We start from the raw sequence: 72,089 nt of genomic DNA, 5'->3' as shown, positions 1-72,089 counted from the left end.
GTTTGATTCTCACCGGATATGGGATACGTAGGCAACCCCCATCGGGTCTAACTTCCCTTTTGCAAAAATAGCCCAAAAAGAACCCAAAATTTTATCGCTTTGTTGTAAATAAGTATGGTGATGCCATTCTTGTCAAAAATAGCCGAATGCCCCCAAAAGGACGTCGGAAGGCTGTTTTTGCAAGAATAGGCATCTTTGGTCTCTTTTTCAATTTTTGGCCGGTTAGCAAGTACAACCTTAAAATCTTCTCTCCGAAGTGCTGAAAGGCCGTATTTGCAAAGTCGGGTTTTATTTTTTAAATGAAAATTTGAAAAGTAGTCAAATTAATCATGATTTTGCTTAACCACCCTAATAAATGTGCAGAATGAGCACGAGTCAAAATTTGCCAATAACAGTCATGAACAAGATCCCTTTGGAGTTGTATATGTGGTGGGAAGATTTGGTAAATCAGGTCAATATAGGGTCAATCTCTACTTGGGGGGTCTCACCGGGTTATTGAAGATCAGGTCTAGAGGAGACATCATAAAGGCATTGGTTACGTTTTGGGACCCGGCTCATAACGTGTTTCATTTCTCAGATTTTGAACTCACACCAATTTTGGAAGAAATAGCCGGATATATTGAGAGCACTGAAGTTCCTCTGAGACACAAGTATTTGATTGCTCCAAGAGTCGTCGATGTGCACAGGTTCCTAGATTCTTTAAAGATAAGCGGGGGATCCACAACCCAGATTTGGCAGTTGGATTTTCCACTCTGCAGTTTATATACCAACGATACGGACACATATGGGGGTTTAACAATCCAGAAAGTAAAATTTGCAGCAAAGGGAATCGCTTCAAATGGGAAGAACACAGGTGCTTTACTTTTATAGTGGTATTCTTGGGTCTTCTAGTGTTTCCCAAGAAAGATGGGAATATCGATATATGGATAGCTGGGGTCGTCAGCACTTTGCTTACTCAAGATAAAAGCACCCTTGCACCCATGATAGTATCTGAAATCTTCCACGCTCTCACAGCCTGCAAAGCCGGAGGAGACTTTTTTGAAGGGTGCAACTTGTTGCTACAAATGTGGATGATTGAACATCTATGTCATCGTCCTCAATACATAAACTATGGGTCAATAGAGAAAAGCTGCATAGAGGAGTTTTATACGAGGGTTGACAGTTTTAGCATGCCGAAAGGGGTCACAAAATGGATATCACGTCTCCGTTCCGTCACTGCAAATCAAATAGAATGGACGTTTGGGTGGCTTCTATAGATGAAATCATAACATGCCAGCTACCATGCCTCACTTCCTCCTGATAGGTCTCAGAAGTATCCAGCCTTATGCCCCATACCGGGTTTTGAGACAGCTGGGGAGATGTCAAATAGTTCCAAAGGATGAAGACCTTAGTATGCAGGTAGTCGAGATTGGTTCTAATGGTCAATTTCATGAAGCAGCAGTTCGCCAGATTTGGAGTGAATGCTAGTACTTGATGGCAAATACTTGTGTGTGTGATCTATCCAAAGGTGAAGTTTTACCAGGGTACCTTGCTTGGTATAAAAGGGAAGTTGACTTTGGAAGGCCGGCCAAAAGACCCCATTTTCAAGAATTTGTCGAGGCGTCACAAGCACAATGTGATTGATTGGCTAAAGAAAATGAGTATAGGGCTACCATAAGCAAGCTGGAAAAGCAAGTCAAGGATCTTTAATTTGAGAATAGGTTGCAAGCCACCGCGGATGAGCGTGAAAAGAAAAAGCTAGCCAAAGAAAATGATGCCCTCCGAGCCCAAATGAAAATAGCAGCCAAAACCCCCGCTAGAGGTGCAAAAGATAAAAAGCTTATAGGTAACCTTAGGCAGAAAGTGGGTGAATATGGTTTTGATCTGAACAAGGCCAAAGGCGAACTGGCAAGAGCTTGAACAAATTTGACCAAGAATGCGGAGGAACGAGCACGCTTGGTTAAACAGTTAAAAGAGAAATATGACAATGAGGTTGTGAGGTTGAAGAAAAAGATCATCGTCCTTGAGAACAAAATGATTAAGCAGGCAAAAGACTTTAAGGCAGAGAGAGAACACTATTATGCAGCAATGACACAGTTAGAAAGAGATCTGCAACAACTTCAAGAACAGAATCATATAGCTGAACAAACTTTGGAAGCTAGGGCCCAACAGATCGGGCGTTTGTTGCAAGAAAAGGGCGTCATAAGAGAAAGGGTCAGAAGGATTGCCGACTACATCACAATGAAATGCAGTAAGTGTGATGACATGACTAGATCCATGTTCTTTCGCCACTGTAATGACCTTTGTTCGCCAGATAATGGAGGATCTTTACCATCTCCAAGGGGATTTGGCGCGTAGGCCCGTGGCGAGACCGACTGATGTCCCGCAGGCCCCAGGAGCAGTTGAGGCATTGATGTATTCATGATTTTTACTCAAGTCTGTCTTTCTGTTAGAGTCTTTAGTCTGTTTTTGAGTCTGTGTTTTCATTTTTCTATTGGAGTCTATTAGTTTCCCTGTTCGAGTCTGTTAGTTTTATGATGAGTCATTGTAATCAAAACGTTTTTATGAAAATTTGAAAACCCCAAAATGTTTTTTTTATTATCTATTTTTACGCTTATCCCCCAGAACTACGTAAAGATCTGATTCATGCGACGTCATGATACGTAGGCAATCTCCATAGGATTCGATCATAACCAGAAAAGAAAAAAAAAGAGAAAAAAGAGAGAAAAGAAGAAAAAGAAGAAAGAAAAAACAAGAAACGGTGGGAAGGAAATAATGGCAAAACAAGAGAGTAAAATGAGGGAATAAAGAACAACGAGAAATCAAGCAAAGAAAGGCAGGAATGGAAAAGAGAGAAGTTGCAAAATAAAAATTAGGAAAAGCCGGGATGACGCAAGCAACCGATCAAATGCATAATAGAAATGGTTAACTGCTTAGGTGCATTACATCCCCAATGTGCGATTGCCTATCTGTTAAGCTCTAATCACTAAAAAGTTTATTGTTGAAATGGTACAGGCAGGTGGTTAGTTTGTTTGGCATTATGGCAACTCATCCGTACAACACCAGGTCCAAAGACAAGTTGATCATGACTAACCAAGAATTGGATGCAAGTGTTATTGATCCGTCGAGAGAGGGGGAAGAGTCTGATGTTAATCTGAAAGAGGAAGTGTATAAGCTGAAACAACAGATGGCAGAGATGTACCAGGCATGGGTGAAAGGGCATCCACCACCATCCTACCCCGCCAACACTGCTTTCATCCCACCGTTGGCTCAATCCCAGGAACCTCCCACTATTGATTCATCTCCAAGCTTTCCTATTTACCACCACTATCACGACACCACTTCCCAAACAAATTCCATACCCGCCTCCACCAGCCACTCCTGTTTTCATGGCACCCCCACCTGCTACACTCCACCGATCCTCCCATGAGCCTTTATTCCAGACCCAAGATAACCAATATTATCCCCCGAAGCCTACTTTCAAGGTCCCTGAGCCTTACTCCTACACTCTTCATTTCGACCTCCCTGTTGAAACTGAGAAGCCACCTAAAAATCCAGAACAGGAGGAGATGTTCAAGAAGGTTAAAAGCTTGGAATAGTCATTTAGAAACATGCAGGGATTGGGAGGTCAGGTGAGCGTGGCCTACAAAGATCTGTGTTTATTTTCCGATGTTCAACTGCCAGTGGGATTCAAGATGCCCAAATTTGATCTATATGACGGGCAAGGAGACCTGGTGGCTCATTTGAGGGGATTCTGCAACAAAATGAGAGGAGCTGGCGGGAAGGAAGAGCTGTTGATGGCATATTTTAGTCAGAGTGGTTCAGCATTGGAATGGTACACTCGTCAGGATCACAACAGATGGTACATGTGGGATAATTTGGCCCAAGCATTCGCTTGTCATTTCCAATACAACCTCGAGATTGTTCCAGATCATTTGACATTGACGAAGATTGAGAAAAAGCCTAGTGAAAGTTTTAGGGAGTACGATTTTGATTGGAGAGAACAAGCGGCGAAGGTTGACCCTCCGATGAAAGAGAGTGAAATGGTGGATTACTTTCTGCAGGCCCTTGAGCCTACTTACTACGGCCATATGGTATCGGCCATAGGCAAGTCCTTCAACAAGGTAGTGAAGATGGGTGGCATGGTAGAATAAGGGCTTAAGTCAAACAAAATTCTGAGTTACTCGGCCATTAAGGCAACTACCCAAGCTATTCAAAACGGTACTGGGGGAGTAATCGGAAAGAAGAAGAAAGAAGATGTAGCAACAATTGATTCAGGATCATAGTTTGAACCCAGAGGCCCGTCACACCACTATATTCAGCCTCGACCCTACCACCAAACCTATACCCAAACCCCATATAATCCACCCCAGCATTACTTCCCATCACCAGACCCTCATTTCTCCGTCCACCACGCCCAAACATACACTCAATCTCCTGCCCACGCACAATGGTGTGCGTCAGCCCCACAAAACCCCTACCTAACTCCACAAAATGACTACCCACCCCCATGAGCCTACCGAAACCCTACTGGCTCGGGTTTTCGGCCCAATCAGGTATTTAAGAATGAGGGGCTGCAGAGGAAGAAAACCTTCACCCCATTGGGAGAGTCCTATACTAGTTTGTTCCACTGGCTGAGGCCAATTGAGTCGAAATTGCCAAACCCTCCTCCAAAGAATCTTGATTACTCTGTAAGCTGTGAATATTGTTCTGGTACTCCGGGGCACGATACGGAGAAGTGCTGGAACTTGAAAAATGCCATCCAGGAGCTCATTGATACCAACCAGATTGAAGTCCAAACTCCAGAGGCACCCAACATCAACCAGAACCCATTACCAACCCATCAGGAGACAAACATGATCGAGATAGTGCATAAGGGAGGGGAGCCCAAGAAGCCTTCACAAACCGTCATAATGATTCGGTCCAATAAGGTCAAGCCAGTTGAAAAACCAACAATTGAGAGATCAGTGAACAAGTTGAGCAGGACAAACGGTGAACCATATGCGGTAGTCAAGAAGGGGTCCCCAAGTAATGTTGCAGCAAAACAAGAAAAGCCAAAAGTGGTTGTCCCCGGAGTGGCAAACAAGCCTATCGTAATTGTAGAGGGTGCCCGTACGGATCCTGTCATCATCAAGATTGTAACCGAGTTGCCAATAGTCAACAACAAGGCTATCCCGTGGAACTACGAACGAGTGATAGTAACTTACAAGGGAAAGGAAGTGAAAGAAGAAGTCAATGAGGCCCATGGATTAACCCGCTCGGGGAGATGCTTTGCCTCGAAAGAGTTAAGAAAAGCTAAAACCTCCAAAGATAACTCAGTTCTAGTGAAAAAAGCGGTAACTGAAGAAGAGGCGGAGGAATTTCTGAGAAAAATGAAAGTAGAAGACTATTCCATCGTGGAGCAGTTGAGAAAGATGCCTGCTCAAATTTCACTGTTATCATTATTGATCCACTCAGATGAGCATCGTCGGGCCTTGATGAAAATCCTGAATGAGGCTCACGTTCCCGACAAAATCTCAGTGAACCATCTGGAAAAGATCGCCAACAAAATATTTGAGGTGAACAGAGTCACTTTCTCTTATGATGAGTTACCTGTGGAAAGTACTGAGCACAACAGAGCCCTCTATCTTACCGTGAAATGTGAAGATTCCTTGGTTACCAGGGTATTGGTTGACAATGGTTCCAGTGCAAACATTTGCCCTCTATCTACTTTGAACAAGTTGAAAGTGGATGATGAGAGGATTCACAAGAACAGTATCTACGTTCTGGAATTTGACGGTAGAGGGAAAGATTCAGTTGGTGATATAGTGCTTGAGTTGACAATAGGACCGGTTGAATTCGCCATGGAGTTCTGGGTGCTGGATGTAGCCGTTTCCTACAATCTGCTGTTAGGTCGACCTTGGATTCGTGCCGCCAAAGCATTCTCGTCCACTCTACACCAGATGGTCAAGTTCAAATGGGATAGACAGAAAATCATTGTGCATAGCGAGGATAATTTGTGTGCTCACAGTGATGCCGTTGTCCCGTTCATTGAGTTTGAAGATGACAAAGGGCCCTGGGTCTATCAAGTTTTTAAAACAGCGTCGGTCGAGAAAATTCCAGAAGGGAAATGCATTTCAAATCCAAAGGTAACCGCCGCATCAGTCATGGTGGCCTTCGAAATGCCGAAAAATGGCTTTGTACCTGATAAGGGTTTGGGTGTGTCCCTGCAGGGTATCATACAGCCGGTATCCCTCCCTAAGAACTTGGGTACATTTGGTCTGGGATTCCAACCCACGGTCGCAGACGTAAAAAGAGTTAGAAAGTTGAAACAGAGGGCGTGGGCACTTCCGAAGCCTATCCCACATCTCTCCAGGTCATTTGTCAAGCCCGGTGCAAGAAAACGCCCAGTGACAACAATTCCCAGTTCTGTGGTTGGCATTGATGAAAAGTTAATTGAAAGGTTCGAGAGGTTGTTCGACGATGTGAACATGGTGGAAGTTGGAGAAGGTTCTAGCAAAGCAGATGTGCAATTTGTTGGGCCGAGTGCAAAGCTTAACAATTGGAAGGCTACTCCTCTCCCTACCCAGAAGGAGTTTTGGTAGTTTGCTTTGATTTTCTTTCAGTTTATCTGGATTATTCTAGGGTTGTAATTCAAATTCTATGTTCCGTCCATTTGGATGTATAAACCTTGTTATCTTTTAATTTCAGTGAAATGCAATTTCCCTTTTTCATCATTCTTGATAGTTTTATTTTTGTTTTTCTTTTCTTCCTTGTACAGTTCTTTTTATGTTGGTTTCAATGGCATGACATGCATGAGGAATCTTCGGCCTAGTCTTAAAAATCAATCTAATTCTGAAATAATAATTCAAGAAATAGAATGTGATGATGAATCAGAATATGATGAGGATGAGGCCTTTGAAGAGATTAGTAAAGAATTAAGCAATTTTGAAGAAAAACCCAAGCCTAACTTGAGTGATACAGGAGCAATCAATTTAGGGGACCCAAATAATGTCAGAGAAACTAAGATAAGTGTCCATCTTAAACCACAAATCAGGGAAGAGATAATTAAAGCATTGTTTGAATACAAAGATATTTTTGCATGGTTATATGACGACATGCCAAGTCTAAGTACTGACTTGGTGGTTCACAAATTGCCCACTGACCCGGCATTCCCTCCAGTCAAGCAGAAGTTGAGAAAGTTCAAAACCGAAATGAGTGTGAAGATTAAAGAAGAGGTCACAAAGCAGTTTGATGCAATGGTCATTCGAGTCACGCAGTATCCCACTTGGTTAGCCAATGTTGTGCATGTGCCAAAGAAGGATGGCAAGACCAGAGTGTGTGTTGATTACCGTGATCTCAACAAGGCTAGTCCAAAAGACAACTTCCCACCGCCAAATATCCACATTTTGATTGATAATTGTGCCAAGCATGAGATTGGGTCTTTGGTAGATTGCTATGCGGGCTATCATCAGATCTTAATGGATGAGGAAGATGTGGAAAAGATGACATTCATCACGCCATGGGGAACATTTTATTACCGGGTCATGCCTTTTGGTTTGAAAAATTCTGGGGCAACTTACATGAGGGCAATGACAATCATATTCCACGACATGATACACAAGGAGATCGAGGTCTACGTGGATGATGTGATCATAAAGTCCAGGAAGCAGCCTGACCATGTCAGAGATTTGAGGAGATTTTTCTAGAGGCTTCGCAGGTACAATCTTAAGCTTAACCCCGCCAAGTGCGCATTTGGTGTTCCACCTGGAAAACTGCTGGGTTTTATAGTCAGCCGTCGAGGTATTGAATTGGACCCGTCAAAGATCAAAGCTATCCAAGACTTGCCACCTCCAAGGAACAAGACTGAGGTGATGAGTCTGTTAGGGAGGCTGAACTACATCAGCAGGTTTATTGCTCAGCTCACGACAACTTGTGAGCCTATTTTCAAGTTGCTGAAGAAGGATGTTGCGGTCAGGTAGACTGATGAGTGTCAAAAAACATTTGATAAGATAAAGGGGTACTTGTCAAATCCACATGTGTTTGTCCCACCAGAACTAGGAAGACTTTTGATTCTATATTCGACGGTCTTGGATAATTCATTTGGTTGTGTGTTGGGTCAGCATGACATCACCGGCAGGAAGGAGCAAGTCATCTATTATCTCAACAAGAAGTTCACATCTTATGAGGTTAAGTACACTCACCTTGAAAGTACATGTTGCGCCCTAACTTAGGTAGCACAAAAGTTGAAGCATTATTTGTCATCTTACACTACTTACCTCATTTCTCGCTTGGATCCGTTAAAGTATATCTTTCAGAAGCGTATGCCCACAGGGAGACTTGCGAAGTGGCAGATTTTGCTCACGGAGTTTGACATTATCTATGTGACTCGGACCGCGATGAAAGCCCAAGCATTGACCGATCATTTGGCCGAGAACCCGGTTGATGAAGAATATGAACCATTGAGAACTTATTTTCTCGATGAAGAGGTGATGCATATTGACGATCTGGAGTAGATTGAAAAACCAGGTTGGAAACTTTTCTTTGATGGGGCTGCAAACATGAAAGGAGTCGGAATAGGGGTCGTGCTTATTTCTAAAACAGGACACCATTACCCTGTTACGGCTCCGCTTCTTTTCTGTTGGACCAACAACATGGCTGAGTACGAGGCATGCATTTTGGGTTTGAGGTTAGCTGTAGACATGGGCCTCCAGGAAGTCTTGGTCTTGGGAGACTCAGACCTTCTGGTGCACCAGATTCAAGGAGAATGGGAAATGCGGGATTTAAAACTCATACCATACCGACAATGTTTGCATGATCTTTGTCAACGGTTCCGATCAGTAGAGTTCAGGCATATTCCAAGGATCCATAATGAGGTTGCTGACGCTTTGGCTACTCTAGCGTCAATGTTACATCATCCAGATAAGGCTTATGTTGAACCTTTGCATATTCAGGTCCGCGATCAGCATGCTTACTATAACATGGTGGAAGAAGAACTTGATGGTGAGCCGTGGTTCCACGATATCAGGGAGTATATCATGATGGGGGTGTATCTAGTACAAGCCACAGGTGATCAAAAGAGAACAATTCGACGGTTGGCAAGTGGATTTTTCTTTAGTGGAGGAGTTTTGTACAAAATGACTCCAGATCTTGGTTTGTTAAGATGCATGGATGCTAGACAAGCATCAACTATCATGACCGAAGTACATTCCGGGGTTTGTGAGCCGCATATTAGTGGGTATGTTCTGGCAAAAACGATTCTCCGAGCAGGTTATTATTGGCTCACCATGGAGCGAGATTGTATCAGTTTTGTGCGCAAATGACATCAATGCCAAGTACACGGAGATTTGATTCATTCTCTGCCATCTGAATTACACACAATGTCCGCACCATGGCCCTTCATTGCTTGGGGCATGTATGTCATTAAACCAATCGAGCCAGCAGCATCCAATGGGTATAGGTTCATTCTGGTGGCCATTGATTATTTCACCAAGTGGGTTGAAGCTAAAACTTTCAAGTCTGTGACCAAGAAAGTAGTGGTCGATTTTGTTCACTCAAATATCATTTGTTGGTTCGGGATCCCAAAGGTGATCATCACAGATAATGGTGCTAATCTCAACAGTCATTTGATGAAAGAGGTATGTCAACAGTTTAAGATTACGCATCGCAACTCCACTCCATATCGCCCCAAGGTGAATGGAGCAGTCGAGGCAGCCAACAAGAACATAAAGAAGATACTTCAGAAAATAGTGGAAGGTTCCAGGCAATGGAACAAAAAGTTGCCCTTCGCGTTGTTGGGTTATCACACTACTGTTCGCACTTCAGTAGGGGCAACTCCTTATTTGTTGGTATATGGCACCGAAGTAGTGATACCCGCGGAAGTTGAAATCACATCCCTCCGGATTATCGCAGAATCCGAGATTGATGATGATGAGTGGGTCAAGGTCCGTTTAGAGCAACTAAGTTTAATTGACGAGAAGAGATTGGCAGCAATGTATCATGGTCAGTTGTATCAAAAGAGAATGGCAAGAGCATACAACAAGAAAGTGCGCCCCTGGAAATTTGAAGTGGGTCAGCAAGTATTGAAACGTATTCTTCCACATCAGGCTGAAGCAAAAGGCAAGTTCGCCCCAAATTGGCAGGGGTCATTCATCGTAACGAGAGTGTTGTCCAATGGTGCTTTGTATTTAACGGATATAGAAGGCTAATGTGTAGATATGGCTATCAATTCTGATGTAGTCAAAAGATATTATGTATGATTTCTTTGGTTTGAATTGTGTTTGTTTGTACTTGGCATATTTTGAAGATTGGGATGACGAAGGCATTTTATTCTGCTATCTAAACACTTTATCCTTTGTTACCCCTTTGGGCCTTATTTATTTCCTTTCATACCCCTCTTTTGGAATCAGTAGCAAAGTTCAGAAACGCGAGCGCAAAAGATAAGTAATGGAAAAGAGAGAAAAAGAGAAAGAAAAGAATGAAAAGAAAAAAAAAGAAGAAGAAGAAAAGAAGAGAATGAAAAAGAAAAGAAAAGAAAAGAGAAAATCACAACAAAATAAAGCAATTCTTATGTCATGAACTACGTTCGACCTGATTCCTCTTAAGGATAAGTAGGTAGCCTCACGGTTCGGTCGCATCAAAATAAAAATCCAAAAGTCCCCAGGCAAAGAAACTGAGGCAGAAAGTCGTGATTGTTGTAAGAAATCTGATTCCGAAAGTTGTAATTTTGAACCCATTTGAACTGTTTTGAGCCTTTTTGATACCCTTTCTTTCTAACTCTATCCAAAAGCCCACATTACGGTCCAAAGAAAGACCTTTCGATCAGTCTTTGAGAGATGCCAAGTCAAGCAAATAGAGGTGATTCATATCAAGGGCAACACTCCAGTCTAAGCAGGAAAAGTGAAAAAATGAGAGAGTCTTATTGGTGAAAACCCCTGCGGGCACCGTAAGGCGACGAAAGATGATAGAAATTAAAATGAGAGAGTCTTATTGGTGAAAACCATCACGGGCACCGTAAGGCGACAGTGAGTTGAGAGATGAACAAATGAGAGAGGCTTGTTGGTGAAAACCCTTCAGGGCACCGCAGGCCAAACAAGGTCAAGGTTTTGGTGAAAAAATCAGGGTTTTGAAGATCTCAGGGCATAAAGTATGACAATTGAAAGTTGATTGGTTGGATAGGCTGGGCTGATTAATCCGAAATGCATGTCATGATCATTGGTACCAGCTGCTCCACTCAGATAAGTCTCTATTCTTTTTCCCCTTCAAACAATCATCTAGTTTTGGATTTTTCTTCCTTATTCTTAACTCTCAAAGTCATTGCATTTTCATTTCTTTTGGGTTTATTTCTCTAAGATGTTTCAGTGTCAGTTGTGTTTAAGCAAATAAGAAAGGATTTCAAAGCTCACTAACAACTTCCAAAATTGCACAAAGCGTAGTGTGGCCAAAGCATGCCAGAGATAGTATGATGTAAGGTGGGACACAAAGTGTCGGTGAAAGTTCTAACGTTGGAATGGTTTAGTGATTCCATGGGAGAAGTAGAGGTTCAGATAGAGGGGTCGGAAGTGTAAAACAACGGTTTGGGTATGGAGCACTCGGGTCATCCATGGTCTTGAGGTTGAGGATCAGTCAGAAAGTCAAACAATTCTTGGCCAGTTCGGGGAAGCTAGTCAAAGCAAAGCACGGCAACATAGAGGCCGCCTTCAGCAAGAATGCCACAAACTAACCACCACATTTTAAACTAACAAAATTTTTCTTTGATTTGAAACAGGGGTAGGAAATTTCGTTTGTTTCGGAGAAACCCTCCGTAAGAAAAAGCAAGCACCAGACAGGTTTGACCGTAAATTCTCAGGACCCTCCCGGAAAATGGGACCTAGTTTAAAATTCAAAACAATCACGAGTAGCAAAATCTAGCATAAATGTACCCCAAAAGAATATAAGTTGGTTTCAAAGTTTTCATTCTTGAGATAGGATTCAATTAGGAGTTGTCAGGACCCTCCTGAATAATGGGACCTATCTAACAAGATTTAGCGTAAGTTCTGCTATAATGTGGTATAATTCAGCCGTAAAAGTTGTCACTCTTAAGATAAGACTTGATTTTTGATTTTCAGGACCCTCCTGGGTAATGGGATATAGTTTTAAGATTTTCTTAGATAACACCTTTAGAAGATATAATTTAGCTTTAGAAATGTCATTGGGATCTAGCTTTCAAATTCTTAGTGATATTTGGTAACATGATTCAGTTAACACTCACAGATGTGCCCAGCTACCGAATTGAGGCAGAAAATTCTCTTTGTTTTGTCTATTTTGTTGAAGTCAGGAGCCCACCTAGAGAACAAAGCGAATCAAGCGTCGGTAATCAGGAGCCCACCTGGAGAACAGAGCAAATCAAGCATCGGTAATCAGGAGCCCACCTGGAGAACAAAGCAAATCAAGCGGCAGTAATCAGGAGCCCACCTGGAGAACAAAGCAATTCAAGAGTCGGTAATCAGGAGCCCACCTGGAGAACAAAGCAATTTAAGCATCGGTAATCAGGAGCCCACCTGGAGAACAAAACAATTCAAGCATCGATAATCAGGAGCCCACCTGGAGAACAAAGCAATTCAAGCATCGGTAATCAGGAGCCCACCTGGAGAACAAAGCAATTCAAGCGTCGGTAATCAGGATCCCACCTGGAGAACAAAGCAATTCAAGTGTCGGTAATCAGGAGCCCACATGGAGAACAAAACAATTCAAGTGTCGGTAATCAGGAGCCCACCTGGAGAACAAAGCAATTTAAGTGTCGGTAATCAGGAGCCCACCTGGAGAACAAAGCAATTCAAGGGTCGGTAATCACGACCTGAAGAACAAAGCAACAGTTCAAGTTTCGAGGAAAAGCAGAGCAAGTGTTGGTAATCAGGAGCCCACCTGAATAACAAAGGGAAAGCAGCAATGTTTGAATGAAGACAGTTCAAGTTCAGCAATCAGGCGCCCACCTGAAGAAAAAGGAAAGCATCTCAGATTATAATTCAAATCGACAACAAAGGAATTTCACCTGGAGAATACAAGTCAACAGGGCAACAGGAACCACAAGATCAAGTTTGAGGATATAGATAGGATTCTTGTAATACATAGATCATAGTTTAGTCTAGATTCTTTTATTTTGTCATGGTGTAATAAGGAATTCAGTAAGTAGTAGCAGCAATAACAGCAATAGTGAAATCACAGCTTCATGGTAGTCCCAGCTACCGAAACTTTCCGAACTACACTGATCTGATTCCTTTATAGCCAAGGATATGTAGGCAACCTCGAAAGCAGGGCACGGTCAAATCTTTCAAAAATGCTTCCCACAGAGTATTCAAACGGGCAAATCGCTCGTATCCGCTCACTTTTTCTTTGCACGACAACTTTTCGTGTTTCCGAGCAAAGAGGGGCAGCTGTGAGCACGTAATTTTTGCCCTATATGAATTACTCCCATAGATTCAAGAAAATAAATTTCTCATATTATTTGCAATTTTGTAAATTTTTGTGGCATTTTTGTCGATTGTTTGCATTTATCTGTGCACGTTATTTAATTCATGAAAAATACAAAAAATATGTTGCATTTGCATTTAGGATTTAATTTTACATTTTTTACATTAATTATCAAGTTAGTTGTTTTATAAAAATGGAAAAATCACAAAAAATAACTTACTTTTACACTTTTTAATTTTAGTTTTAAATTTTGGTAGTTTTTCCTTTAATTTGGTTTTAATTAATTGTGGTAATTATTAGTTAAATTTAGTTAATTCAATGTGGTAGGATTAATTTGATTTAGGAATTAGTTTAGGTTTTATTTTTATTTTTAAGAAATTGAAAAATAATTTAAAAATAAAAAAAAAGAAAAGAAAATTGAATTGAGAGAGAAAGGAGTCTGAATTGGGCTAGATCTATTTAAGTTCCCCCCAGCCCAAATAAATATCCCCCATACCTATTTAACTGAGCCCAAACCCGCCCTTTACCCAGTCTAACCCCCCTTTCTTTTATTAAAACGACACCGTTTCATTCACTTTGATCTGGACCGTTGATCTCAGTAGATCAAACGGTTCGAAACTGACTCAATATTAGTATTTAAATGTCCGAACCCTTAACCCCCCCCCCCCTCGTCTCATCTCTCAAACTTACCATCCTCAGAGAAGCCGCCCCCTTTTCCACCGCTCCCAGCCGGCGGCGCCGGTCCCAAACCGATCCAAACTAACACCCTACAATCCCCCTGACCCCCTCATACCAAATCCACAATTATCTTCCTTCGAATCAGACTTGAACCTCTCGAATATTGGATCAAAGATCTGAACCTTAAAACCCCCAAAGTCCCTGATTCGAGTTTTCTTGAAGATTTAGGCCTATTCCGACTTTATTCGTATGTTCTTGGTAAGAACACACGATTAAGATCGAATTAGACCGAAAATTGGAAGGTTTTGAAGATTCGATCTCCGTTTCTTACTGGTCCGAGTTTGTTTTTAGGTATTTTTCTGTTCTTTACCTTTTGTTATTTAATTTCTATTTATTTGTTCTCTTCTCATCTTATTCTACTCTTTCTTTTAGTTTTCTGATTTTTATTTCCCATTTCTTCACACCGTCTATATCTGCATGTTAGTTTTAGGTTGTTATTGTTTGTGTTCTGGTGCTAAGTTTAGACGTATTAGATTTTGCTTCTGTTTGGGCCCGAATTTTTTGAGTTTTGAGACTCTGTAATTGAATATTCAAGAAGTTTTTGAGCTTTCAATCTTGATTTGAATTGGGAAATCAAAGAGCCCAAAAGGGAGTCGAATTGGTTTTTAACAGACCCATTAACACTTTGAATTAGGTCAATTTGACCCATACTCTGTCTGCCCAGGGGTCATAAAGGGTAGTCTAGGAATTTAGGCTAGGGGAATCTTATGTAACAGACTGAGGAAGCTTCTAGGAAGTTGGGTTAGGGACTGGGCTGAAAATCTGTTCTTTAACCTAAGGATTTCTAAGCAAAAACCAAATTCCAAAAGGGTCTAATTGCAAAATCTGATTTCTTTAGGCTGCCCTAACACCTTGCCTATAAAGGCATCTTTTCCTTCCAGCTCAAGGGAGAAATTTAGAGATAAAATCCTGCAAAAACTAAGACGGCTAAAAAATATTGGAAAGCACACTGATTTCTCTGCATTTCTAGGCTGAAAATCACCACAATTCTGCTTGTTTATGTCCTTCAGATTAGCTAGAACTATTGAACTTTCCTTGGTTGTATTTCTGGGTTGAAAGATGGTTTGAGATTGGTTTTAAGTCGGGTGTTGATTAAGTGATTTTCTACTGTTCTTCCGACTGGTTTTAAGTTGTTTTGCTGGTTATTTCCTTAATCTAGGCCTTTTTCTACTGCTGTTGCTATCCACTGATTCTTCACTTGCTCTATTTCTTTTCTCATTTCCAGGTATTCTTTTGAAACTATGATGGAACTGAAGTCTGATTAAGTTTGTGTAAAGATCTGTGAACCTGAGTTGGAATGTAAATGGAAAACACTAGTTCTTGCTGTAATTACTGCTAGATTTTGCCATCTTATGTTATTAAATTCCCTCAGTTCTGTAGTCATTTAGTTTTTCTGCATGTGTTTGCTTGTTTATTCATGTTAGTAGCTTGAGGTTTTGTTGGTAAGTTGGAATAGGAGTTTAAATTCAGAATGTTGGCTTGTAATAATGATTGAAATCTATTGTATGTGTGGATTATTAGACGTGTTGTAGTATGAGGCCAGTTTTGCAATGACATTTTCTGTCCAGATCTATAGAAGTGTTTGTGTTGCTTCTGGAAATCCATTTGAAGTCTCAATCTGTTAGTCATAAAGTTTATTCATAAGATATGTTTGATGAAAAATGAAAGGGGGTTGCAAGGTTATTACTGTAGAGTGTATGAAACTTGGATCCAACATGTTTACAGAACAATGCCTAGCATATATATGGTTCTTGAGTTATAGTTTGATAGAGTAGATCTTGTGTTAGTATGGTTTGATAAATGGTTTACTAGTTGAATTTCATATTGTAGCATTTGTAGCCTTAATGTGTCACTGTTGGATAGTAGACGAAGTTATTTTGTGTGAGAGGTGATCATTTATGGCCTTAGTATGGCTTTGACTCTCACACGCGCTTGCTAATTGTTAGATGAGTCAATTCATGCTCACATGGGATCTGTTTGGAGTGCTGACAAGTTTCAGCCATTTTTTTTAGTTCATTTGCTCTCAATTGCTTTCAGTAAAGTTTCTCTATACAAAGGCATGAAATACATGAGTTTTGTAATTTATTTCATGATTGTTTGTTTCGATTGGTGGTATTAGGGACATGAACTCAAGTAAACAGTTTGGGTATAGTTGAATTTTTTTTAATTGAAAAGTTATCATTGATGTGTCCTTGTTGCAATTTTAATTAATGGATTTGGATTCGGGAACGGAAGTTTTATTGGGGAATTTAGTTCACTTTATAAATCATTGAAATCTAGAAAAAGGGCTTTAAACCAATTTAGTTGGTATTTTAATGAATTGTGCTTAAATGTTCAGTGTTTCTTTGCTTGGGCTTCATGTCCACCCGGATAAGCCCATGAGGCTTCCAGCACGTTTCTCGAATTTGGGGCTGCTCTTTGGACCCAATCTTTTAAAAAAATAGGATGCTTGTTGCGTCTGTCCCTCTGGCCCAAACGGCCTCATAAGAATTAATAGTTGGCTTCCTTGTAATTGGATTAACGACTAGCCGAAGTAAGTTGAACCTCAATTCGGGTTGGATTTAATGTGTCCCTTACTAAGTAGTGCTCTCCAAATTATTTGAAGTGTGCCATATTAACAACACAAATAGCTATGACCCTCATTTAATTAATATTTTTTAATCCTTAGAACTCGAGGCGTGCCATTTAGTTGAATTTCCATGGCCCTCGCAAACTTGAAAGTGCGGAGTTGCTTTAGGCGTGCTATTTTAATAATTTACCTTCCTAAACTAGGGTGCGCATTTATGCGACCCAAATCCAAATCTCAACAATGTTAGAAAAAATATGTCGGGGACCGCGGGTGCATTTATGTGACGTGGTTCAAGATGTATTTTAAATGACGTTGCAATCTTCCTTAAAAATGATTAAAAGCGGTTAATAATTTAAAATTGCACCATAGGTTAAAACATGTACTAAAATCAGATAGTAGGCCAATTATGACAGTTGAGCAACCGTGCTAGAACCACGAAATCCGGGAATGCCTAATACCTTCTTCCGAGTTAACAGAATTCCTTACCCGGATTTCTGTGTTCACGGAATGTAATACAGAGTCAATCTTTTCCTCGAGTCGGGATTTGAACCGGTGACTTGGGGCACCACAAAATTATCCCAAGTGGCGACTCTGAATTTTAAAATAAATATTCCGGTTTCGATTGTCACTTAAATTGGAAAAACTCTCTTATACCCTTCTACGAGTATAGGAAAAAGGAGATGTGACAATTACCTTATAAGTTGAACCCATAGAATTTTGAATTTTTGATCCACCTGACTTTGAACATCTAGTTCCAAACACCAGAATCAAACAAAACACTAAAAAATACCACATTTTAAACTGCTTTAGGGGTAAGGAATTACTGAAAATAGTCTTTTTACTAGTACTTCTTTTTAACAACTTGCATTCAAATTTGTTTATGAGTACCATTCCTAATCTGTAATTGCTTGTTACAATATATAAATTCTAAACCACTATTTACTACCTTAACCTTCAACTTTGCCCTTATAATTTGATAGTGGTCAAACTTTTTACGAAGGGTACCTACATATGAAACCTAAATTTTATATAACACACTTCATATTTTAAATTTCACTGAAAGTATTTTGATGTTAAAATCTCTAAAATATAAAGTACTTCTTAATCTTTACCAAACACTCGAACAAGTATAGTTTTCGAAGCTTATTTGACATTTTCTTAACTATAAATATGATAACACGAAGGTCTTAGAATATTTTGTTAGAAAAAAAAATTGTTCTTTTTTAAAGTGTTGTTAGTATTGTTGTTATTATTGTTATTATTATTGAATACTCAAATATTATGATTCAATTATGAATACGCCTCTCTATAGGTTAGAATCAAACACTTAATTCCTTACACTAGGAGAATCCTATAAACATATTGAATTTTGTAGTTTTCCATAATATGGAGGAACAACTAAATAACTTGAAAATGAAAGACGTAATAGCTTCCTGGCCACTTAAATTTGTAGGGCTTTTGAAAGCCGATACACAAACTTTGGACTTTCCCATTTGAACACTCAAACTCAAGAAACCCTTAACTAATAAACACATTTGACCCCTGACCCTACACGCGTGTATTACACATTCACATACGTGTCCATCCAGTCAGCAAATGACCAATGGGATTGTTACACATTAAGGGCGCGAAAACAAACCCCATAACTGTGCTAGAATAAGTTTATTAATTTCTACTTTTTCTTCTATTTCTCTTATTTTCTTCTTCACCATATCTGTGCTGGAATAATTTCCCCGCCCAGCTACCATTTTAATGGTGAAAGTTATGATCTGATCCATTAAAAGTGAGACTTCCTAATGTCGAAAAAATCAAAATGGATAAACATCAAGAAGAAAGAAAAAATAATCACTGAATCCAATGTCAAAATAAAAGAAAAATCACTACAACTTCAAGAAAAATTACTCTTCTCTTCTTCAAATCATTTGCTAGCCTTTTGTAAAATCAGAAACAATATTAATGGGTACGATCAGACCCTATGAATACAATGAAACCCGATGTCCCTTTTGCGCAATTATTTTGTTTTGCCGACGAAAGTTACGCCCAAAATCAGTTACAGTATCAATTAAGGATTGTTGACAATTTTATTCTCTCTGTTGAAATTAGAAGGAGCATACACAAGAAAACAAATGGTAAAGAAAAAAAAATTATTGACTTCATTAACATAGTAGAACAATGGGGAGGATAAAGGGTAAAGGAATAGTAAAATGGGAATAGAACTAATTCGGAAGAAGATGTAAACGAAAAACTGGACGGACGGGAATGGGAAAAACAACGATGGGAAAGAAGTAGGTTGAAAGTTTTTTTTCTTCTCCTTTCTTGGTTTTCCTTATAGTTTCTATTTATTTTTTTGATTTTACAATCTTTTTAATGAATAGTAATAGACACACGCGTCATTTAAATGTGACTTGCACGCACTATGTCCACGTAAGATAAGCTACCACCATATAAACATAGTCCATGGTCAAAGGTGTTAATTAATAATTATTCTGTCAAATATAAGTGTTCAAATAAAAAAATACAAAGTTCATATGTCGGCTTTAAAATTGGGTGCTAGTTTAAGGGGCTCGGAGGCCATTTGGCCAAAATGAAATAATTTAAAGACAAGCGGATTAGAATGAAAATTTCTATTTAGAACTCTAAAAGTTTATGAAATCTTAAAAAATGAGAATAAACATTTTGTCACCCAGTTTAGTAAATTTTATCTAAAATTGAATGCAAAAGAAAATAAACATTTTTTGAGGTATTCATCTTTCAAAACTCTTAGAGATATACGTAATAATTTCTTTTTCCTTTTTTATATGTGTGCTCTTTTTAATTTCTTCTTTGAGGTTTCTCATTCGTTACCTCAGACTTTTGTCACGTCCTTAGTCTTAAACTAAGCGCACGTGTGGTACTTGGCAACTCACTCATAATTTCGCATAACTTGCTCACGTTCTTGTTATGTCAAGTCAGCTCTACTACACTCATGATCGCTAAGAAATGTTAGAACACATGAGAATTGCCAAATGAAGTTTTTGTATCAGAGAGAACTTGATTGTTTTGCTTGGTTGATGAATTACAAATGAATGCCCCTATTTATACTAATCACCTAGGGACTAGTATGTAAATAATAATTGTTCTACAAGTCCTTCCATATTTATAACTAAGTCCCTTCTCTAGAATATTCTTCACAGCTAGATTCTTCTAACGACTTTCCTAACAATTCTATTGGGTTCTAGGGTTTTCCTAAGGAAACCTCTATATTTCCCTAGAACCTTCCTACAAATGCATAAATATCTAGAACTTTTCTAAGGAAATTCTCCATAGTTCTAGAATGTTCCACCAAAATCTTTTCCCTAACTTATGTAACCATTCCATATGGCAAAACTATATGCCAAATGGCACCTAAGTGACATGATGATGTGGCGGGTCATGACACTCCCCCTCCCCCACCCAATTTTGTGCCGCCCTCGGCACAAAGCATCGACACGTATGCGCGCACCTCGCCTTGGCATCGCCGGAGATCTTTGTCCATTACCATGATGCTCTATGAAGCGGTTCGCCTTCCCATTTCACAAGGTACTGGTCACCTCTCTTCTTATGCCGTTTGTACTTTGGACGACTAGCAATAATGGCCTCGAACCTCCGCCCATCTGATGCCCCCCCTCCCCTTTCTCTTGGCCTGAATCTCCCCATGACTCAACCAAGTCCAGAAGTTTCTCAAGAATCGGGTCTATGCTTTCACTCCCTATTTGGCTGCCCTCCGTGGTCCCATCCTTGCTAGAGAACTTGACCCCTCTGCTCGGTGCATCATCTAAGTCTGATAGTGTGCCATCATTTTGTAACTTACCATCCCTTTCAACTATGTCCGCCCAACTTTTTTTGCTACCACCATGTTCTATTTGCATGGCGCCAAGATAGGCTTCGGAATCCCCTACTTTCGGCTTAGATTCCAAGCGCATCCCTCCAATGCAAGCGGTCTTTCGTGTGTCACCCTTTTGTCCCTGAGCAAAATTCTCAATCATTGTTGCAAGCTTACCCAACTCTGGGCATTCACTTGCCCGATGTGATCCTTTACAAAAGTAGCACCCTCCTTTAGGCACGTAGTCACTATTGTTTTCCGGCCCCTTGTCGTTTCTCTTGGACCCCTGTCCATTATATGATGGCCCCTTGCCATTATCCTTGTATACATCGGCTATGCCTTTCCCATTGTCCTCGTCATGATCTCCCTCACCCCTCTCGAAGTTGTCTTCTTTGGACTTGGTAGACTCCATCTTGAACTCCACAAGTGACTTGGCTACCGCTATGGCCTCGTCCAAATTGGATACTTGGTGTCTTCTTAACTCCTGCTTTGCCCAATTTTGCAACACATCCATGAAATGAAAGAGTGAATCTTCCTCGGATAATGACGGGATTTGCAGCATTAAGGTAGTGAACTCGTGCACAAACTCCCGAATTGTGGCCGTCTGTCGGAGCTCCCTTAGATTCCGCCTAGCCTCATACACCACATTCACCAGGTAGAATTGCTTCTTCAACTCCTTCTTGAACTGGTCCCACGTCTCAATGTTGCATTGCCCCTTTTCCATGTCAGCACACTTTTGACGCCACCACAGCGCATCAATCTCTGAGAGGTACAACACAGCAGTGTTGATCTTGGCCTCGTCATCTCTCACATTGCCATGCCTGAAGTAGTTCTCCAAGTGCCAAAGGAAGTTCTCTACTTCTTGTACATCACAAACACCTTTGAACATTGGCAGTTTGGGAGCCTCGATCTTGGTCTCCATCGTCACAACAACATTACTGTTTGCCTCGGTCACGCTAGCGTCAACATGCTCCTCGAGCGACTCTATCTTTGCCTTCATGGCATTGATAATGCTCAATGCCTCCATAAGTCTGCACTCCAAGGTAGTGATGGTTTTCCTTAGCTCCATCTCGACATGCGTACGCCCCTGCAAGTCATTTCGGATGCTCTCAATTTCTTTAAGAGTGTGTCCCTCAAGAACTCTAAGGGTGACTTCTACCTTCCCCAAGCGTTGGCCAAAGATCTCGACGGCGTCCATCCCCACATTCACCTTCATCACCCACTCTTTACCGAGCGAGACATCCTCCGGCAGGACCTCTGCTTCATCCTCGCTCGCCTCAGTGGCAGATGGTTCTTGGGATGTAAGCCTCTCGTTTGGCACAACCTCGGGTGGTACCTCCTGGCTCTTGTTGGTGGTATTCCTCTTTTTGTTACGGCCGCTCTTGCCAGCATCATCCTAGATGACGTTGGCTTGGTGTTGGCAGCATTAACTTCTCCGATGTTCGTCATTCCCTTAGTTTCAACCTTTGCTCTGATACCACGTTGTCACATCCTTAGTCTTAAACTAAGCGCACATGCGACACTTGGCAACTCACTCACGATCTTGCATAACTTGCTCACGTTCTTGTTATGCCAAGTCAGCCCTACTACACTCATAATCGCTAAGAAATGTTAGAACACATGAGAATTGTCAAAGGAAGCTTTTTTATTAGAGAAAACTTGATTGTTTTGCTTGGTTGATGAATTACAAATGAATGCCCCTATTTATACTAATCACCTAGGGGCTAGTATGTAAATAATAATTGTTCTACAAGTCCTTCCATATTTACAACTAAGTCCTTCTCTAGAATATTCTAGACAACTAGATTCTTCTAAGGACTTTCCTAACAATTCTATAGGGTTCTAGGGTCTTCCTAAGGAAACTTCTATATTTCTCTAGAACCTTCCTACAAATGCATAAATATCTAGAACTTTTCTAAGGAAATTCTCCATAGTTCTAGAATATTCCACCAAGATCTTTTCCCTAACTTATGTAACCATTCCATATGGCAAAAATATATGCCAAGTGGCACCTATGTGGCATGATGATGTGGCGGGTCATGACACTTTCCTTTAATTATTTCCCCCTTCCCGCTCTACCTTTACAACATATCCTGTTCCCATCCCTTCCAGCACCTTGCTGCCTTATGACAGACTACGAGTGGGCTAAGCGCATATTTTTTTACTTTTGGCCTTCGTTATAAACTATTTATATTTGGTAGCTTAAGAAGTGTATAAAATTTATATAATTTTTGTATATAACATATAGAATGTATATATATATGCAAAAAATATATATTTTTCCGGCTATTATTTTGAAAGCAACTATTTAGTGTCATTTTACCTTTAGTTGAATGAGAAATAAAGGCCCAGCACCCTTGAATAATTTCCATAAAGAAGAAAGAAGTAATCACTATGTCTACGGAATCAAGAATTGTAGTAAGGTAATTCAGAATGTGCAAAGATGCAACACCTAAGAGTTGCATTTGCAGCCTAAAACCATTTTTAAGCTACTTTTTGATTATAAAATAGAAGCTTTCCTTATGTGAAAGGAATTCCAAAATTTCAGTATGTACAAAAAAAATTGTATTTATCTTATATACAAGATATAATTTTGACAACGAAAGGGATTCAACAAAGCCTTTCTGCCCGTGCCATTGTCATGTCCGTCACCACGAACCAATGTCACCCCCCTCATAGTCCAAGTTGATACCCTGGTGCAGCATTGCAGTTGTCTCCAAGATTGTCACACCGTCCAAGGGCAGAGCTAGAAGCCCGTCTACATGTTGGACCGAACTTTGTAGCTTTTGCTCAAAAAATGTATTTGTATTGAGAAATTCATTACATATGTAGAATCCAATTATTAGCACTTAAAATTGTCGTTCTAAAATTCAGAACCCATAACGTTGAAATCCTGGTTGCGCCTATACGACACCATCGTCTTCAAATGAGAATTTGCTCCAATCATGTTAGCAGTTTTCATCACCATAACTTGTCCAAATGATCTCTATATCCTTAATTTGGGTGTCTTGAGATGGCATGAACAGCCTCTTCTCATCCTTGAGTACTTCACCTCCTTTTGAATATGATTCATCATCTTCAGGTGCTAGCAAATAGCAGCCAACAAACACAGAAATCATTCCAAGAATGAACATTGTTGTTCTCAAAGTATCAAACACCTTGTATTCCTCAAAGTACACAAAACCAGTACAAATGGAGAAAAAAGTCCAAGCTATTTGAAACATAGGGACAATAAGTATAGCATCAAAGCGCGAAAGTCCTTGGTTTAACCTCGCCATCCAAAATCCACCAGTACTTAGAAACATCAGCAGCATCGAATACGTGAACCTGCTGTTCAATATTGCATAACCACCGGTTGATGACATTGACAATCTTAACATGTTTGAAAGAGACTTAGCAAACAATACTGAACATGATCCAATAGCACCAGAAACAAGTGCATATGAAAATGGAACCAGCATTTGCCCTTCTCCTCTCTTGTAAACTGAATGATGTAAAACAACAACTAATACCACCAAAGTGAAACAGTAAAGGAGAAATGTAGTGTTTGTGTAATTTTCAGCCAATTGCTCTGGCATGTAAACAGGGGACTGGTGATTGCCAAAGGCTACAAGGAATATGTTACCAACAACAATAAAGGCAGTGGCTAACACTAATTTGATTGTCACTGTTTTGTTGGAAAGAAAGTAGGCGAAAACGATGTTTGAGACAAATTGTATAGATCCTAAAGCTGCTAGAAGTGATTGAGCAGCATACCCAAATGAAATGAAATTGAGACAATTTCCTATTGCAAAGAATAGAATACCAGCTCTCCATGTTTGGAAGTATATAATGGGTTTCTTGATTGGAACTTTTGAGTGTTTCTTTCTCTCATCGTGGCCTAATTTAAGGAGGTTGGTTCCAAAGTTAATGATAATGCTTCCTAACAAATTGATAATGGCTGCAATTACCCATTCCCCCATGGATGAAACAAGTAAAGATTGTTCACAGTTGCCTGAGTATATATGCGATGGAATCGCTTGAATTGTGGCCGAAAAGCAGAGGGAAGGATATCCTAACCTTTCTTGTGGGTAGTCAATATAGACAAATCAAAAGGCCAAGACAACTTTGACTGGGAAAAATCAAAGCTGGTGGCTTTGTTTCTTTCCTTTCTTGCATGGCACAGCATATGTTTGAATTCAGGAATAATTTCTAGAAGTTTAGACTTCCATAGAGCCACGTTTTCATACGTTACTCAATATTTGTAACATACCCTACGTAATAAGACAACTAAATAACAAAACACTGAATAAAAAAAGCACGGTAGAGCGACAAAATCAACCCTTCACAACTTATCCAAGTTTAAAAACCAGTTTATTGATTTTCACCGATCGAGTTCAACTTGAAATGACTCATCAAATTATTATGCCAAAACAGGTCAAATAACGTAATCAACATACAAAATGCAACACAAATAAACATAAAAAATAAAAAATTGTAAATTAGAAAGAATTAAGTTAATAATTTGAGAAAAATACATTAGTTTAACTTCTTTTAAAATAATATTTTTTCCACAAAGTAACATAAAAAGAGGAAACTCAATTCATGTTAAGGGGGTTGGATTTATGACTCGTCATTTAATGGCACAGTTAGCCACTAATAACACATGTATTTACTTTGAAGCCACTGTATAAATATCTTTAGTTTTTAGCCACTGCTTTAATAAACTTTAACTGCCCGGACGAAAGTGCCCTTCTGCTCATGTCCTTAACTTCAGGACATCAGGACTACATGTCCTTAACTTTTGAATTTGGAACTCTAAGTTCAGGACTTCAGGACTACATGTCCTTAACTTTTGAACTTAACTTCAGAACTTCAGGATTACATGTCCTTAACTTTTAAACTTAACTTCAGAACTTCAGGATTACATGTCCTTAACTTTTGAACTTGTAACTGTAAGTTCATGACCTATTATCCTTAACTTTTGAGTTTGTTAGTCTAAGTTCAGGACCAAGTACCTACCACAACCATGACTCTTTATGTCTTCTGCTATGCATTTTGTGTAACCCGATAACACCTCGAATTGCACTGACTTTATTTGCCTCGCCAAAAACATCAAGATTACAATTATCGAAATCATTATTAACAACAAAATTGGGAATAATAATTGATAGATACTTTATATTTGTACGATTTCTTATAGTTCAAATTAAAATAACAAAACAAAAGCTCTTCCATAAATTCCCAATTGATTTTGCCTAGATCATTCAGTCTCGCCTCCATCATCTCTTGCATTGATTGCCTGAAATCATCGTATGGACTTGGAGAATACGTTACAACTGTTATAAAATCATCTGCATTCAGTGTTTCTTTTGAACCATCGAAAGTATTAATTGCCAATGAATCATTTGAAGTAGTATTTGTCGTAGCTGAAGTGGATCCAGTGTCATCTGAAACTGTCATGCTTGTCCGAGGATTTGGGAAGGAAAAGAGATAAAAGAAAGGGTAACACAGTCTTTTCATATTAATTTTAATAGACTAGTGACTACTATTGCATTAAAAATACAGGTGTGACACATACCACTTTAAAAAGTGGCTACCCCACACAATTTTTATTTTTTCATAAAATACTATGGTTTAGAACTTAGTAATTATAGTATACCTAATTACTATTTTATAATTAGTATTATTTAGAAAAGAAAAATAAATTTAATATTAATTATAGGATAATAAATATAAATTAAAAATTCCAATTAATATAAAATATAGTTATTCCAAAGCAATAACATTGAGTGTTGGTTTATTGCTTACATGATAATTTAAGTATGTCAAAATACATCATTCAATATAAATTTAAATCCACTCTTAGTAATAGGAGAAAGAGAATAAATATAATTAAAATAAAAAAGAGAAGAAATGTATAGTAGAAATAAAAAGAAAAAGGTAAAGGGAAAGAAAAATATTAAATTAATGAGGGATAATTTGGAAAATATAAATTTATTGTAATGATATTTTTGTCTTGAACAACTTAATTTTCTGCTTCTGCTTTTTAGAAGAAGCTAGAATTTGTAGCTTCTCCCCAAAATGAGTTGTACTCGATGTAAATTCCTCTAAAAACTACGTATGTTTAGTCCACAATTTATGACGTAAAAATAGCACGGTCTAGCCAGTTTTTGGACTGATCATTTAAAAATAGCCAGCATTTACCAAATCAATGAAAAATAGCCACTATTTTGCTGCAACAAAGACCGGTCCAGCATAATATACTGGAGTTCGATGCACCTGTATATGAACTTGCAACATATTATGCTGGACCGGTATACTTTGCTGGCTCCAGGTTAATATACTGGAGACTGGAGCACGGTGTTCCAAACTCCAGTATATTATGTTGGACCGGTATATTATACTAGAACTCCAGTATATTAATTCCAGTATATTATGCTGGAGTATTTTTCCGGATCTTGAACAGTATTTTCGTTCAGATTTATCTTTACATGAAAAGTGGCTAAATTTCGTTTACTTTTAAAATTGAACTATTTTTGAACGACCACTTATAAATCTGGCTATTTTTGAATTTCTCCCTTTATGACCCAGAGCTAAGTCCAAATATTGTAATGGATTATGTTAATTGATTGGGCTGGCCCATGAACCTAAGAAATAAACCTTCTCTTCACATGGGATTAGAGGTATAAAATTGTAGCTAGGGATTCTAAAAGTTGTTATTATGGTGTCCTAGGAAATCATACAGAGCTAGCACTGGTGCACGAAATAGGAAGAAATGATCAACTGCACTATCCATGTCTTTCCTCATATCCGTTGTTTGCATTATTCGTTTTTTACCCGAACCATATCCGACCCGATCCGCCCGTTTGTCACCCCTAGTTATGACTGCCAATGGATAAATAGTGTGAGATTATAATTTTATGCTAGTTAGGTCGAACAATAGATCCTTACGATCCGGCCCTTCTCCGAACCCCACGTATAATGGGACCGAGCTACCATTTTATTTTATTTTATTTTAAGTTCGAACATTAGAATAAAACTTAAGATAAAAATAAACTTAAAACGGACGCGAGTTACACTAAGTTCAAGTCGAATATAGCACAACTTGCTTGAAAATGAATATACTTTGTTTATATGGACTTATTATCATTGGTGGCTATCTGAAACTGTAATAATATACACGTCCTACATATATGTGTATGATATTTTCTAACATTCTTTCAGGTGCTTTTACATATAGTTTACCTATGAGTTTTTAATGAATATTTGACAATGTATACTGCAATTAAGTTACATTTAGTTTTAATATAACTATTATTTATTGTGGTGTTTTAATCATAAAGGAAATGCAACTTTGTTTCTAGCCTAAAGAAGCTAGGGATGTAAGTGATTAAGAAAAGAATAAAGCGCTAAATTAAAAGGCATCTTTGGGTAGTGTTTATACATAGAAAACCCCTAAAATTGTCTACTTTAACCTTTTAGCTTCAGTTGAGTGTGTGACTATTTTGGATCCTCACATGCTTCTTTTCTCCTCATATAACAAGAATGGAATGCCTTAAAAGATCACAAGATCCAAGTAAGGCATTTTCCTTTTAGCTCAAATTTAAAGATTTTCCCTCTCTTCTTTCTTTTTGTTTTTTATATAATCGCAGTCTTCCACCAGTATAGGTATCAAATAACTATATCCACTAAAGATTGGACAGATGAGAAAAAATACCTAATTTTATTTCTTTTTCTCTATGTTTTGCCAATTGTTGTAAGATTTAACTTATGTATACTATCAGTATAAAAAAAATTAATATCAATATATTTTAGTATGTTGTACCACATTATCGATCAGTCTTATTTTGCAAGTTACTAATTCTACTTGTTAAAGACTATTTTAGTTATTATTTATGTGACAAGGGCTTAAAAGCAGCTAAGAGGCCAACTCCAGTTGGGGTAATCATAGCTCTCAAGAATATAGGCCTTTTTTTCGTTAAATACTTTCTTACTACTCATATTCTTTTTAAATTTAAAAGAAAAAAAATAATAGAAGAATGGAATAAACATCTAGAATGTTCTCTGTTTCTAGCTTAAAGTACAAATAAACGCTAAAAGAGAAAAATAGTGTGGAACAAATTAACCAGCAGACTATATCTTAATCCAAAAGTGTATGTTTGACACCATTAAGAGAGGCTCAACAGTCACTTTTAGCCAAGTTTCCCTACGTTGGTTTGAAGTTTGAACAATAGGGAACAGTTAGACATGTAAGTTGGAGTATTGTTACAAAATATTTGAAGGACTTCACATAAATACATTATCAGTATAAAGAATTTATCGGTATTATATTAGGAATAATGGGCAGCCCGGTGCACAAAGTATCTCGTGTTCACGCATGATCTTTGTCTTTGTTTATGTCTCGGTTGGAACAAATTACTATATTTTGTCCCCGCGAATTAGTCGACATTTTTCACAAATTGTTTGAACGGAAGCTCTTATTTTCATATTTCTCATTCCTTGCCTTAATTCCGAGGAAGGATTGCATTCCGTGGGGGTGTGATGTAGGCAGCCTACCCTGATGCAAGCATGAGTGCTTGATTCCATGGCTCGAACACGTGACCTATAGATCACATGGAGACAACTTGACCGTTGCTCCAAGGATCCCCTTCCTGTATTAGGACTAATATAGACATTAATATATGGTGTAAAAATGTTCTACAACATACAAGTTAAACTCATATCTGAACCTAAATTTACATGGAAGTGAGCTAGTTTTGGGTTTTTTTCACTGAGATTGTAGTCTTCATGTTCAAGCAGACATTAACAAATTCATTCTTCTTCTATATTTTTCTCCTTTTATTTTCCTTCTCTTCTTCTTTTCTCTGCATATCATATTGAACTACTAGTTTGTTATCTATTTTGCCAAAAATTTATTCCTTTCCCTCCATTTCTGTTTCATAGAATCTTTCCTCTAGAACTATTCAACAGCTTCTTCATCAAATCATTCTTTTCTTGTACAATGCACTTTGATACTACACACTAAAAAAAAAACAAAGTTGTTTACTTCCTTCCTTTAGCTTACTACTGTCTTTGTTAAATATTAGAATCTGGTTACTTGAGAGTTGAGTTTAAGATATCTTGAAAGGAGTTATTTCCTAGTTGCAAAAAAACAAGAACAAAAAGGGTAGAATGAAGCTCATAATAGAAGTAATAGATGCTCATGATCTTATGCCCAAAGATGGTGAAGGATCAGTCAGTCCATTTGTAGAAGTTGATTTTGAAAACCAACTTAGCAAAACCAGAACAGTCCCTAAGAATCTCAACCCCATTTGGAACCATAAACTCCTCTTCAATCTTGATGATATAAGAAATTACCAATACAAATACATTGAAGTTTCAGTGTATCATGAGAGAAGGCCTATACCAGGGAGAAACTTTCTTGGAAGGGTGAGAATTCCTTGCTCAAATATAGTCAAGAAAGGAGAAGAGGTTTATCAAAGATTCCAACTTGAAAAGAAATGGTTTTCCTCATTTGTTAAAGGAGAAATTGGCCTCAAAATATATATTTCATCAGAATCTGATCCAAATTCACATCCTCAAAAATCTTCTAGTCCTTCAAATATTCCTTCCACAGAAAATCAAGAACATTTAGATAATCCACCAGCTTCTCTTCTACCCTCTGAAGTTGCTAGTCTTGATACTCCTAAAGCTAGTAGTAGTCCAAAACTAGAAAATGAAAACACTGACATTTCTTCTAGCTTTGCTTCAGTAGAAAAACCTGGTCATCTTACTCAAAGTGAGCAGGGAAAAGAATCCTTTAAGCATATTGAGGAAAGATCTCAGTTTATTTTCAAGCATCAAGCTATGCAGCAGCCAGTCATACAAATAAGGAAGAGACCAGGTGTCCAACCGACAACGCAGCATCAAGTAGACCATCACCCCCGAGCTATTTATAACCACCCAAGTGTCCAACCAACAATGCAGCATCAAGTAGACCATCCGCCAGCTATTCATCGCCACCCAAGTGTCCACCCAACAATGCAGCGTCAAGTAGACCACTCGCCAGCTATTCGTAGCCACCCAAGTGTCCAACCGACAATGCAGCATCAAGTAGACCACCCTGAGGATGAGTATGAGCTGAAGGACACAAATCCTCAGCTCGGTGAGCAGTGGCCACGTGGCGGAGGATATGGAGGAGGAAGAGGATGGATGAATAATGATAGATATGCAAGCACATATGACCTTGTGGAGCAGATGTTTTATCTATATGTTCGAGTTGTCAAGTCGAAAGATCTTCAACAGAGTGTCCTCACGGGTAGTTGTGATCCATATGTGGAAGTGAAGCTGGGAAATTACAAAGGAAGGACAAAGGATTTTGAGAAGAAAATGAATCCTGAGTGGAACCAGGTATTTGCTTTCTCTAAAGATCGAATTCAGTCTTCAGTTGTTGAAGTTTTTGTGAAGGATAAAGATATGATGGGAAGAGATGATTATCTTGGAAGGGTGGTTTTTGACTTGAATGAGGTCCCAACAAGAGTTCCTCCTGATAGTCCCCTGGCTCCTCAATGGTACAGACTGGAGGATCGCCGAGGAGAAGGGAAAGTAAGAGGGGAGATCATGCTTGCTATTTGGATGGGAACACAAGCAGATGAAGCATTCTCAGATGCCTGGCATGCAGATGCTGCCTTTGTTCATGGAGAGGGGGTTATGAGCGTAAGGTCCAAAGTTTATGTCTCTCCAAAACTTTGGTACCTGAGAGTAAATGTTATTGAAGCTCAGGACATCATCCCGAATGACCAGAGCCGCCTCCCTGAAGTTTTTGTGAAAGCCCAGGTGGGAAATCAGGTGCTCAAGACCGATATATGCCCTGCTCGAACAGCAAATCCAATGTGGAATGAAGATTTGGTTTTTGTAGCCGCTGAGCCTTTTGAGGAGCAGCTAGTACTCAGCATTGAGGACCGTGTTCACCCTATGAAAGATGAGGTTCTTGGGAGGATAAGTTTCCCACTCAACACATTCGAGAAGAGGCTTGACCATCGGCCTGTCCATTCTCGCTGGTTCAACCTTGACAAGTTTGGTTTTGGTTCCTTGGAGGTTGACAGGAGGAATGAACTCAAGTTTTCAAGCAGAGTTCACCTCAGAGTATGCCTTGAAGGTGGATATCATGTGCTGGATGAATCAGCCATGTATATAAGCGATCAAAGGCCAACAGCCCGACAGCTATGGAAGCCACCTGTGGGAATACTGGAAATTGGAATATTAGGTGCAGAAGGGCTTCTTCCGATGAAGATGAAGGATGGCAGAGGAAGCACAGATGCCTATTGTGTGGCTAAATATGGTCAGAAATGGGTAAGGACAAGAACCATTCTTGACACTTTCAGCCCCAAATGGAATGAGCAATACACTTGGGAAGTTTATGATCCTTGCACAGTTATCACATTGGGAGTCTTTGATAACTGCCACTTGGGAGTTGAGAAGCCAGGAACTGGAGCAACACGAGACTCGCGAATTGGAAAGGTACGTATAAGATTATCAACGTTGGAATCTCATCGAATATACACTCATTCGTATCCCCTTCTTGTTCTGCACCCATCAGGGGTTAAGAAAATGGGGGAACTCCAACTGGCAGTAAGATTCACAAGCCTCTCTTTAGCCAACATGATACATACCTATGGCCACCCTTTGCTTCCCAAAATGCATTACCTTCATCCTTTCACTGTCAACCAAGTAGATAACTTGAGATACCAAGCCATGAACATTGTTGCTATTAGGCTTGCTAGAGCTGAACCACCACTCAGGAAAGAAGTTGTAGAGTATATGTTAGATGTGGATTCTCACATGTGGAGTATGAGAAGAAGTAAGGCTAATTTCTTTAGGATCATGTCACTCCTTTCGGGCGTAATCTCCATTAATCGATGGTTTGGTGATGTTTGTCACTGGAAAAATCCAGTCACCTCAGTCTTGGTTCACATCCTCTTCCTTATACTGATCTGGTATCCAGAGTTGATTCTTCCAACTCTGTTTCTCTACATGTTCCTCATTGGACTATGGAACTATCGCTTCCGGCCAAGGCACCCTCCTCACATGGACACTAAGCTTTCATGGGCAGAAACAGTGCACCCTGATGAGCTTGATGAAGAATTCGACACGTTTCCAACATCTAGGCCCCAGGACATTGCTCGAATGAGGTATGATAGGCTGAGAAGTGTGGCCGGGAGGGTTCAGACCGTGGTCGGGGACATAGCAACACAAGGAGAGAGGCTGCAGGGGGTGCTAAGCTGGAGAGATCCAAGAGCAACCAGTTTGTTTATCATGTTCAGTCTTTTTGCAGCAGTTATGCTTTATGCGACTCCCTTTAGAGTGGTGGCTTTAGTTGCTGGATTATATATGCTAAGGCATCCCAGGTTCAGAAGCAGGATGCCCTCTGTTCCTGGCAATTTCTTCAAGAGATTACCAGCTAGAACAGATAGCATGCTATAAGCTCAAAATTCCAGCTTTTCATTTCTTTTCTTTTCTTTTTCCGTCTGTATTTCCAAATAATAATTTCATGTGTACTCTTTTGTATAACTTGTAGTCTTATGTAAACTTCCAAGCAAATAGATGACTTTATCCTAGATTAAGCTTTCGGTCACTATAATCGGTGAGAAGACAAACTACACTATCTTGGATCCATTGTCGATTTTGCTTTTAAATGGAAAAGAATATACGCCCCGAAAAAAGATTAAAACATGCTTCACCATACATGTAAATAAAGAATCGACAATTAAAAGTACACTAAGATTAAAAACATATAAAAAACTATTGGCTCCAACAGAGCCTAAACAATGGTATCTTCTTATACATAAGAGTCACTACAATGTACAAAAAGCTATATCTAACAAAGTATAAAGCACATAACTCTATATTTTGCTCTACACTTCACAAGGGCATCTTCATGATGCCAGGAAGGTCATTGCACCTCTTGAGCCAGACCGAAAACTTGTACAACTCGGGATTCTTACTAATGAGATTCTCCATATTTTGCTCCCTCCAGCACTGTAGAGATGACAAGAAGCATGTGTTATTTGCAGCACACTTTCTATCTCGATGGCCTACTAGGAAGCTGGCCTTTCTATGTCTAAAACACATCACCATCGCCAGAATCGAGTCATCTGATGCTGCAACCCTTTGTTGGACATTTGCGCATTGAGAGTACAATTACAGGTAAAATGAGCATCAAGCTCCTGCTTCCTTCTATCAGCAGCCTGAAACGCGTATCAAGCTCCAGCCCCATTGCTTAGTTTGAGGGTCATCTTGATGTTCATGGCTGCCAGTTCAGCCGCTAGATATTTGAACACATAAGGCATTGCAACAGTCTCCATTCCTTTACTTGTCCGGCAAGCAAGACAAGTTACCTTTTTGGGCTCTCTAGCAGGTGGCAGACCACTAATTTTCCGCACTTCTTCTTGCATTTTTTGTTTTGGCGGCTGGATTAGTGATGCTGTTAGGATACTTCCACATTCAGAACACACGTCTGCAATGTGATGGTCTGAGCTGGTATGGAGTCTATCATGCAGCAAATATGCTGCTCCATGAGCAAGGAGTGAGTCTCGTTCCATTTCTCCAAAGCGGATACCTCCACCACGCTTTCTCCCCTTGATGGGCTGCCGAGTGACCTGGTCTACTGTTCCAGTAGAACGGACCTGTAAAAAGAATGACCCAATTTCAGTATCCAACTATAACATGAACAGATCACCTCAGAATAAGGATATATAAAGTAAGAATACTTGAAAGTCTTAATTTATTCAACTGCACCTGTGCTTTTTTGTGTGAGCGGGGTGGGGTGGGGTGGGGGGGAGGTTAAATGGTTTAAAAAAGAGAAGCCTTCCGCTGGCTAAACTTTTATTTTACACCTAGTCAAAGTTATATCCCACTTTAAGTCGAAGAAAAAAGAACAGCAGTAAAAGAGACCCAATATAGCATCAAATCTGTCAACCCCGCAGTGCATAAGATACATTTAATAATATAGTAATGAAAGACTCAAACAGGAAAAGGAAAAGCATGTAGAGGAAGCATTTGGGGATCTTGGTATCATTTGTAAGTCAATATTGAGCAAAAAACAAGGGGTTCTTTTCTGGTTTTCAGTTTCCAACTTCCAAACTTACAGTTCACATCAGACTTGAGCACAAGAGGTGGTTATGTAAGCAGTTATTCTCCCCTTGATGAAAACATGAATCAACGTAAAAGAGTCAACAAGGGCAGGATGAATAATCAGGATTTTATTCTAATATCAGCATGATACGAACCTGAAATTTATCAGAAACCATGTGCCGTAGCCGCTGATAATAAACAGGCCCAATAAATATTTCACAAGTCAGCTCTGTCCCATATACTCCACTATATAGTACCTCTACACCATGGTAATTGAAGCCAGAAGCTGTTAACATGGAACCAAGTTCATCCACCAGTGAACTGGATTCTGATTCTGCATCCTTCATCGTGTTAGAAAATGGCGTTGCATCGACAAACTTTCCATGTAAAGCACCTCCCTGTTTGGAGATAGCATAGAAAATAGAGTCTTCAGCATGTACGATCATCCATGTCAAGCTAAAGGAACAATTTTATTCCATAAACAAGAGATGTCTTCAGCACATGCAATCATGTAGCCAGCTACTTCACTCTGAAGACTGACAGAAGAGAAAACAGACGTACCTTAGCAGCAATTGACTCCAATAGCATAGCAATCGTCATCCTTGAAGGGAATGCATGAGGATTAATAATAAGATCTGGCCTCATTCCTGTAACTCCTGAGAATGGCATATCAATATCAGGCCATAATTGAGAGCAAACACCCTTTTGCCCATGTCGGCTGCTAAATTTATCACCAATTACAGGATTCCTGGAGCGCCTAAAACGTATGTTTGCCTGCCCAGAAAGAAACGATTGTCGTAAGTTGATCAATTTGAAGCTTTTTAAAGTCATGACACCAGAGTAAAAATTTTAGCTAACAGAGAGAAATGTGTACATCATGAACTAACAAGGTTTTTATTATAACAAATAAATAAATAAAAAGAAAAAAGAAAAAAGCTGCCAAGTAACAACAGTTGCAAAATTTGATAAGCGCAATAAAACATTCAACCACAGCATCAAAGGGAACATCCCACACTTTAGACAACAAAAAGTAAATAGTACCACAAACCCCCTGAAGAACATGAAATTTTGAACTTCCAAGGCAGACATGAATCACCAAGAGAATATCAACTTACCTTGATACAATGAAATAAAAAGAGATATTGACAAGGCAATAAGATGAAGAAGTTATAGCAAACAACAGGGACTTCATAAACTTGTTATCTATGTTAGATCTATGCTAAATACAAATTAAGGAAAAGTAGTGAGTTCATGAGTATGGACAGTTGGTGGCTAGAGATTATGGTTTTCTTCTTTTCCCTTGTCAAGGGAGGGTGGACCACTACGACCAGCATAGTTACATCAGAAACCAAGAAACATTTGAAGTTATCCATTGCTCAACAAGTTCAATCACAGAGACAGTGTCATTGACTCAGGTTTTCCCTGTAGGTTCCCGTTTGCCTTCAGTAGAACTTGGCATAAAATGCAAATCTAGTCAAGATTAGGTGATTCTCCTAGTTCTCGTAATTGATATGCTGCTGACATCTCCAGTAAAATATTGCATAAACAGATTGAAAAAGCATAAATTTGAGGGGTGGGGGAACAATATTAAGTTATGTACCATTGTTAGTTCAATAATCTCAGAAGCAGGGAAAAGCTTGAAGCCAATGGGACACCTCAAAGTCAAAAGTTAGGTTCGCAATTAATCTGGGGGAATTTAAACCCTGAGGTTATCACAGATAGTAGTTGGGAGAACAGCTTAAACCCTGAGGTCATTCTCCTCAGCTAAGTTGTTTGCCAACAACCAACAGGATGTTGTTCGGCCATCCATTTGTTCCCGGTTAACAACTACCAAATCAATTCTCAAGCATAGGGAGTAACAACTTGCATGTTGAATCAACACCACCACCTTACAGCAAAGGGACTATGAAAAACAATTTAAGTACCGTTCCCATGATCCCCCTAACTTTTCTTCTTCCCCTCCCCTAACCAGATACAAGTCTATATAATACATAATTTGAAGATACGGAATTTAACCCCAAAGATTAAACCCATTAAGTTAATGAAAACCATAATTTCATCATTTCCACCTAAGGAAAGCAAGGGGCGTGAGGGAAAGAGGTGTTGATAAACTAGAAGAGCAGAACCCAATAGGATGCAGGGAAGGGTCTTGAGAAGATGGATAACTAACCATCTGAGGAAGAGTCTGAATCAGACAAGAGGAAGCAATTTGATTCAGAATCTGAGTGCCCTATAAATGCTAACATTATGGGACTATAGCACTTGCTGGCTGCTGATGATATGTTGCAGAGGTGGCAGAGGATGCTATATATACCTCTTGGGTTCCAGAATAACTCTTGGAACAAAGATAAGACAGCAATTTAAATCGTTGGAGATTCTTTTTTGATAACCAAGAAATCTCTGAGGGCCAGTAAGGCACGACTTGAAACTCAGTTGATAACGGGCCCTTCCCTTTGCCCTTCTCCATTTAAACACCAGGCTTTTTTCTGTGGCAGGGTTCGAACTTGTGATGTTTGCCTAACCAAATAGTTGAAGGAGAAAATCATATGGACCGGAAGAAGCAATTCAGATCAACATAGGATCTAAAGAGGTCCCAGGCCAGGTAAGCTATGATAGCGAACAAAAACATAAGGAAAACATACAAAAGTTCTTCACTTACCCATCAAAAAAAGAAATACAAACGTTCTTCACTTTTTAAGCATATCAGAAGCATTATAAGACTATGATAGGACTACTTCAGGATCAGGTTCTCAGTATACTTCACTAAATTTGGGTAGCATCCACCTTGGAGGCTCCATCAACTAAATTATTCACTTACAGATTTCATCTCTCCACTCCTTTTTTCAAAAGATTTTAGGTAAATGTTCTACCTGCCAAACCCAAATATATGGGGCTAAGGCATAGTTGTTCTACCTGCCAAAATCTTTACCCAATATCAAAAAATCCTTGTTTTGCCTCTTCAAAGTTTATTAGATCAACCATTAGACACTGGATTACAGGAAACACAGCAATTTAAAGAACTTTAAAACAATAAGGGGATTACTCATAAACGCAAGCTTTATGATATTCCATTTGATGGGACCAGGGAACGTTGACTGAATCCCAGGCAGAAACGCATGTTTTAAGAAACTCCACTGTGAACGAAAGATGTATTTAAGCCAACAGCATAAGGGTTTGCTTCGTAACTCTAAGATAATTACGAGATCTAAGCAGATCTTACTTTGCAACCTAGTTTGAAGTTTAAATTGACCTAGTTGAATCCAGTTCATCTTCGTTCCCTGATTGGTAAAAGTGGCTATTATTCAGGATTTCTTTCATTGCCAAACTTATGGATCTGATCATATCTTTAAATTAATTTGCATGCCAAATATTTCATAAACATCAAAGGTGCTAAAGTAATGTAACATATGGTTATATGCACATTAAGTAATAAAATATCGTGTATGTATGAATATGATGGAGTACATCCATTAGGAGCAAACTAAATTTGGAGTGCATTTTACTCCATCTCTAGTTTAAAGCTCCTTCGAATCAAACTTGCTCCCACTAAACAGGATTCCGGAAGAGAGGGACATATCCGTAGAAACACTGGGCTTAGAGAAACATATAAATGACAAGCACAACTTTCCTAGAACTGTACGGCCAACAAAGCACCCAAGAAACAGAACTTTTCTTGTCTGAAAAGCAGCTTGGGGAGATATTTTGATTGCTGAAAATTTAATACTAGGGAAATGGATACATATTAGTTTCTTCCATAAAGAGACTGAAAGGATGTAATTCAACACTTCAACCACTAAAGTAACCTATAAACTATGACAGTTGATGCTGAATCTCTTTGGTTTAAGCCCGGCCGTGCCTAGAACTCTGGGATATTACTCCACAAGCTATTAGGTGAACTACAAGGAGAGAAAGGAACTCGAAAGCTTTTGAAGGTAAAGAAAAGTCCATCAGAAAGTTCTAAAGGATTTTTTTTTTTGCAATAAAGTATAATCTAAAGGACTTTGTCTAGCACACATGTTTTGCTGCTTGTATAGATGATGGAATGGAGTTCTGCAAAAGGAAGCTCTTCCCTTTACAGTTTGAGTATACCTTTTAATAGGGGCACCTTTCAGTTTGAGTATACCTCTAGTGTAACAGGGGCACCTTTCAGTTTGAGTATACCTCTAGTGTAATAGGGGCTTCTAGCAATAAAATAGCCTTACCAAAATGGATAGCTTAAAGCTGCAATCACACGACTATGATAATAAAGCATCAGATAGAAAACGTTCAGTGGCCGATGTATATATCGGAACTAGAAAGCAAAAGATAAAAGAATTATACCAGCTAATATATTCTAACAAACCTTTCATTTTATGAAGATGGAAAAAGTAGAAAATTAAGAGCACAGAAACAATAGCAGAGCGGATCAGAAACCCGGAAAAGTAACAGCACACATATATCTTCTCAAAGTCGAACATATCCTGGAACTACTCACCTTCTGCAGATGCGTTTTATTTTTCACATCGACAGCAACATAATCAACAACAACAGGCTCTGAACCCTTCAATTTCATGTTAGTTGTCTGACTGGTTATTTCGTTGTAAATGGTACAATATGGCTCATGTGGATTAATCCTCTGTAATCAAATTAGTATGTTGGTTCAGACGCAACTTGACCCACAAAAAGAAAATAAAAAATAAAAAAGAACAGACATCCTCTTACCTGCCCCACATATGGAAGACCATCAGAATCAATCAGCTGATGAGATGACTTATCCAAATAGCTTCTTCTAAACACCCTCTGAGCACGATCAGATTTGGCGCTTTGCTCAGTCAAGTCAATTGTTTCTGTCTGCAAATCAGCAGATCACACATTGGTCAATAAAAGACGTCCACATAAAAGATCAGAAAACTTGCCACTCCATCAATGCAGTGCCGAAAGGAAAGTCATAGTTCAGTAGATGAATTTGTATGGGGAACCCCCTTAGTGGCAGATGATACCTGGTATATATGCCCATGACACAAACCACGATCTACAGATGATTTATTTAAGACCATGGCATCCTCCATGTCATATCTGCATAACATGAATATATGCATTTTATGTTTCCACTGATAGAAAAGACAAGGCCCAGTACAGAACTCTTACCCTGAATAAGCCAAAACGGCCACAATTGCATTTGTTCCCAATGGATAGTCATCAACACAGTACTTCTCATAAGCTTTTGTGCGTACAATTGGAGTTTGAGGAGTCTGAAAAGATCCATTTTTCCCCAAAAGAAAATCAGAGGAAAGGGAAAAGATAATATCTCAGAGGCTAGAACATTATCAACATAAGTTCTTAAGAGTTACAGCTGTTTCAAGGAAATGACATCCAGTTCAAGGCACATAATTACTTAGATACTACTACAAAGAAGTCTCACCCTCCCAAAAAAAATATCGAATTGCAAATAATAACCAGGACAAACCTGAAGGTGATATAGCTTTTGATCAGCACGACAGTTTAATGCTTGTGAGGAGAAACCCATTGTTTGTTTACCCATCTGTACAGTAGATGAAGCATGAGATCCTTTAACAATCAAAACAAAAATAAATGAAGCATGAGATATACTGATGTATTGAGCCTCAGCAGTCTACATAACACATCCAGAAATCCTTTAAAATTAACTCAATACCTGACACTGATACATATTACGTGGACTTTGATTATGATCAGACCAAGGTGTAAGATTGCCAACAACACTCAAAATATTAGTTGGATGAATTTCTCGATGTGTGGCAGGGAATACATTTTTCCTTCCTCCATCTCCACCATCCGGGCAGCTTATCTCCATATACACCTGCACATAACAAGTACATGACCTTGCAATGATATATTGGAGGTTCTCATTAACAGTAAAGTTCATTACATTCATGTCTGTTCCAGCAAAAGTGTAGAACTTGGGAGAGGAAAAGCCAGAAATATAGTACCCACCTGTTCAAAGGGTCCAATGAGTTCAAGATCATTGCCCTCTTCAGCAGGCGCAGAGATATTTCTTACAGGACGAACAAACCTAGAAGGAGATGTGAAAAGATATAGACCAGGATATGCTCCACTCATGCTCAACGGGATGTATCCAACCTCCAAATCAACTGGGATCTACTGTCCATTAGGTGCATAATAAGTCACTAAGCAAAAGATCTTTTGCAAAAAGAAGTCGATCAGAAACAAACCGATATCGCTGACACTTTCAATCTTCGCAAGTATGTAACAGCTTCTTCAATTTTATCAGATCGCATACTGCCCACAATACGACCATCCAGTAGGACAGACAGCTCTTCAGGGGGGCCACCTTTCACAAGCTTTGGCGCTGATGGTATCATTCCAATTGTGGTCAACACGCGCAATATGGACTCCCGGATTTTGAAGAAGTCTTTAATATTTCCCTTCGAATCATAGTATGACGTGATGCCTAGTAACAGAATGATTGTATTAAGTGGATAGCAATTTTGCATTGTGTTTTCCAAATAAAATGGAGATATTAATCAAAGGACATTGGACCTCACAATCATACTTGGTTTGAAGTGTAAGCATTTAGTGCTAAAATTGAATATTTGACTGAAAAAGAGCAAAGAAACAATGTTATGTCATACACTATCAGGACTTCACATTCCCTGTTTAATTACTGATGTGAATATGACGCAAGGAGTTCGTGGTACGTGCAGCAAATGATGGGCAATTGGAGCAATGCATGTAGTAGCATAGAAGAGGAAGTTACAGTAACAGAGTAACACTAGGGGACGCAAAATTCCAAATAAGGTTAGTGATATACAGGTTAACTTCACCCCTGAAAGCACCAGTGGTGATTGGGAAGTGGCAATGCCCCTCCTATTCTGGGTTAACAATTAGTTTTCTCCTTGCCATATTGATTCAGCAAGTGGTGAAACAATGGGAGCAGGAGCAAGATTTCATAAAAGAAAAAGGTTAAGTAAAAAAAAAGAGCAAAAACAAGACTATATCCCAAAGTTAGGTTGGTGAACACAATCGACAGCACAAGGAAAGGGAACTTACGGCAAGATGCAGTCATATGATTAAGCAACCCACATGGCTCCCCATCAGGTGTGTGAACAGGACAAAGGAAACCCCAAGATCTGAAAAATAGTGGGAAGTGCCACAAAAGTATGAATGAAAACTTAATAGTGATTTCCCATGAAAATAAAGCAATTGGGCCGCAGACAAAAAAACAACATACTCAGGTAACAACTTCCGCACACTTGTCGTACGAAGGCCAGCAAATGAGGCACCTCGATGAACTGCTCGGAAATGTGAAAGGAAACGGAGGAAATTTAACCTCTCTGCCTGAACTGTCATACCAGCTCTCTAACCAAAAAAAGAACAGCCAAGTGAAGATGCTCATGAGAACATGATGCCAAAGGTGCACTTTCAATAAAATGATCTAACCAAAGTTTAATATTTGAGAAGCCAAAATTGGCTTCCATTGCCTAACTGTGCCATCACCTTCAACAAGAATTATCCCATTCATACAATTTTTTTTAATAACATGAAAAAGCATGAAAAGCACCACTATTGTTTGTCACAAAATACACTTAACTCTAAATGGGAAGAACTTGCTTTTTTGATAAATGGGAAGAACTTGCTTAACTAGGAGGACTAGTAGAAGCGAATGAAAAGGAGTTTAAATTTCTCTTATACGTTCTTTTTTTTTTGGATAGGTATAGTTAATCAGATTACCCCACACAAAGCTGCTGTAGAATCTACTTATTTAATGCAATCACCCACTTTTAACCCCCCCCCCCCCCCCAAAAAAAAAAAAAATTGAACAAAGAGAAACCTACTTGATGTTTCACAAGCACCCGTAACTTGCAAGTTATCCCTTTCTATTCTATCCACCAACCCTCGGGGAAGAAGAGAATTCTATCTGAGACTCCGCTGTCAAAGAAACTTAAATAGCGGCCTATCCAAGCGCTTAAACTTAAAATAGCCAGCAGATAATATATGTATAATCCATATACAGAAGGGGAGCATTGGCGTAACCGGTAAAGTTGTTGCCATGTGACTAGGAGGTCACGGTTCGAGCCGTGGAAATAGCCTCTTGCAGAAATGCAGAGTAAGGTTGGGTACAATTGACTCTTGGGGTCCAACCCTTCCCCGGACCGCATAGCGGGAGCTTAGTGCACCGCACTGCCCTTTGTTTAATAATTCATATATAATGTGTGTAGAACCGTGTATAATCATTATATAATCTATGTATACTAGCTAGAAAAAGTAAACAATGAATTCGACCGACTAATTGTAAAGATCCCCAACGAAAACCACTAAAAATAGACTATCTTTAAAGCCCATGTTCTTTTTGCTCGCTATGGTACCCAATCTACTTGGTGTAGTTTCTCCAACAAGGCACTCTGTGTATTCCTTTTGTCAAGTATTTCAATCCAACACTGCATGTATGTTAGCTTTGTGGCATAACAGAACAGAATCTTCAGATGTAATTCAATTGAATTCTTTCTCCATTTTCTGTTAGTTTTGTTAGGTTTTCCTTCCTGTGAGAACTTTTTACCGATTATTAACTGTTCAATTTCATTTAGTATCCCTATGTGTTCTCTTTTTTCTTTTTTGATTGGTCTACCTTCCTATATGAATCTTATGGTAGTTATCAGATGAAGCAGAGAAAGCTTAAACTCATTTTCCTTTCAGAAGACAAAATGTTTGAGTTCTGCCATATGGAGAATAAGAAAGACAGTTAGGAAGAAGCATCAGTTGCAAATGCAAATGTCTTAATTGTTGGTGCTTCGTATAAAAGCAGCATAAATAAATACCTGCTGCAAGTCAAGACCTGATTGTGTAACCAATCTCCCAGTCTTTAACATGTTCTCAATAGCCAAGCTCATCTGTTTGGGAGCATTTTTTTCAATAGTCTTCTTGACATCTGCCACTGCAATATACATAAAAGCAGATGAAGTCAATCCAATATTCTACCTGAGTTCTAGGAGGAAGCTGATTTAATTATCTTATGCAAGGTACATGAGCATTCTCTGACATGGATGTTTAAGGTTATCTTATTTGTAGGTGAATCATAGGCCTGCATATATTGGTGATCACTTAATGATGAAAAAAACGGAAAAGAGACTGAAAAATGGAGAGAAGAAATATAACTTTGGCCCGGATTTAATTTATTGAAATTGATATAACTGAATGGGAAAAAAAGAGGGAAGTTTGGACTTTCTGGACATTAGTACCTGTGTTGCAACATTAAAATAACCATGATAATGACCAATGTAGGACGGGCAAAAAAGGCATAAATATTCAGACGAAGTCTGGACCGGACCAATTCCAGAACGTTTACAGGGATGTCCCAAATTATTCATCGGTCCATGCAAGTTGCATGCTAAGATCAGGAACAGATTCACGGGTGAAAACTGATGTGAAACTTTGACATTTTTTTTTATAAGATAAATAAATTTCATTAATATTCGGCCACAAAAGCACCTGTATACAAGTAGTATACAGAAAAGAAGAGAAGATGTGAAGCTTTTTAAAAAAATAAACTTTGTACATAACTTACAAATTTCTGCAACATTTTTGTGAAATCACTCATCATAGCCATGCAAATATATCTACAAAGTGATATAAACTAAGATGGATAAAATAGGTAGATGGAACATACAGCTACTTAGCTCAAACTTCTTTTTTTCACCATCAGTTTCTTCTTGAAGTAACCTTTGTAATCTAAGCAGCCAGTCTTGTAGCTTTTCCTGTAAATGTGCTAGAGAATGTCAAGACAAAGTTAAGATTGCAAATACAGCAAAAAGAATTTACCATCAACTAATACAACCAATGCAAAACTGCAAAATCCAAGTAGATAACAGTCATGTCAGGGAAAACAAAAGAACATTCTGATTCAGAAATGGTGTGGATCTGTAAAAGCTTAACACAAGTCAACACATAAAATTGAATATCTCATGTGAGGAAGACATTAAACAAGTTTGATAATATAATTAGAAGATCACTTAATATATTAAGTGCCACTTTTTAAATGCTTCACGAATCATAACACAAAATCAATTAGACTTCATCTCAAACTTGTCAACCATTACATGTCGGTACCAAAACGAATATATTTCAACATATATTGTCAGATTAACATATTTATGATTAAATAACATTATTTTTAGTGCATATGGAAGTTAAAAGAACATAAACTGGTTAATTGCTTAAAGGTTAGTGACTTCAATTATGCAGTAAATTAAAGTTGACTTTTATCTAAAAAATTTAGTTTTACCACACAGCTCCCAAGATGTAATATTTGCCACATCCTCATGTTTTGTAATGAGTAAAAGAGAAATTAATAATGGAATAGAAGCACCAAGAAGGTGGAAGGATAGAAGAAAGAAAAGTAAAAAATCAAAGTACTAGAGTGTGAAAGGATAGAAACTTTCAAGTGGAAACTGAAGGAATCCATGAACCGCGCTAATTCTTTTATCCCCTTCATACCTAAGATACGAGAAGTCTAAACACTAAAATTTAGACCTATGAACAGGAAGCATGGAGCACCCATATTGCATGCTATCCCTCTACTTCGACAACATCAGCACATGAGGCAGTGTGGAAATATATATTCAGAATTCTGTATCTATCTTTTTGATCTTCAAACCAGCCCATGATGTAACGCTATCCCGTAAACAGAGGCATTGACTCATTATGTGCCAAATGGGAATAGAACATTTGCTAGAGCTCTCCTGCTAGTTCACAATGTAATAGAAGATATCTACATTCCCTTAAAGTGTTCTTTTAATCGTTAAAGAGAACTAAGGAAGTGATGTGTAACTGCACACAATGTTATAGAGCTAAACAAAACGTAATACAGTCACAAGAGCAGCCACTTGTCCTTCAAAACATCACACATTTCTATTAAGTGCCTTGTGCAAACAAAAGAAAATATATATCCATAAAATACTGCAACCACAAGCTGTCGCAGATAACTTTAGCACTTGTAGTATGATTAACTCTCAACTTAAAAGACCTACTTAGTATTGGACTTAAATGGGCATGAACATAACACAATTGATGGAGATGATTCACTCCAGCAAACATCAACTAGTATGGGTTTGAGGTATAGTTGATTGCTACTTAATTCATCCTGGATATAAGATTTTTTAGCACAAAGGGAGAATGACAAGACATATTGCTGCGCGGCACTCACTATTTAAGCATTACATTCAATATCACAAGACAATTATTCCTTAAAAGAAATAATTTCAAAGTTTGGACCTTGAGATAAATAGTAATTAAGTGACCCGGCAGCAAAACTTCTTGATTTTGCAGAGAGTCTGGATTGTCCAGGACAGAAGTCTGGTCTATAAGAGAAAAAAGCTTCTGCAACATAAAGCTAAATAAAGCAGGAGTATCAGTATATCAATAGCCAAAACATACAACTGTAGGTGGAAGAGTAACCATAAAATCACAAGACAACTTCCAAAGAAGAAAAATACTAACATAAGTAGATTGAATTTATCATGATTGTTATCCAGATGGACAAATATGTAGTCTCTTAGCACAGCATCAGCAACCTGCCAAGAGAAACAGAGAGGAGTATGTGACGTACGGGTATCAAATCTAGACAAAAAATGTTTGTTCTGACTATTAGAAATAAATCATGTCACGGACAAACAACCAAGATAATACTTACAGTATTGTAACTACAATTTTGCATTCCTGTCATAACGGGTTGGAAATGCTCCCCTGAAAAGTAGAAGATTGATCATATGCAGTCAACAGTCGTGATAAGGTGCAGTTAACCTTGATAGGAAACAGAACAAGTACCAATATGTTGGAGGCACTGTGCTCGGGTGAAAAGAGATAAAGCTTGAACTTCATCCAGAATAATTTTTGCTCTTTCACCGACAAGCTGGGTGCCAACAGCTCCCTTTACTCGGTCATATTCCTCATTGTAGCAACATGTTAAATTGACGTATATTTCGTGATCAGTAGTGTCAACGAGGGCCTGGGGACACATAAATACGGTAAGAAGTCTAGCAAAATAGACAAGGTTAGCGGGATAAAGCCTAGTGGTTTCTAGCAACCCCCCCCCCCCCCAAAACCCAAAAAAAAACAAAAAGAATCCTTTTATCTTCCCAGTAATCAATAAGTTATGGTACCCCAATTATGCACCAATTTGTATAATATTTACAGAACGAAGGTCCAACAAATATACAAATGAGACAAAGAGAACTTCGGTAAAGCCTGAATGTAACTTGTTAAATATGAAAAAGAAATATATTAGGGGTCTAACTGTACATAATGTTTTTCTTTTTGTAACCTTGTGTAAATACTCTCTTATATATATACACAGAGATGTTTAGAGTGGCTGTACGCTTTTTCACCTATCTCTTTTCTCTCTTATTTCACATGGTACCAGAGATAGGGTTGGGGAAACCAAGTCATGCCACTTCCCTCTCTATTGCTTGTGACAGAATCTGCCCCTTTGTCTCCATCCGGACGGTTAACAGATTTTTGTTTTCTCGCTACGGGTGGGCTGATTTTTTCCGTTGTATTTCTGTCACCCGTTTGGTTCGTTGATTCCCTTTCACTCGTTCTAACTGGATCGTTTTTCCCTATTGGTCTTTTGTGACTGGTTCTTCGCGCTGTTCTTCGTTAGTTGGTTCTTCAACAGAGTGGCCTCCTTTCTGCTGGTAACACTGGAAAATTGATTTTTTGTTGGCTATTGTTTGATTGCCGTAATCTGGCTACAGTGATTAATTCTTGGGTTTTGAATAGTCTTCCATACCGCTTTCACTGATTTTTTGTTGGTTATTGCATTCATCTTCAAGACCTCATTGAAACCATCTCAATCTAAAATGTCAGAAAAACAAAGTTTAGTTCCTGGTGCATACGGTGGTTCCCCAATTTTTGGAACTCCAGTGATTTCTACCGTCAAACTTAACGGAAAGAATTTTGCTGACTGGAGGGACGCCGCTAAATTGTGGTTTATGTGTCAAGGGCATTTGCAGCACCTTCCAAAAGATGTGTCAGAAATTGAGGAGTCTAAGAAGGCAACCTGGACCTAAATTGATGCCTATCTTTGTTCCCTTCTATGGCAGGCAATTGATCCTTCGCTGATGAAAGTTTTCCGTCGATACAAGACATGTAAAGGAGTATGGTCTCGCGTCTATGAGATGTATATCCGTGATGTTACGAGGGTTTATGATGTCCTCTCTAACCTCTTTCAGCTTAAATTGATATGCGAACACACTTGGCGCGCTTGCAGACGTTGTTTACTGAATTTGATGAGATTACGCCTTATACCACTGATTTGAAGGCACAACAAGATCAACGTGACAAAATGAAAACGGTTATATGCTTACAAAGTCTAGGGGTGATTATGAATCTGTCTGAGCTCAAATCCTTAGTGGAGAATCAATACCTCCATTGAAGGATGTATTTGCTCGTTTGATTCGAGTGACTAGTAATTTGGTGGTTCTATCAGGGATGATGGTGGAGGAGAAAACTGCCTTTGTGACTGATTCTAATTTATTGGGTACAACATATGACTGGAAGGATAGTCGAGGATTTAAAAGTGGTAAAGGCAAAGAAGGTCGTGTGAATCCTTTAACCTGCAATCATTGCAGAAGTCGTGGTCACACCCAAAATAAGTGTTATTCTTTACATGGGTTTCCTCCTAAAATTGTTAATGTTGCTCAGACACAATTTTCTACCGATTTAGATGGTAATGCAACTATCCAATGTTCCCTCCACTGGACAGTCTTCTATAGTTATTTCAGCTGAGGAATATGCTCATCTGCTACAAAACTAGGCAGAACAGCAGGCATCTCAACCTATTGCTCACCTAGCACAGTCGGATAAGCCGGTGGCTCGTCTTACTAGATCTTCCTCTCTTGGCCCTTGGGTCCTTGACTCAGGCGCATTTGCCAGTATGTCGGGTAACTAGAAATTATTATCTATCTTCATACTCCTTATTCTTTACCTTCAGTTGCTTTAGCTAATCTACTACCTTTGTGAGTGGTCTTTGGACTGCTCAACCCACTGCTTACATACACTTTATATCTTCCCAAATTTCCTTATAGTTTAATATCCATTAGCAAACTAACCAAGGAATTTAACTGTTTTGTGCTTTTTACTTCTGATTCTGTGTTTTTCTTGGATTTGAAGACTGGAGGAATGATTGGAAAGGGGCATAGTCTCAAGGCCTTTACCATCTAGCTATTCCAACACCTTTTGAAGCACCTACTGCCTGCACCGTCATTGCATTCCCGCAACAAATTCATTGTCGTTTTGGTAATCCTTTCTTGGCTAGTTTGAAGCAGATGGTTCCGAGTTTGTCAAATGTTAGCCAACTAGAGTGTCAGTCTTGTCAGCTTGGTAAACACACTAGGGTTCAGTTTCCAAGTAGAGTCAACAAACGAGCTAGTGCTCCTTTTGTTTTAGCTCATTCAGACATTTGGGACCCAGGCCCTGTTGTTTAGTCAAGGTTATCCTTACTTTGTAACATTCATTGAGGATTATTCCAGAATGACATAGGTTTATTTATTGAAGAATCGTTCTGATTTTATATTTTACTTTTGTCCCATTTGCCAATGGAATTCAAAAACAATTTGGTGTCCCTATTTGCAGCGACAATGCTTGAATATATTTCTCAACACCTTTTAAGTTTTTTATGTCTTCCCAAGGCATGTTACACCAATCTTCTTGTGCATGTACTCCTCAACAAAATGGGGCTGCGGAACAGAAGAACTGGCACCTTGTTGAGACTGCACGAACTTTACTCATACATATGATTGTGCCAACTCGTTTCTGGGGTGATGCACTTCTCACTTCAAGTTACCTGGTAAATAGAATGTCTTCTAGTGTTCTTCATGGTCAAATTTTCAATTCTTTTTCCTCTATTGCAATTTACTCACCACCTCCATACACCTTTGGATGTCTTTGTTTTGTTTATCAGTTACTTCCACGTTCGTCCAAGTTATCTCCTCGCCCGATAAAGTGTCTTTCTGGGTTACTCTCCAGCATAAAATGGATACGGTGTTATTCACCAAAACAACATCAGTATTTTACACATGCAGATGTATCCTTTTTTTAATATACTCCATTTTTTTCCGAGTCTTCAGACCATTGTGAGTTGATATCTGACCCATTTCCAGCCCCTTCCCCGTTTATTAGTGCTCCTTCGACTATCTCTTCTAAGGAATCATCTACCACTCCACCAAATAATCCATGGGAATTGATTACTTATCAGCGCAGGCACAAAAGAACTCAGGTGGAGGTTGGCCCAACAGAGGCGTTACGGATACCTTCTAATAAACAATATCTTGACTCTTCCGCTGCTCTAACATCACCTTCATCTTTGGATCCACCATCATTGTCTTTTACAGAACTAGATTTGCCTATTGCACATAGAAAATGTACTCGTTCTACTGGCAACCCTCAATATAGTCATGCCTCTAGCCCTATCTATAAATTTCTTAATTATAACCGTTTATTTGCACCATATATTGAATTTCTTTCTTCTTTGGACTTTGTTTTTGTTCCTAGATCTCTTACAGATGCACTGTCACATCTTGGCTAGCAGGCAACAATGGAGGATGAGATGTCTGCATTGAATGCTAATGAAACTTGGGAGCTTGTTTCCTTACCACCAGGTAAGACAGCAGGGTGTAGTATATACGGTAAAAATGTCCCCCGATGGTCAAATTGATTGTTTGAAGGCTCGTCTTGTCGCTAAGGGGTACACACCGGTTCTAGGTTTGGACTATGGGGATACTTTCTCTCATGTAGCTTAGATTGCGTCTGTTCATCTATTGTTACCCTTGGTTGTTGTTCATCACTGGCCATTTAATCAATTAGATATCAAAAATGCTTTTCTCCCTGGTGACTTGGAAGAAGAGGTTTACATGGAGCAACTGGGTTTGTTGCTCACGGGGAGTGCTTTGGCAAGGTGTGTAAACTCCAAAAATTCTTATATGGTTTGAAGCAATTCCCTCGAGCATGGTTCAGTCACTTTAGCTCGATTGTCCTTGATTTTGGTCTGGTAAGAAGTCATTTGATCATTCAGTATTTTATTGACACTGTGAAGGAAAATGGATTCTCCTGGTGTATATGTTGATGATATTGTTATTACCGGAGATGATGTGATTGGCATTAATCAACTAACGGGCTATTTGCACTCACAGTTTCAAACCAACGACTTTGGGGCCTTGAAGTACTTTCTTGGAATTGAAGTTGCTCAATCTAAATGAGGCATTTACATATCACCGAGAAAGTAGGTACTAGATATCCTAGAGGAAACTGAATTGCTCAACTCTAAGGCAGTAGATACACCAATGGATCCCAACATAAAGTAGACACCAGGAGACGAGAAACCCCTCCAAGATGTTGGAAGATATCGACAATTGGTTGGTAAGCTGAATTATCTTTCAGTTACCAAACTAGATATATCTTTCCCCGTGAGTGTTGTGAATCAATTTCTAGATTTACCAACTGAGACTCATCAAAATGCTATGATTCAGATTGTAAAATATCTTAAGGGAGCTCGTGGCAGGTATTACTACATCAAGATAGAGTCCATACAGAAAAAGTTGGATATACTGATGTTGATTGGGCTAGATCGACATCAGATAGAAGATCCACTACATGTTATTGTGTGTTATTTGGAGGAAATGTGATTTCCTGCAAAAGTAAGAAACAAAATGTTGTTGTTGGGAATGATAATCTAAGGAAGAGCGGTATACCAATTGTTTCAAGATGTTATTTGTGTGGGAATGATGCTGAGACAATCAGCCATCTGTTTCTTCATTGTAGAGTGACCAGCGAGTTCTAGATGGGTAATGCCAGGGAGAACCTCTGATCCTTTATTATGCTGGAACACAAAGATAGACTTTACCACAGACAAAAAAAGATGGAAAATTGTCCCAACAACTATTTGGTGGACAATTTGGAAAGAAAGGAACCTGAGATGCTTTGAAGATATAACCAACTCTCTACAAAAGATTAAGATGAAGTGTATTTTTCTTTTTTGTTTTTGGTGTAAATCAGAATATGTAGAGGATCCTGATTCAATCCTAGATGTTTTGAGTTCCTTGTAAGAAGAACAAGGACTATATTTTTGCTTTTACATATTATAATTGCCTATTTTGGCTTCCAACACAAAGTTTGTGCTGAAGATTTTTTGAATATAGTGGACACTTTACCTTCTCAAAAAAAAATGTTGTTGCTGGGTCAAGTGTTGAAGCAGAGTACAGAGTCATGGCCTTGACCACTTGGGGATTAATGAGGTCGAAACAATTACTTGAGGAGTTAGGAGTACCATAGTCTCGTCCCATGAAGCTTTGTTGTGATAATCAAGCAGCCCCACATATTGCATAAAATCTAATTTTTCATGGGAGAACTAAACACATTGAAGTAGACTGTCATTTTGTTCAAGAGAAGTTGCAGACTCGGGATATTGTGACCGCAATTGTTAGCCCAAACGATCAACTGGCAGACATTTTCATCGAGGCTCTTCGAAGTCCTCAAATGGGTTATATTTGTAACAACAAAATATTTACAGAACGAAGGTCCAACAAATATACAAATGAGACAAAGAGAACTTCAGTAAAGCCTGAAAGTAACTTGTTAAATATGAAAAAGAATATATTAGAGGTCTAACTGTACATAATGTTTTCTTTTTGTTACCTTGTGTAAATACTCTTATATATATATATATATATATATATATATATATATATATACACACACACAGATGAGTAGAGTGGCTACACGCTTTTTCCCCGATCTCTTTTCTCTCTTGTTTCACACAACTAAAGCAGCACAAAGAAATACATCATGGTAGATTTATTTCAAAGTGCTAATACTATTTTTTCTTAATTTACTTTCCTAGATGTCAAAGTTTTCAGGTTTTTACTAATATCATCATCTAGCTTGGTGCTCCAAAATGGTGTTTTACATCAAAACAGGTATACAAGTCCGATAGGATGGTATCCAACCAAGACCAAACCTATTCAGACATACACAATAATCTACTATGAAGTGTGATCCAGGCCCAGAGTTCAAAAGAAAAACTTTTGTCAAATCAATGCAGCAACATCAACTATTCACTTCTACATTTGAATAGTTCTTAAGCGAGCCCCCTAAAGCTACCCCAACAATAATGTAATTGATTTTGTAAGTATCCTTTGCCAGCATTACAGCTTTTGATAGAATGATATAGCTGGTTAATTTTGAAATTTTAAATCTATACTACATTTTAACCAGGTATATTATAAAACATTCTAGAGTCTCAAAGAGGAATCTAACAAGACTAGAGAATACCAATCTACCTTTAATATGATACCAACAGGAAGCAAGTATTCCCTTCCTTGTATCCTGCAAGGAGATAGCAAGAAGAATGCTTTTGAAATTATACATGACGACAGTCCAATCAACTAAGCTCTAGTTCCTCACCAGAATCCAAGTCTTGCACTTCCATTATTTAGATAATACAATTTAACTGAGACTGCAGACTGATCTTCTCTAACGCATCTGAAATCCAAATAGATGGATCAGTATTGTGCCAAATACATGTGAGCCCAACAAATAAAGAAGAACCAAAACAGTATCATATAAATGACGCTAAAAAAATTTGACAATTATTATATCCCAATTTATTCTCTGAGTAAATAAGCCAAAGACGCTTATTAATATGTCCAACTCCTGCAAAGCAGAAAGAACCAAAGTTATACAAAACTCTCTCTCCAGTGAGCCATAAAAGACCAATATGGTCAATCAGGCCATCTCAAATCAGCTTTGTCATTTTCACTGATTTAAAATATTGGTTATTTGTCAAAACTATACAACTACTAGAGGAACTTTTCCTTGGCTCCACAATAAATGTATAACAATAGCTTAGTACTTGCCCTTTGCAAGTATTAATTCTGCAGTCTCAGACCAAAAAGAAGTACTGTAGATGGATTTATAATGTAGTTATCATTGGAACTCTATCAGAAGGACAAAGATTAACCATACAACCAACCCTATCAAAGAATAGGATCAAACAAACCTCTTCCTTCCTGCATCCTTTCCTTCATCCTTCCCGGTTATTTTGATTGATGATTTTAAATAACTAAAAGAAAGGGTTATCTGTTCTCAGATGTCTTACTGGTGTTAGGCATAACACAACGGTCACTTTCTTTTTATACCATTTATGAGCACAAGAATCTCCACTAAATACTTCTAGACATGACGTTTTAGAGAATATCTTTTTTGTTTTTTGCAGAGGCATATTTATTTCTGCAGACATGTAAGCAATGATCTTTAGGAACTGTTACAAGCAAGATAACATCTTATAAACAAGCATCAATGCCATAACCGAACACAATTGCTACATAAACAAGTCATCAGTAAGAGTGTTGAGAAGGAACCTTATAACGACAGCTTTATCGGAATACCCTTCACGCCTATCACGAAATGAATTCCGTACCATACTCATTGGCTGGAGGTTAAAATGTTAAATGAAACCAATGAATCACATGAAAGAAAAAGAAAATTCCAGCAGAATAAAGCATAATGTAGAGAAACCTGTGTAAATGTCATGCAAGTGTCAAAAAAGCTAGATAGGAAGACTCACATAGTTTCGTTTTGGCAAAATTAGAAGGCGAATGACTCTCTCAAGCCCTTTAAGAATGAAATATCTGTGAATACACCCAAAAATTTATATGTCTATGTTACAAAAACATGATAGATTATTTAAAATTCTTCAATTCCCAATGGAAAAGGCAGGACTTCTAAATCTGCGGAGAAAAGGAGCTGGATAGACTGAGGATAAAGTGATTGATAATTAAAATTTGAGCTCTCACCCGCCCATTTCTGATGGCTCTTCCTTGTGAGCAGTTAACTTTTTGGAGTCATCAGCAGCTCTCAGATGACATAGCTTTGACTAAAAGAGGTAAGATGAACAAACTAAAGGTCATGCAGGTGTTAACAATAGTATGTCATTAAAGAGGAAAAAGGAGGCAACACATTTCCTTTTGATGGTTCTACAATTAAGCGCTTAATTTAAACCTCTGCAACAGACAGATGCTGGCGTAAAAACACATGTATACACTGGGACAAATGATCAAAACCACTTTTAAGGTATCCACCGCCAGATTCTTTTCTATAACTATCCCATAATGTCTTTTTTTTTTCTCAACTTGCAACATTTTCAGCTGAAATTAAATGAATATTTAAGTCATCAAACTAGGGATTATAGATTTAAAAAAACCGACCTTTAACATGATAGGGAACTGCCCAAAATTAAATTTCTCTCTGATTACTGCTCCGTCTCCATACTGGAAGCAAATATCCACCAAAAACTTTCCCGTATATGAAAGTTTAGCTTGTCGACACTGTTTCACGAACACAATAGACCGTAGATTAGCTGCAGTCACGGTCACGGATATCCACTAACAAAACTACACATCAACATAAAATCTTACCTCAAAAGGATACAAAGCATCATGCATGGTCTTGGAAGTTCGCTCCTTTTGAGGTGGGAATATTTCAGGTTTCCCAAACCAGAGTAGCCTTAGGTTAAGCAAAACTATTAAATAAACGATTGAACTTAAGATTGACTATAAGAAAAAAAGAAACTAACAAAAGAAGCAAAAACAAGATTCACCTCCCTGTTTTACAAATTAAAAACACAATTAAGCCAAACTCAAATATTTGAATCTTTAACCCATATCGGAAGCACTGTGAAACTGTTTTCAATACATGTTGACTAGTAAATGACTGCAAAGCGTGAACCTTTCCTCAGATTTTATCGGGAAAATTCATATTCACTACCAATTGCACTAAATTTATTTTCCTACTATAAATTGATAGTAGTACTATATAATGCACTTACCTCTTCTCCAATTCTGAAATAAATCTTAAAATTAAAAGGTCTTTTGTTTTTCAAATAAACTGAGGACAGAATATTATAATCCTAACTTCACCGTGATTCAATGCACAACCCCTGGGTCTTCAATTTAACCAGTTGAAAAAGGAAAATAAGATAGTTAAAAAATCCAATCTTTAACACAAGGCATATATTTTCAAGCTGTTCACTATCCTGTTTGACTAAATAAGTAAGACTCGGTCTCTTTTTAGCTCTATTATAGCTAAAAATCCAATCAGAAGAATTCGCAACAAAAGAAAGGAATTTTGAAAAGAAAAAAAGGATATTTCTTAGCTTGAGCTTGGAAAAGGAATCAAGGACTTCAACGGGCTTGATACTGAGCAGCATGGTTTCAAGACCATTATCGACCATATGATCAAAGGACTCAATATGGTGGCTGAACAGCTCTTTCAGTGCTGAGTAATCTTTCTCTTGCAACAAATGCGGCCGTGACATCGCCTTGTTCTTTCCTTCGTTTTGGTCTTCCATCTTCCTGCTGTCTTTCTTGGACGGTATGACTGACAGCTAGGGTTTAGGGTTTAAGAAACTGAAGAAGAAACAACAAGTATTTGTTAAAGGGTGGGACGGCGTTTGGGAAGAAACCTTAGTTAGCGTGTTCATAAAAATCGGAAAATCCAAACCAAACCGAAAACCAAATTAAACCGACCAAAAAAACCAATACTTTCTGGTTTGGTTTGGTTTTGATTTTGAAATTTAAAAATCGAACCAAACCAAATATAAAAGTAGTTATTTTAAATTTATTATTACACCTATATATATGTATACTTTTATATAAAGTTTTAAAATTTTTATAGTAAATGTTAATCGTTCGCACTTTTAGTACAGTTCTTTACCTTTACATTCTAGTTTGATTGGTAGTTTTCTTTTGTTAAGTGTAAGAATCTATTCATGTTAAAAATAATATATTTTTAATTGAGTTCTTAAATTATTCATCACTATTTGATTCAATTATCATCAGTATATATTGGTAAATAATAGATTTCTCAAAAGGCAATTGATTTGATAGTGTTACGTTGAAAATGTGGTCGCCCAAATATGTGTTTGGTAGTATATGTCTTATATTTAAGAAAAAACTGACAAATAACCGAAAAAATCAAAAAACCGACATAAATCGAATCGAGAAAAAACCGACTTAATTGGTTTGGTTTGGTTCTAATATTTGAAAAACCGACTTACTTGGTTTGGTTTCTTTTTAGGGAAAAACTGATCCAAACCGAACCATAAACACCCCTAACCTTACTTAAGAGGCGTCTTTTTTTCTTTTTCTTTTTTTTCTAAAGAGGTTGTAGTAGTTAGCCATAATTGTAATAACTTCAGAAGCATTGTGCAATGAATCAAAAATTATGGAAATTTTCTAAATAAATTGTTATATTTTGTAATTTATCTTTGGTTAAAAATTGTTTTTTCCTCTCAATTTTGTCTCAGAAATCAAATTCTCCGAGCAACTTTAGACAATATACATTTTCTCCTCTTATTTTCTATAAGAATACATATTTTACCCTTTAGATTATCAATATTTCTATCTCTTTGTATTTTTCGAAAGTCGCAATATTTTTCTCTTTCTTCTAAAACGTATGCTATGGACTTAGAGGCTGTTTGGCCAACCTTCTAACTGGTTAAAAGTACTTTTTTCCTTTAAAAAGTAATTTTAAAAAAAATTAAGTTGTTTGGTCAATACAAAAAAATACTTTTGGCCAGCATCAGAAGTAGTTTTTTTGTTTTTGGGAAGAAGCAGAAAATTCTAGCTTCTTCCAAGAAGCAGAAGTGGAAAATTAATATATTCAAGACAAAACTATCCTCAATATAAATTTATATTTTTCAAATTATCACTTACTAATGTATGTTTTTTATTATATTTTTTTTCTAGTTTTATCATTCTTTTAAAATTAAAGATATCATATACATGAATCATATTGTAACTTTCCAACTTCTTTATTGACTTTTTTTGTTTTCGATTTGCTCTTTGTGTAATGTCTTGTAACTTTCCAAATTATCTTCTTCTTTTTTCATACTAAAGCAAATTATCTACATCGTTCTTTGGATTATCAAATCTCTTTCTACAAATAATCATTTATAATTTCTTCTGTTATATGCTATTAGTTCCCGAATCTTTAAAACAATTATCAAAATAATTTGTGAAAATTACCTACAAATATGTAATAAATTTATAATTCCATCGCATAATCTATCTATATATTATTAAGAGAAGAATAAAATGCATCACACATGAAGCCAAGTGGCAGCCTGAAAATAGGTCATTTGGCAATTTAGGATAAAGTTAGTAAGATTAGGTAATACTAATTAGTTTCTTTTTGAATTTAAATTTAAAAATAAATAAATTATATATCAGGTGTTGTTAATAATTAGTTACTCTTTTTGAATTTAAATTTAAACATACTTAACTATTTTTTTACAAAAAAATTATTTTTATATATTTAAAATTATTTTTATTTTACGTTCAATGTCATCTTTCAAGTTTGACACTCATAACCATCTTGTTACAATTACCATGGCTATGCCTAATTTCATCCGATGTTGTTCTTCTACCGATAAGAAATTCAATTATTATGCTAGTGAAGACATTACTACAGAGATTGAGAAAGGAGATGGGCCTTTTGATATTCCTTTAGAAATACAAATGCAAGTCTTCTACTGATATGAAGGCGTTGTGTGATAGACGTAGAGATGAAATTGTTGAGAAATATTATCATGTGTGAGACTTTACTTATTATTTCATGGTAGATTATCAATATATAGTAATTTGTGGAATAGACTTCTAATTTATACCGAATAATGTATTTTGATGAGTCAAATCATCATGTAACAATAAGTAATTATGCTAGATAATAATATATGTTTTGGTATAACTATATATGTAAAATTGTTTGAAATATTTAATATGTTTGTTTAATTTATGTTTTATATTTTAATTAAATAAAATAAAAAATAATAAAAGTCTTTTACAATAAATATTTGAGTTCATTTTTCTCTTTAAAAGAATTATAAGACCTTGGTACTATCCTTTTTGGTAATTTGACACTCAAATGTACCTTTTAGAAAGATTGACCAAACACAATTTGTTTACCAAATGTTGCAAAAAGTACTTCTTAAATGAATTGGCCAAATACAAACTGTTTTTTCCAAAAGTACTTTTTCAATCTTTTCTTTTCTTTTTTTACTTTTTAAAGATTATGATATTTTTTCTATTTTATTACATTTTGAACTTGTTGATATAACAAATAAATCTTATTTTTAAAGTAAAAAAAGCGATAAATAATTTTTAAACACATATAATGTTGAAATAATAAAATAGTTGAGTTATTTTTTTATGAAAGAATATTAAATTTGAATTACACTAATAGAAAACAAAATAAGCTTACAATCTATTCATCAATTTCAGTTGGTTTTGTTACTTTAGTTCGGATAAAAATGATTAAAGGACTCAATATGGTTGATTAGGGACATGTATGATGGAGTAAAGATCCGAGTGAGGATGACGGGTAGGGACTCGAACTATTTTTCGGTTATGATGGGGCTGCATCAGGGGTCGGCACTCAACCTTTTTTGTTTGCTCTGACGATGGGTACTGACGCGCCACATCCAAGGGGAGGTGCCGTGGTGCATGCTATTTGCAGATGATATTGTATTGATTGACGAGACGCGAGACAGTGTCAACGCGCAATTAGAGGTATGGAGGTAGACCCTGAAATCTAAGGGGCCATTTGGTATGATGCATTAGAGAAAATAATGCATGCATTATCTTTTGGTATTACTAACCCCTTGTTTGATGCACTTTTCAACATATGTATCACTAATGCAAGTATTAGTTATACAACCTATTTAGTATTATTCTATGTATAACTAGTACATAGCAAACCATAGTATTAGCAATACCAAGGCTATTAATGCATGCATTAGCATTGTTAAAGACAATATTATCCTTAAAGCCCCTTAAAGCTAAAGAATATGGAGAACATTTTTGTAAACAACTAATTTCTTAAATTTTATGCAATGCATTTTAATTTTTAATGCACCACACCAAATAGTGGATAAGAAATAATCTCTGCATAACTAATGTTTGCATTACTAACTCATGCATTACTAATATACTTTATTCAGCATTAGTCTTATACACCCTACCAAACAACCCCTGAAGGTTTCAAGTTGAGCAAGACCAAGACAGAATACTTGGAGTGTAAGTTCAGTGGCGAGACTCGAGGAGGGGAAGGGGAGGTGAGGCTAGACTCGCAGGTCATCCCTTGGAGAGGTAGTTTTAAGTACCTTGTGTCTATTATTCATGGAGATGGGGAGATTGATGAAGATATCACACATCGTATTGGGACGGAATGGATGAAATGGAGACTCGCTTCTGGTGTTTTGTGTGACAAGAAGGTGCCGCTGAAACTTAAGGCTAAGTTCTACAGAATGGTAGTCAGACCAACGATGTTGTATGGGGCTGAGTGTTGGCCAGTCAAGATCGCTCATGTCCAGAAGATGAAGGCAATAGAGGTGAGGATGTTAAGATGGATGTGTGGGTACACCAAGTTAGATATGGGTATGGCCCCTATTGAGGACAAGATGCGGGAAGCGTGGCTTAGGTGGTTTGGTCATGTGAGAAGGAGGAGCACAGACGCCCCGGTGATGAGGTGTGAGAGGTTGACATTGGAGGATCTACGAAGAGGTAAAAGTAGGCCAAAAAAGAGGTGGGGAGAGGTGATTAGGCAAGACACGAAGCAGCTTCAACTGACCGAGGACATGACCCTTGATAGGAAGTTATGGAGGTCGATAATTAGGGTAATTGAGTAGGTAGTCTAGAGTGCTCATAACAGTAGTATTGGCACATAACCTCGCTTTATGTTGGTAGTAGGTTTTTGTGACTAACCATTATTTTCTTTCATTGTTGATCACGTTACTATCTATTTGTTTTTATTATGCTTTTATATGGATTTTTAGTATTGTCCCTTCGTGTCTATATTTTTATTAATGCGGTGCTTATGCTTTTCTGAGCCAAGGGTCTATTGGAAACAACCTCTCTATCCTCACAAGGTAGATGTAAAGTCTGTGTACATACTACCTTTCCCAAACTCCACAGTGTAAAATAAAATTAGGTATGTTGTTGTTGTTGTTGTTGTACTCAATATGATGGCTGGATAATATTTCTCTCAAAACAAATGCGGTCGTGACATCGCCTTGTTGTTTCCTTCAAATTTTGCTTTTTCTTCTTCCAAGGGCAGCTCTAGGGTAAGAGGGGCTTTTGCATCTATACTCGTTTTTAGGGTCACAATTGAACCTACACCCACTTTACAAAAATATTTGCAAGCGTATCTACATTACTATCAACTTCAGACTTATCGGGTCTGAAGTTAAAAAAAAAGTCTGAAGTGAAAAAAATTACACTTCAGATGCACTTAAAGCCAAATAGGTCTGAAGTGCAACCAATGATTTCATACACTTAATGCCAACAAATCAGAAGTAAAAAATTGCACTTCATATGCACCTAAGGCCAAAAGGTCTGAAGTGAAAAATTGCACTTCACATGCACTTAAGGCCAAAAGGTCTGAAGTACAACAAGCATTTTCCTATACTTAAGACCAATAAGTCTGAAGTGAAAAATTGCACTTCAGATGCACTTAAGACCAAAAGGTCTTAAGTGCAACAAACGTTTTCCCTGCACTCAAGGCCAATAAGCCTGAAGTGAAAAATTGCACTTCGCATGCACTTAAGGCCAAAAGGTCTGAAGTGCAACCAATGTTTCATGCACTTAAGGCCAAATAAGCCTGAAGTGCAAATTTTCCAATAACATAAATTTGTTCTTCGAATTTTAACACTCTAATATATGATTTAATACCTAAATATACTCCAAATGAGCTCAAATTTGAAACATAACCTCCAAATATCATCAATAATAAACCCCAATCATCAATTTATCAAAACAATAATAAATCTAACAAACCCATTTTGCAACTAAGAAAAAGAAGAAGAAGAAGAAGAAGAAATCCTAAGCAATAGTAAAAAATAAATCGCCATAATAGCTCACCAATAAAATATCATAAACTACCTTAAAATATGTTTAGAAACACTATATATAATCATTGTTAAGAAGAAGAAGAAGAAGAAGAAGAAAGGCTAAAGTTATTTAAAAAGTAGGTACAAGTTAAAAAAAATTAAAAGGTGGGTACATATTAAATGGGTGCGACCATGTGATGACCCGGCCAGTCGTCTCACGAGTTACCGCTTCGTTTCCCACATTTCTGCTTCTTTATGCTTCGTTATCTATGTTTTGTGGTGTCGGGTTGGTCGGATCGAATCCGGAATGATTTTGGTAAGGTTTGAGACACTTAGTCTCTTTTAAGGAAGTTTAAGTTGGAAAAAGTCAATCGGATGTTGACTTATGTGTTAGAGGGCTCGGATGTGAGTTCTGATAGTTCGGTTAGTTTTGGGAGGTGATTTATGACTTAGGAGTGTGATCGGAATGAGTTTTGGAAGTTCGTAGTAAATTTAGGCTTGAATTGGCGAATTTGATATTTTGGCAATTTCCGGTTGATAAGCGAGATTTTGATATAGGGGTCGGAATGAAATTCTGAGAGTTGCAGTAGTTCCGCTGTGTCATTTGGGATGTGTGTGTAAAATTTCAGGTCATTCGGGCGTGTTTGGTTGGGTTTTTGATCGAAAGTGTATTGGAAGATTTTAGAAAGTTTGGCTTGAATCCGATGTGTTTTGGGTGATTTAATGTTTTTTGATGATTGGAACAAGTTTGAATAAGGTATTGGAATATGTTTGTGCTTTTGGTTGAGGTCTCGGGGGCCTCGGGGTGATTTCGGATGGTTAACGGAGAAGTTGAAATTTTGTTGCAGCAACTGAATTTGCTGCTTCTGGTATTTTCGCACCTGCGGATTGGGGACCGCAGGTGCGGCGCCTCATGTGCGAGAGAGTGTCCGCAAAAGCGGATTATGAGGATTTGTCAGGGACCGCAGAAGCGGCTAAGAGGAGCATCTGCGGAGTCGCAGATGTGGAAGGATGATCGCAAATGCGAATGTGGATGGTTAAGTGATTTCCGCAGAAGCGGAATAATGACTGCAAATGCGGTACCGCAGATGCGGAAATGCCTGGGCAGAACATAAAAGTTATTTCATTTCGCGAAATTGAGCTATTTCACCATTTTAACTCAAGCTTGGGAGCTTTTTGGGCGATTTGAAAGAGGGAATTCAAGGAGACTTCGTTGAGGTAAGGGATTTGGACTTAAAACTCATTCCTATGCTATTATTTCATGGATTAGAGCTAGAAATTAAGGAAATCAAGGGTTAAATTTAGGAAAACTAGGGCTTGGGAACTTAGGCCTTTAATTGAGGATTTGAAGGACCATTTGGGGTCTCATTTGAGAACTCTAGATATGTATGAACTCGTGGGGAGATAAGGAATCTATTAGTGCGAGAATTTCTGAATTTCGAGACGTGGGCCCCAGGGTCGGGTTTTGGTAATTTCGGAATTTGTGCCATTTATTGATTGTTTTCGCTTGGGCTTCGTTCCCTTAACATATTTTGATGTTCTCGTTCTGATTTTGGATAGATTCGACATGCGTGGAGGCCGATTCGAGGGACAAAGGCGTCGCGAGTTAGAGATTTGACCGGTTCGAGGTGAGTAATGATTGTAAATGATGTTTTGAGGGTTTGAAACCCCGGATTGCACATCGTAGTGCTATATTGAGGTGAGGCACACACTTGATGACGAGCGTGGGGTCGTGCACTATTGGGGATTATGACTTGGTCTGTCCCGATTGATGATTTTACTGCATATTTGATTGAAAACTATTTACTATCATCATTATTTGGGCTGAATGCCATATTTGGGCCTAGTGCCAACTATTTGAACCCTTCGGGAATTTTTATTGATATTCCCTCACTGTTTTGACTTTATACTTGAACTCAGGCATGTTATTTTTCACTGTTTTACTACTCAACCATGTTTACTCAGTTTTAATACTTAAATGACATTTTAAATGATATTTAGGCTGAGAAACACTATTTTACTATTGCCCGAGGGGCTTGTGAGGATTTTTGACTGAGTAAGGCCGAAGGCCTATGTTGTGAGGAAACGCTAATACTGATTTGAGGTCAAGGGCCTGAGATATGTACGCTACGAGGTGACTTGATTGATATGAGGCCGAGGGCCTAGTTTGATGCCACGAGATGACTTGTTATTGCGCTTGGGCCGTAAGGGGCCCCTCCAGGAGTCTGCACACTCCCAGTGAGCGCGGGTACCCATTGTGATGTGAGATTGAGCCCGAAGGGCTGGTATTGTTCTGAGATGTTGCCCGAGGGGCGGATTTGCTGATACTGTGCCCGAGGGGTGAACTTCTATTTGTTTACTTTACCTTAATTACCCGTCAATTACTTGTTTACTTGTTGAAAGAAGTTTTACTTGATTTTTCACTGGTTTACTTCTTTTAAATAATTTTTACTGCTTCATTATAGAATGTCGTATGCCTTACGTGTTTTCTTACTTTCAGTCGTTATTTATATTTGTTACTCACTGAGTTGGAGTACTCACTTTACTCTCTGCACCCTATATGCAGATTCAGGCGTAGCTGGTCCCGCCCCCGAGTGCTGATTCATTCCAGCTTCAGGCGGATCTCGAGGAGTCTTTAGGTAGTTGTTGGCTTTCGCAGCCCGGAGCTCCTCCCCATCTCTTCCCTTTATGTCCTTAGTTCAGTATTTAAACTCTGTAGTTATATTTGAGGACTTAGTGTTGTTAGATGCTCGTGACTTGTGACACTCCGGTTAGGGCTGTGTCGGGTTGTATTTCCGCTACTTATTATCATTAAATCATGTTTCAGACTGCTTTTATGTTGTTTAACTGCTTTAACAAGTGAATTGGGTTTAGTTGGCTGGTCTTGTCTTCACGAGAAGCGTCATCACGACCGGGTTCGGGGTTAGGATCGTGACAGACCAAATAAGGCACCAGTGCTATTTCAAGTGAGAAGCCCCTGCCTTAGCCCCCAAAGATATATACTCCATAATTTATATTTATATAATATTCAATAAAAGATTTCAAATTTTAATAATTTTTATAACTTGGTCGAGGTAGAATTGAGTGTGTTGAAAGGATAAATTTTTCTTTCACTAAATTAAATAATATATTTACTTTCTCATCAATTCTATTTTTCTTCCTTTATATGCAGTCTTTTTCCATGTTTCTCGCGATTTTACTTTCTTATTTCAACTCAAATTCTTTAAATTAACTATTTCTTTTTGTCACATGTGATTAATTCACACACCAGAAAGTAAGCACTTTTATGTCTCATTTTTTTAACTAAGAAACCCGTGAGACAAATGTCACAAGGTTCAAAACACGGAATAATGGGCTCACCCATTTACCATTTTCAATTAAGGGAAGAATTTAATACCATGTAACGTACCTCTAACCCATACATCATGAGTTATGCTCTCACCGCTAGATCAAAGTCGTGTAGATTTTTTTTGTGTCTCAATATTGTACGGATTTTATAAAAAAAGTTTCAGGATCTTTAAAATATATTTTGGTTTTACGCCACCAATTCTGTTGAGCCGCCCCTCATTGATGATCAATTTGTCAAACATCCACCTATTGTTAATCAATTTTACCCTATACAATTTTCTCCCTCCAACGTTGAACTAAAGAATCATTTTCGATCTCATATTTTGAATGCCTCTTTTCTACACTTTTAACTATTAATAATTCGTAACTTATTATTTTTGAAAATCATATCATTTTTTCTTTTAAAATATGCTATGAATTTACTTGAAAACATGCCTTAAACGACTAGGGTGTATGACAAGATATTTTACCTTACGGAGGGCAAGGCTCCCATGATCATTAGATTTTGTCAGTTTACATATTTGCAAAAAATAGTGTAAAAGTAATATTAAAAAATTATAAAAAGTACAAAATCATAGTAACATTTATAAGTCAAATAAAGTATTGAGACTTTCTACATAATCCTAAATTATGGTATAATTATGGAAATTGTAAACGATTTTAAATTACCATGCCATACAAATCAACTATGACGTCCTAAGATAAATAAATCATCATAAAATAAAATTTCATGCGTGGATCGCGAGAAGTAAAAAATAAAGAAACATTTTCGAATGCAATTTTTAAATCTTGCTTATTGAAAGACTACTCTTACCATTATTGCATTTGGTTGTGGGGGGAGAGGTGGGGGCAGTATAATCAACTTACAGATAAATCTAGTAAATCAGAAAATTAATTTTTGGTCTTATATGAATAATTTACAATTATATAATACAACTCACGTTATGTAATTTCAAAATGTTAAGAATTAAACAAATAACTGAAATACTAAAATTCAACCTAAAAGTGTAAGGTGTGAATATAGGTTAAAACTGTAACGATCCAAAATCAACTATAAATCGTGATGGCGTCTAACGCCGCCGTCAGACAATCCAAAATATCAATTTAATTGTTCATTTTATTACTTTTGAAATCATACATTTTATCAAGTAAGGGAATTTACACTCTTAAATCTACTTGGAACGTACATAATTAGTAGTTTGTAAAAGAAATGAAACAGCAACAACAACAACAACAACAACATACTTAGTATTATCCCACACTGTGGGGTCTGGGGAGGGTAATGTATGCAACCCTTACCCTATCTTGTGAGAATAGAGAGGTTGTTTCCAATAGACCTCCGGCTCAGGAAAGTATAAGCACCACATTAATGAAAATATAGACAAGAAGGGACAATACCAAAAGGCCATTATAAAAGCAGAATAAAAACAACAAGATAGTAATGTGATCAACAATGAAAGAAAACAACAAAAACCTACTACCAACAGAAAACGAGGTTGCGTGTCAATACTGCTGTCATGAACACTCTAGACTACCTACTCTACTATCCTAATCTTCGACCTCCATACCTTCCTATCATGGGTCATGTCCTCGGTCAGCTGAAGTTGCGCCATATCTTGCCTAATCACCTCTCTCCACCTCTTCTTTGGCCTACCTCTACCTCTCCGTAAGCCCTCCAATGTCAACCTTTCACTCCTCCTCATCGGGGCGTCTGTGCTCCTCATCCTCCTCCTCACATGACCAAACCACATAATCCGCGCTTCTTGCATCTTGTCCTCAATAGAGCCACACCCATCTTGTCGCGAATAACCTCATTTCCGATCATATCTAAATTGGTGTGACGACATATCCATCTCAACATCCTCATCTCTGCTACCTTCATTTTCTGGACATGAGTGATCTTGATTGGCCAATACTCAGCCCGTTACAACATTGTTGGTCTGACCACCACTTTGTAAAACTTACCCTTAAGTTTTGGTGGCACCTTCTTGTCACACAAAACACCGAAAGTGAGTCTCTATTTCATCCACCCCGCCCCAATACGATGTGTGACATCTTCATTAATCTCCCCATACCCCTGAATAATAGACCAAAAGTACTTAAAACCATATCTCCTAGGGATGACCTGCGAGTCCAACCTCACCACCCCTTCCCCTCTTTGAGTCTCACCATTGAACTTACACTCCAAGTATTCTGTCTTGGTCCTGCTCAACTTGAAACCTTTAGATTCCAGGGTCTGCCTCCATACCTCTAATTACGCCTTCACACCGTCTCGCGTCTCGTCAATCAATACAATATCATCTGCAAATAGCATACACCACGGCGCCTCTCCTTGGATATGGCGCGTCAGTACGTCCATCACCAGAGAAAACAAAAAGGGTTGAGTGCCGACCCCTGATGCAACCCCATCATAACCGGAAAATGGTTTGAGTCCCTACCCGCCGTCCTCACTCAGGTCTTTACTCCATCATATATGTCCTTAATCAACCTAATGTAGGCAACAGGTACACCTCTAGCCTCCAAACATCTCCACAAGACCTCTCTCAGAACTTTATCGTACGCCTTTTATAAGTCGATGAACACCATATGCAAGTCCTTATTTCTCTCCTTATACTTCTCCATCAATCTCCTAACAAGGTGGATGGCTTCTGTAGCCGAACGCTCCCGCATAAACCCAAACTGGTTCTCGAAAATGGACACACTCCTCCTTATCCTTAGCTCTATCACTATCTTCCAGACTTTCATAGTATGACTAAGCATCTTGATACCTTGATAGTTATTGCAATTTTGGATATCACCCTTGTTCTTGTATACAGGAACTATCGTGCTCTACCTCCACTCTTCGGGCATCTTTTTCGTTCTAAAATGACGTTAAATATCCTAGTGAGCCACTCCAAGCCTGCCTTACCCGCACTCTTCCAAAACTCCATCGGGATTTCATCCAGCCGTCGCTTTGCCCCTGCTCATCTTACGCATATCCCGCTCAACTTCATAAACTCTAATCCGCCTATAATACCTAAAGTCACAACGACTCCCGGAGAGTTCCAAATCACCCAATACAATGCTCATGTCCCCCCTCCTCGTTCAAGAAACTATGGAAGTAGATATGCCGTCTCCGACGGATAAGCCCCTCATCCAACAAAACTCTACCTTTTTCGTCCTTGATGCACTTCACTTGGTCCACGTCACGCGCCTTCCTTTCTCGCGCCTTGGCTAACATGAGCAACCTCTTATCCCCACCTCGGCCCTCGAGTTTCTCATACAAACGACAAAAAGCTGCAGTCTCGGCCACCGCAACTGATAGTTTTGACTCTTTCTTAGACAACTTATAATGCCCCCTATTCGCTTTCTTCTCCTCATTGTCTACACTTTCCACTAGTTTCAGATATGCTACTTTTTTGGTTTCCACTTTTCCTTGCACCTCTCTATTCCTCCACCAGTCTCCCTTGTGACCACCAAAGTAACCCTTTGAGACCCTTAATACCTCTCTCGCGGCTTCATTAATTCACTATGCAGTTGTGGTTTACATAGCGTTTGCGTCCCCATTACTCCTCCAAACTGCCATAGTCACCAACTTGACCCCCAATTCACGCGCTTTAGCTTCCATCAAGGCTCTCCACTTGATCCTATGATGGTTATACATCACCCTCTTCCTTCTCTTCCTCGTGATCTCAAGGTCCACGACCAGGAGCCTATGAAAGGTCATGAGATTCTCACTCGGGATGACCTTGCAATCCATGAAAATACTTGTATCGGGCTTCCTGCAGAGTAAATAATCAATCTGAGTCTCGACTACCGAACTCTGGAAGGTGACCAAGTGCTCCCTCTTCTTCAGGAAACTCGAGTTTGCTATCACCAAATTAAATGCTCTAGCAAAGTCCAATAGAGACGTTCCTCCTCCGTTTCAATCTCCAAAACCGAAGCCACCATACACATCATCATAATGCTAGACGTCGCTCTAATGTGGTAGTTGAAATCTCCTCCTATGAAAAGCTTCTTCATATGCAGGATACCAAGCTTCAATATATATAAATATGTAAGCATCAACTAACAAATCCCAAAATCTGGTGTCACAAGTGCATGAGCATTTACTAGTGAGTACAATAATAATACCCATTAGTCCGGAATGTAAATAAGACAGAATAAAGTAAATAGCATGATGAAGACTCTATAGGCTACGATGCATAGCCTGGAATGCAGCTCACCATAAAGTCTCCTCAGCAGCTGCGCCTACGCGCCAAGATGACCACCCGATGAACCTATTGGATCCTGCACATTTAGTGTAGAAGTGCAGCATGAGTACGTAAATCAATGCATACCCAATAAGTATCTAGCCTAACCCCAGAGAAGTAGTGACGAGGGGTTGACATCGACACTTACTAGTGGTCTAATAAATCAAATACAGTAGGAAGTAAACAAATATACGACAGGGTAATAAACATTATAAACAAATTTAGTTACGTGGTACAATCCTCCTCTAAACAGTAAACTCAAACTCTCAATGTTAGTTACTTCCTCAACCAGAGTATATATGAAATGGACCTCACCAGATAGGTCATCACAACTCAAACCAGGAAAACAAACAGATACACTGGTTTCTTGTCAAATATTACACACGAAGCTGCCGAGGTGAACGGCCCGATCCCATAAGAATATGATACTGTCGAGGCGTTCGGCCCAATCCCATAATAATATGTACATTGTTGTGGGTTGAGCGACACAGACCATAGATGCATCTATTATACTGCCGAGGCAAATGAACCACTCCCATTAGAGTAAGAGGCTTTTAACGGGTCCTTGACCCCACTCACGAATATATGTATGAGTTATGAAATTTTATGAGTTATGAAATTTTAAGGAAAAGTTTGCAATGAATACGCTCAATGCGGGAGAAATTCACAAGTAAAGCACAAATTATTCTGTGAATTATCAGGTCATTCGTCACAACTCTACAATAGCGAGTCTATCACTCTATGCAAGTCTATCTCAAGTCATAACGCGAAATAAAGGAATTAAACGAGCAAAGATAACTCAAATAGTACAATTATAAAATGGCGTTTCTACCTGGACATAACCAGGAATTCTAGCATACACACAGGCACCTGTCACCTCATACGTGCGTAGCTCCCACAACATGTAGCACATAAGAACATAACACCTATGGGGTAAATTCCCCCTCATAGGATTAGACAAGAGACTTACCTCGCTCTGAAGTTTCATAACCGGCTCCAACGCCACTCTAATACCTCAAACTGATGTACGTCGCTCCAAAACTAGTAACAATGTGAAAACCAATAAAAATATACTCTAATACTCATAATTAATCAATTTATAACAATTCCCAACTCCGCTCGAAAAGTCAATAAAGTCAACCCCGGGCTCACATGCTCAGATTCCAAAAATTTTCGACGATAAACTTTGCCCATAACATTACGAACTCAAATGTATGATTTATCCCTAATTCCATGTCAAATTTCAAAAATACCAATTTCTAGGTTCTCTTAAAATCCCAAAATTTTCATAAATATTCATGTTTTAATCCACATATAAACCATGTATTTAACTCAAAAAGTGTAGAAGTCACTCACCTCAAGTTTGATGATGATAGGCAGCGCCCCAAGTAGCCCCAACGTTGGTTCCCATGGAAGAAATGAGGTGAAAATGAGCCAACCCACGGTTTAAAACAACAATGCCCAGAATTCCCTTCTTTGCCATCGCCGAAACACACTCGCGATCGTGAAGGCCAAGAGCTAGCTACCCAAAAATCCTAGTTTGCGTTCGGGGTTTCCTCGCCGCATTCCCATTGCCTCCACGTCTCATTGCTTCGCATTCGCGATCCTCGAGTTGCGTTCGCGATTGCTTAGCGCCTCCAGGCCCCAGTTTCCCCCTCCTTCATCACGTTCGTGTAGAGCACCTCAACCTTACCTGCACGTTCGCGTTTCCTTTGTCGCATTCGCAGTGCACAAAATCCTCCCCAGCTCCAGCTTCTCTTCGCGATCGCGTCCCTTCAACTGTGATCGCGTTTCTTACAAGAAACACCAGGATCCAGCAATCGCAAAACAAAGAAAAATGGTCTGAAGCCATCTCGAGGCCCCCGTCCAAACATACCAACAAGTCCCAAAATATCACACGAACCTGCTCGAGGCCTCAAATCACACCAAACAACATCAAAACTACGAATCGACGATCGAAAACTTTTTTTTAAACTTTCAAACTTCGACGAACGCATTCGATTCATACTTAAACATTCCGGAATGACTCCAAACTTTACGTACAAGTCATAAATCACGATACAAACCTATTCCAAGACTCGGAAACTCAAACGGACATCGATAACATCAAAATCCACTTCAAACAATACTTATGAAATTCTAAAACTTTGAAAATGCCAACTTTCCATAATAAGTGCCGAAATGCTTGCCGACCACCCGAACATACAACCAAGTCCGAAATTATCATACGAACCTATTGGAACCTTCAAATCCCGATTCCAAGGTCCTTTACTCAAAAGTCAAACCTTAGTCAACTCTTCCAACTTAAATCTTCCGTATTTAGAATTTTCCATCCGAATCAACTTTGAACTTCCCGAAATTTAGTTCTGACCACACGTACAAGTCATAAAACATGAAGTGAAGCTACCCGAGGCCTCAAACCGCCGAACGATGCGCTAGAGCTTAAAACGACCGGTTGAGTCGTTACATTCTCCCATACATAAATATACGTTCGCCCTTGTATGTGGCAAGAATTGTTTCTGAGTTGTCCAAAATCACTATTTAACACCTCGTGCACCTACCCATGCCACCACAACCCACGTGAGCACATTAGCTTAAGCCAGACTAAAGTCTCTTTTTTGCCTTAGCCAACAAGCCTTAGTGCCAAATTCCAATATTAGAAATTCAGCACGAGACTTGATTCCAACATACGAACACCGTAACAATCTCAACCCACTGTACCAAATATGATCATGCACCCGTGCTGAGATCACACAATGCATCGCACAATTCGTATGTCCATAATAACATCCTCCGATTACAATAGCTGCAACTTCACAAACCAGATGCCCATAGTATACCTCATAACTCATATAAGCCCAATCTCAACCCTCGCAATACCGCAATGATGAAAGAGATGCGTAGGAACTCATAACCACCCGTTAAATCAATAACTCATGGAGTTCC

The 72,089-nt window shown here is 38.4% G+C and overlaps 3 protein-coding genes across 3 annotated transcripts; 1 reads left to right on the top strand and 2 right to left on the bottom strand.

The window, feature by feature from the left end:
• Nucleotides 1-23,097: 23,097 nt before the first annotated feature.
• On the bottom strand, nucleotides 23,098-24,615 carry LOC107817341 (putative magnesium transporter NIPA8). Its single transcript, XM_016643143.2, has one exon. It carries the CDS (start codon nucleotides 24,515-24,517, stop codon nucleotides 23,504-23,506), a length of 1,014 nt encoding a protein of 337 aa, XP_016498629.1. The 5' UTR covers nucleotides 24,518-24,615; the 3' UTR covers nucleotides 23,098-23,503.
• Nucleotides 24,616-29,568: 4,953 nt separating this feature from the next.
• On the top strand, nucleotides 29,569-33,131 carry LOC107817342 (FT-interacting protein 1-like). Its single transcript, XM_016643144.2, has one exon. The coding sequence runs from the start codon at nucleotides 29,709-29,711 to the stop codon at nucleotides 32,997-32,999; it is 3,291 nt and encodes a 1,096-aa protein (XP_016498630.2). The 5' UTR covers nucleotides 29,569-29,708; the 3' UTR covers nucleotides 33,000-33,131.
• Nucleotides 33,132-33,299: 168 nt separating this feature from the next.
• LOC107817344 (DNA-directed RNA polymerase I subunit 2-like) lies at nucleotides 33,300-56,131 on the bottom strand. Its single transcript, XM_075243957.1, has 27 exons — nucleotides 55,824-56,131; nucleotides 55,094-55,176; nucleotides 54,884-55,003; nucleotides 54,473-54,552; nucleotides 54,244-54,307; nucleotides 54,038-54,108; nucleotides 53,082-53,159; nucleotides 52,958-53,003; nucleotides 46,449-46,629; nucleotides 46,315-46,367; nucleotides 46,122-46,195; nucleotides 45,897-46,014; nucleotides 44,293-44,380; nucleotides 43,445-43,560; nucleotides 41,860-41,987; nucleotides 41,679-41,758; nucleotides 40,841-41,079; nucleotides 40,602-40,766; nucleotides 40,303-40,467; nucleotides 40,096-40,170; nucleotides 39,777-39,880; nucleotides 39,629-39,704; nucleotides 39,351-39,479; nucleotides 39,124-39,264; nucleotides 35,211-35,423; nucleotides 34,805-35,047; nucleotides 33,300-34,201 (listed from the first exon to the last, which is right to left on the bottom strand). The coding sequence occupies exons 1-27, from the start codon at nucleotides 56,023-56,025 to the stop codon at nucleotides 33,776-33,778; spliced, it is 3,558 nt and encodes a 1,185-aa protein (XP_075100058.1). The 5' UTR covers nucleotides 56,026-56,131; the 3' UTR covers nucleotides 33,300-33,775.
• Between the last annotated feature and the right edge of the window lie 15,958 nt (nucleotides 56,132-72,089).

This window comes from Nicotiana tabacum, chromosome 22 (genome assembly GCF_000715075.1).
Source record: "Nicotiana tabacum cultivar K326 chromosome 22, ASM71507v2, whole genome shotgun sequence".
Lineage (NCBI taxonomy): Eukaryota > Viridiplantae > Streptophyta > Magnoliopsida > Solanales > Solanaceae > Nicotiana > Nicotiana tabacum.
This window is presented reverse-complemented; position numbering and strand designations above follow the sequence as displayed.

Bases quoted from the DNA above. Each gene is read 5' to 3' on its own strand.
- LOC107817342 (XM_016643144.2), top strand. From the start codon at position 29,709: ATGAAGCTCATAATAGAAGTAATAGATGCTCATGATCTTATGCCCAAA.
- LOC107817341 (XM_016643143.2), bottom strand. From the start codon at position 24,517: ATGGGGGAATGGGTAATTGCAGCCATTATCAATTTGTTAGGAAGCATT.
- LOC107817344 (XM_075243957.1), bottom strand. From the start codon at position 56,025: ATGGAAGACCAAAACGAAGGAAAGAACAAGGCGATGTCACGGCCGCAT. The intron at 46,368-46,448 runs GTACTTGTTCTG...TCTACTTTTCAG, and splicing joins ACAGTGCCTCCAACATATTG to GGGAGCATTTCCAACCCGTT. The intron at 39,480-39,628 runs GTATCATCTGCC...GCTGATTTGCAG, and splicing joins GTCATGGGCATATATACCAG to ACAGAAACAATTGACTTGAC.